Raw genomic sequence first — 72,089 nt, 5'->3', positions numbered from 1 at the left:
ACCTATCAATTACAAATGGTCATACTGCTGGAACTGCATACATGCTATACTAATACTTTAACTTTAACGTTAACTTTTAATAGATTTATATGCCGCCCAATCCCGTAGGACTCTGGGCGGCTTACAGATAAAGTTAACATGAAGAGTTAAAAATAAGGAACAATTTAAAAAGAAACAATTTAAAACAAGACACCATACACTCAATCTGAGTGGGGCTGGACCTCATTCCTGAGTCAACAGCCCCAGGCCTGCCAGAATAGTCAGGTTTTAGTGGCTTTTTGGAAGGCCGAGAGAATGGGGAGGGTCCGGATCTCTACGGGTAGGTCGCTCCACAGGGTAGGAGCAGCTACAGAGAAGGCCCTCCTTCGAGGAGCTGCTAGCCGGCATTGTCCGGTCAACGGCACCCGGAGAAGGCCCAGTCTGTGAGTTCTTATCGGCCGTTGGGAGGTATGTGGCAGGAGGTGGTCTCCCAGATATCCAGGTCCTAAGCCATGTAGGGCTTTAAAGGTGATGACGAGCACCTTGAATTGTGTGTGGAGACTGATCGGAAGCCAGTGCAGCTCGCGGAGGATAGGTGTAATATGGGTGTATCTAGGTACACCCATAATCGCTCGTGTGGCTGCGATTATGGACTAACTGTAGTCTCCGAACACTTTTCAAGGGCAGCCCCATGTAAAGCGCATTACAGTAATTGAGCTTAGAGGTGACGAGGGCATGAGTGACCATTCGAAGTGCCTCCCGGTCCAGGTAGGGCCGCAACTGGTGCACCAGGCGAACCTGGGCAAAGCCCCCCCCCCTGGCCATACATTACAACTTCCAAGATTCTTGGGAAGAACTTGATGCACATGAAGGCCTACAGCAGCTAAAGAACTGGCAACTGTGATTTCATATTGTTATGAACATAATAATAATAACAACATCACCACCAGTCAATTGCAAAAGGCAGCATTACTTGAAAAAGCTTACATCCTGCAACATTACTTGCAGACCTGGCTCTGTCACTTTGTCTGGGGGTCCAATGTGGGAGTTTCACATTGGTGGTGGCTACTAGACTGATAGCAAACTCCATGCCCCACAAGCCCCACACTCCTTGCTTTCCACTGCCCATTTTAAATCTCATATTCCTGTACCTTCATTGTTAATTCCATTGTTTAACTTTACTGTTTCATTAGTTTGATACTGTCATGTTTACACCTCTTTGCATTTCTCTGTGTTTACTGTTGTAAGTCATCCAGAGTAGCCCCTCGGTGAGATGTGCTGCACATAAATTTAATAAACAAACAAACAAATAATGCTTTTGACACCATCAAACAACAACACCCGTCTATTCCAAGTCCTTCGGAAGGGTTCAATTGGTAGATAAAAATGCCGAAACAAGTCTAAACATCTGGCTGGCTGTGCGACCAACCTTAATACTTTGTTAAACTCATATGCTGCCTGACTGTCAACACTCAGGGTGACTCAAAATTCCTAGAAGATTTGAACTAACACTTTTCTGTGTACACAAAATTCTTAATTGCTATGCTATTTTAACTCTAATCCTGTGGTTGCAGATTACAGCTCTTAAAATTCTATTTTTCTATGGTAATCAACTTCTTAATGCTTTACCTAAATTTTATATCATATGTATTTATTGAAAATATTTGTTATTAACTGCCCATCTTAAAACCAACTCACATGCAATTTTGCCTTTCTTTCTACTTTCTACATTCCCTCTGGAATGACCTCCCCGTGGAGATCCGGACCCTTACTACCCTCCCGGCCTTCCGCAAAGCCACCAAGTCCTGGCTGCTCCAGCTGGCTGGGGGGCCTGTGAAATATCCAGCCCCACGGAAATTGTGAATGTTGTGGTTTTGTTTTTAAAGTGTTGTCTTTGTTTAGTTTTCCCCCTTTCCCTTGTCTATTGTGAGCCGCCCGGAGTCCTTCGGGAGTTGGCGGCATACAAGACAAATAAAATCAAATCAAATCAATACTGATCATTGCATTAAAACATATTTTGCTCATGGATCAAAATATTAAGGCTGATGAAACAACCCAGACAATGCTGGACTGAGAGGTAAAAGTATCTCAAACAGCTCTTCTCTAGTTTATGTGGATTTAATTAAATACTGGCATTTTGGTGTTCAGAATATCAGATTAGAGCTGAAGGAACATTTATTAAAGAATTATATTGAAACTAAAGGAATACAGTTCAAAAGCGTGGGGATTCTAATTACAAATCAGATCCCAAAATGGTTATAGTAGTTTTATATAATAGCACATATTGCAAATTTAAACAGATGACAGAGTGCATGCAGTAAATCCAATTAATGAGCCTCTCTTGAGGAGTAAGGGGGCCACAATTTATATTCCCCAAGTTGCACTTTTTATAATGCAGTACATATATGCACCATTTTAATGAGCTGCTCTAGGAAGACTGCACACAATATATTCTGCATTACAGCTGTCTATCAAAAAAAGGTGGAATGGAACTATCTCATTTATGTAATTATCACAGACCATTTGTCTCAGTATAAAGCTAATTAAATGGAAGGAAGAAGATCATAATACAGTAATCTTCTGCATGAGATTTAGTTATAAAGCCAGCTACTGTTAATGCTGAAATAATTATCTATTTTATTCAGCTAACTTTACTCATGATTAATTCCAAAAGAAAATAATGGGTAAAAGTTATATTAGTTAATATTTCTATTGACTTCAATATCATAAATGACTAACTGTAATGAGTTCAGGTCCATCATATCAGTCCTCCATATATACTTCATAAATAATAAAGTGCTGTTCTTAGCATGGATGTAACTTTTATAAATGTTGTTAATTTACACAGTACATTGGCACATACAAACTATATGAACATTTTTATTGTTCCCTAAATTTATACCTAAAATCTAGTTCCACGTACAGGGCTCTGACAAATAATTATATACTAGGTTTTAATAATTCACTTTTCAAAAAGATGCAGAACACCTAAGATATCAGGAAAGATCGCTTGATGAATCTGATTTGGCCTATATGTTATAAAAATAAAAATATGAACTCATTTGAGTGAAGATTAAGACCTATTGATTTGTTGATAGCTTCATTTTATTTTTTTAGCATTTAATTTGCCATTGCCAACTTCTGGAATATTTTTGACTTTCTAGTCCATATTACAAACCACGATTTCCTAGGAGATTTCTAACCAAATATTTGCTTGCTCCTGCTTAGTTTTGCAAAAGCAGCCAAGATTGGCAATGTGCTGTCACCTGTTTGAGTATGTATCAGGTTACAATATCTTTAGAATAATTTATTTTTGAAATGGGCAGGAAATTATATTAATGCAAGTGAAGAAATATTTGTGCACGTGAACACAAAATTTCTATTGTTAAGTGAGACATTTGTTAAGTGAGTTTTGCCCATTTTATGAACTTTCTTGCCACAGTTAAGTAAAACTTCAGTTGTTAAGTTAGTAACATGTTGTTAAATGAATCTGGATTTCCCATTGACTTTGCTTGTCAGAAGATCACAAAAGGGGATCACATGATCCCAGGATGCTGTGACTATCATAAATATGAGTCAATTGTCCAGTGTCTGAATTGTGATCATATGATTCTGGGGATCCTGCAATGGTCGAAGGGTGAAAAATGGTCATGTCACTTTTTTCAGTGCTGTTGTAATTTTGAATGGTCACTAAATGAACTGTTGTAAGTCGAGGATTATCTGTATAATCATACTGAAATAGAGTTTAAATTATTTCTATTTCTGGTAATTGTATATATCTTTTTTTTAAAACACTTTTTATATATTTGTACCTCAACCTTCATTTGACTATCATTGCTTTTACATCCTTTTATATGAAATATTCTAAATCTAAAGTAAAATTATATAATGGCATTCCATTAGATCTTCCTAAAAACATCCAATAACATTACATCTTTATAACATGTTCGAAATAAAAATTGATTATATTTAATAACAAAACTTTTAAACCTCCCCTCATAGTCTCCATTTGTACCGTGTTTCCCCGAAAATACAACCTGTCCTGAAGCTTATATTTTTGCATGGGCAAAAATATAAGCCCCCTGAAAATAAGCCCCCTGGGCAACCCCCCTCCAGCCAGGCAGAGCACTGCTCACCGAACTAGCGGTATCCCGAAGCCAGTGAGATTAGAACCGCCGAACTGCAGATAACAGTCAGCTGAAGTGGCCTGCAGTACTGCACCCTAACCACTGCGCTACCTCGGCTCTTCCCAAGTTTCCCACCAAGGCCAATTGTCCGGCATGCCAACCTGATGATGATTTTTGAAGATTTCTCCCACATGACACCTGTGGAGAATTGGATTGGACTATGGGCTGGGGTTACCAAGGGGAGGGGAATGGATCACATATTGATATCTATGTTTGTGCGCACTTTTGTCTCAGATCCTGCTTTGCTTAGCTACTATTTACTTATAACCAGTAAAAGTGCTCTTAATTCTGCAAAATGGAGTTGAGTGGTTTCTTTCTTGGTTATTAAGTGAAGCAGCCCTTACACACACTTTCTCTTTCCGCTTTCTTTCCATTCCAGAGCTGTTCCAACTTCAGCAGCTTCAAGGCTGTGTTTCTGTTGTCAGAAATAAGAGGTTCTCCTGGATCAATCAAGAACTTTGCAGTGTCCCTAAGATCAGCAGGATGTACTCTTCACTATCACCATCTCTGCGGGATAGTTTAGGTCCAAAAGGACCGTCAGTGGCAGAAATATCGACTGCAATCTTAAAGCTCCAAGATCACATGTCGTGTCGTCACGACGTCAGCTCCTCCTCATATTGTATATATCTTTTAACCTCTTGAGATATTAGCAATTTTATTGATGGTGTTTTCCTGAGGAAAACTGAAAGCATTTCCCTATCTGTAAAAGCTGTTATCAAAAATGAGTAAGTGGTCAACATTTGTTTGAGTTGAGCAAGGAAACCTGATTAAATATCTGAACCTGTACATCTGGGGGAGGATGCTCTCATCCTAGGCTTGAATTGGCAATATTGAAAAGTTATTCTGAGAAAATTTAACAGGATGGGGGAAATGCGTTTGGAAAAATGGGTACGAAGGCATTCTGAGTCTCAGAACAGAAAAGCAAGATGTGTGATTTGCATCAACTAAGCCATCTTTAGGATGGAGCTGTTGCTGGCACTCATATGGGACTGGTGAATGTAGGTTGCTTGCTGTACTCTTACCTGCCCTTTATATTTTGTCGAATGGACGCATGTTAGGCAGGTATTCACCTGAACTTCTTGATGGAGATGTGATCATAATTGCAGTTTAAGTATGGAGAGAGAGAGAGAGAAGGAAAAGTTTAGGCATGCAAGGATCATACAGAGGACAAAAGAGGAAATGATTTGGGTACTAAGACAACACGGCTGGAGGAAAAATTAAACTTCTTCTGTCTCTGAGAATCAAATTAATCTGCAATCTTTCCCTTAGTCTTTCATCAAGCCCTGAGAAGGTGATCTGCTCAGGTAGAATTATCCTCTGAACCGGGAATTTCAACTATAATCCTAGCATATTTTACAAATGCATATGTTTCCCATCTTATTTGTAGCTATATTTATGACTGTGAACAACACCAAACAGGATTCAGAAGCTTAATATAGTCCAGTGGTTCACAAACTTAGCAACTTTAAGACTTGTGGACTTCAACTCCCAGAATGCTCCAGCTAGCTCTTCTGGCTGGAGAACTCTGGGAGTTGAAGTCCACAAGTCTTAAAGTTGCCAAGTTTGGGAACCACTGATATAGTCCAATGGCGTTGGCTATCCCATTTCTTGTTTACTGAGTAAATCACAGTGGGCTGGGTTCATAAAGGACATCATGATATAATCCATGGTGCAGAAACTAACCACAGCTAGTTTTGCACAATATTCTAAGCCAAAAATGTATCACATTTAAGTTGGCTGCTTACAAATGAACTCTGATGTTGTGTTATTGTAATGTAGTATGTTTTAAATAACTGAAACCAAATTAAGTTACAATGGTTTATTTTTCCTTTGAACGTAACTGTTATGCAATTCAGAAAGAATATAATTTTCATTTGGGGAAAAAAAACTATAGTTGGCAGATTGTTGTGACAAACATTTTATTTTCAGTTGGTTAGAGATTATTCTTTCAGCTTCAGGACTTTTTGGTTGGAACAGTTTTGTGTTGTCACATCCTGCGATGAAGAAACAAGGAGCTTATAAATTCCAAAGAGCATTTTGCCTTCTCTTCATGCAAGAACATTTTAAGCTTTTGAAAGGTTATGATTGTCTCATCACATAAATATAAAATTAGTAACGGAGCAAGTCATATTTTTGAGAATGTTAAAGAAGTGGGATATTTTTATATTGTTTGGTTGATCAGTTTTCTAGTTCAAAACAAAACAAAAATAAATCACCACTAGTAGATGATGGCAGATATAATAATATAGAAGAAAATAGTGCTGTTATTTTCCAGTTGTTCATAATTAACTTCAGGGCTGAGCCAAAAGGTCCAATTATTCTTTGTCAAAAGCACACACTTTTTTGAGCAGTGCCAAATCTTCTGTATTTTTATTTCACATTTTCACCAATCTGTTACCTCCACTTGTTCTTACTGATATTATTACAGTGCTAGATCTGATTGAACATGTTGCATTGTGACATCATTCCATTTAGGGCATGATGAGCCGTCGTGTCGCAGTGGTTAAAATGCAGTATTGCAGGGTAATTCTGCTGACTGCCATCTGCCACAGTTTGGCAGTTCGATTCTCACCGGCTCAAAGTTGACTCAGCCTTTCATCCTTCTGAGGTCGGTAAAATGAGGACCCAGATTGTTGGGGGCAATATGCTGACTCTGTAAACTACTTAGAGAAGGCTGTAAAGCATTGTGAAGCCGTATATAAGTCTAAGTGCTATTGCTCTGATGTTAATTAAATGGGGGTCCCTCATGTAATAATTCTTTTTTTCATTTTCTCCATTATCATTATGACTCTAGTAGACAATGTGCAATAAAACACTTCCTATTTACAAACAGAAGTACAATTACAATGCAATGGCCTTCCTAAAAAGTGATAGGGAAATCATTGTGTGACTATACAGGATCCAGGGAATCCTTCTTAATGCCTTCAAAGTTTAAGGAACCACCCCATCCTGAAATAAAATATTGATTACCTCCTAGATCCAGGTAACCAGATTAATTCCTGATCTCTGTAGGATCCCAGAGGAGCAGGGGACATACTAAAAAGCAGGTATCCACATGCCCAAAGTATCAGGAAACATGGCAAGACATTACTTAAGGATTCATACATTCTGAAAATCAAGTTTTGCTGAATCTGAGTGATTTTTGTGCAGCATAGCTGCCAGGAAAGATATTTAAAAGCAATTCCAATAGAGGTTACTCTATGTGCCCCCCCCCCCCCAATTTCCCTCAAAAAGCCTTCTGGCCAACAACTTGTGTAAAGAATGAAGAGTGGAATACTTCATTTACTGCCACAGTATAGGCTTGAACTTTAGCTCATGCCTATTCTTAATCTGATTCACTTCCAGCCATCTTCCATTGGTGCTCCAGGTGTTCTTTCTGTCACTTCATTTCCTGCACTGCTCAGTAAACCAAGGAACCAGCTGGAGTTGGCAAACAGACTTGGGATTAATTGATTCAAGAGTGTGGCCGGTGGTCTGTAGCTAACCAGGCGATCTGTAGAACCCCATACCAGATTGTTGGTGTTCTTTCTGAGGTCAAGCACGTGCACACATGGTGGGTAAATGAGATTTACTATAGAGAGGCAAATATACAGTAGATACTGGCAAACAAGGCATGAAGTGCATGGAGATATAATTCCCAAGCAGTTCCCAAATCCTTAAGAGCTTGTCTGAGTGAGTTTGATAGTCAGGCTTTGAAGGATCAAACACAGGAATAGACTCAGTCACAGTCTTGAAAAGAAGTGTGTTGCAGCATGATTGCCAGTCAATCTGGGTCACGAAGCAGAGGTTTTACTAGCAAGATGTATAGGAAGAAACGTGGCCCGACAAAACCGCGCTCGTCAAAATAGCGGTGATAAAACCGTGTCGCTAAAGCCGCGACGTCATCACCGCCGCGACAACAGCGCGGTGACAGAAGGGCGCTTTAAAACAGCGCAGCGGCAGAAAGCCAATTTAAATTAAGATAAGGGTTAGGATTAGGTTTAGGGTTTGGTTTAGGGTTAGGTTTAGGTTTAGGTTTAGGGTTAGGTTAGGGTTAGGGTTAGGTTTAGGGTTAGGGTTAGGGTTAGGGTTAGGGTGGTGAGTGCTTCGGAAGGCACGGATTTGCCCTCCACGGTTATGTCATCGCGGTAGGGTTGCCTTTTTCCTTAGCACTTCGGACGGCACGGATTTGCCCTCCGCACTTATGTCAGCGCGGATAAGGGCTTCGCGGTTTTGTGGGTGAACCAGGAAGAAAATGTATAGAATGTAGTTGTTTCCAAAAAAAAGTTGGTGGGTAGTGATGGTTTTTAAATAGAGCTAGCGGCCTGTGCAGGTAATAAAAAATGGGGATTCCCTTGTTGGCGAGAGGCTGTACAGCATACCTTTATCCTACTTAGCAAACTTGGTGACATTCTACTGGGATGATCTTGGATCTGAAGGCCAAATAAGGAATAATGGATGGAAACTGATCCAGGAGAGATTCAACCTAGAAATAAGGAGAAATTTCCTGACAGTGAGAACAATCAACCAATGGAACTGCTTGCCTTCAGAAGTTGTGGGAGCTTCATCACTGGAAGCTTTCAAGAAGAGACTGGATGGTCATATCTCAGAAATGGTATAGGGTCTCCTGCCTGAGCAGGAGGTTGGATTAGATGACCTACAAGGTCCCTTTCAACTCTGTTATTCTATTTTATCATCTTATGCCCCTAGATCCCCACCATGTTTCTCTAGACTAGAGCAATGCCTTCCAAGTCTTTCTGGTGTTTGTAGCATCAATGGCAGCATCTTCTAGTTCAGCTCCTTCCAAAACTGAGCTGTGGCAATTGGGAAATCCCACAAGCAGTTGCTGGAATCCTTCTCGATCCATAAATCATCTGTGGTGGGTCTTTCTACTTAGCTTGCTTTCTCCTCAGGTAGCAAGGGGCAGATAATTTCATTTAAACCAGAAGTGATCAGACCATGGCAAAGTTCTAGATTTTATTCTCCATATCCAGATCACTAAACAATTGTTCTGAGGCAAAACACAAAATCTAATATATGGTTCCTTACATACTTGAGCTCTGAGATTACCAAGCGTTAACTCATGGTTGATATGGAGGCCATGGACTCCTGAGCTCTTCTAAATCCGACACCTGAAACAAGGAGGTTGAAGCCACGCAATCAAAGTGACAGCAATACCAGCTTTGAGATACACCAAAAGGATTCTCAGTTTTTCTCTCTGATCCAGCTTAACAAATAGACCCCTCAGGCCCAGTGAGAAGCAGGAAATTATTTTCAGTGACACCCTAAGTTCTTAGTTTTGTCATTGAGGCTGAAAAAAGAATCAAAACCTGGGAAAGCAAAGTTATGGGCGAGCAAAATTATGGTCCTTACCTTATCAGGTTTTAGTAATGCATGCCAGATCTACCAGCTGTTTTCCTTACAGAGAGACTTGGCATTTACCATCATCAAGGCTCGACTACTGCAACGCACTCTACATGGGGCTGCCCTTGAAGAGTGTTTGGAGACAGCAGTTGGTCCAGAATGCAGCCGCGAGAGCGATATCAAGGGGAACCTCAGTACACCCGTGTTACACCTATCCTCCGCGAGCTGCACTGGCTCCCTATTAGTCTCCGGACGCGCTACAAAGTGCTGGTGATTACCTTTAAAGCCCTACATGGCACTGGACCTGGATATCATCTGAGAGACCGTCTCCTGCTACACACCTCCCAACGTCCAATAAGAACTCACAGGTTAGGCCTCCTCCGGGTGCCGTCTGCCGGACAATGCCGGCTGGCGATCACTCGGGGGAGAGCCTTTTCTGTTGCTGCTCCGGCTCTGTGGAACGAGTTACCAGCAGAGATCCGGACCCTCCCCACCCTTGCAGCCTTCCAAAAAGCCACCAAAACCTAGCTGTTCCGGCAGGCCTGACGTTGCTGACTTAAATCAGGTCAACCCCCAATTAACCCGGATTTATGTTGTGTTTTTAAAATGTTTATATTGTTTTATGTTCTTCCCCTGTATGTTATTTTATTTTATTCGTACTTGTAAGCCGCCCTGAGTCCCCTCCCGGGATGGGGCGGCATATAAACCATTTAAATTGCTAAATTGCTAATCAACAAAAGCCAAAGTCACCAATGACCACTTATACTACTACAGAAAAGAAGAAAAGACAATGGCCATAAAGCAAAACAAAAAAAACCCAAGTAGAAATACAGGAAGCATAATTGGTAAATTGGCAGGAAAAGAAAAGTGTAATTAATAGTTTTAGAATTTAAGGGCTTTATAGGAGGTTTTTTTGGGGGGTCAGAATCACTGGTTTTTATTCCCTTCCCCTCCAGTAGGGAATACTGACTGCAATCTTATTTTAATAAAGAACTTTTCTGTTGTCTAACATTCTGCTCCCAGCAGGAACTATTTGGAGCATTTGAATTAGAATCTTTACTATAAATGCACAAAGCAGCAAAACTAGCTGAGCCTTTCTGGATTTGTGATGCAAGGCCTGAAATGACAGATCGAGGTAGGCAAGCTTCAATGAAAACAAACGGGTGCCAATTCATTCCTCCAGAACACAGGTGGTGTGAGTTATGCAGGGAAAGTGAGCCAACTCATTTTTGTTCAGGCAGGAGTGTGGCTCAGCCAAGTTTCTGACAGGCAGATAGCTTGTCTCGTAGAGTGGAAATCTAAATGAGAAACTCACAGCAGGCTGGTTTTTATAGATGCTGATTTAAATGAAGTGTCAATACAAACAGAATAATATAACCATTTTTATGCCGGATATAAATTTGGAGAAATAAAGTAATGAAATAAAATAATGATATGAAAGGATATGGGCAAAAAAATAAAGAATTTTATTTTATTGCTATATATAACTAAAATGTCTTTTTACATAAATATGGTAACAATGCATGTACCATCTAGTTTATAGGAGGCAGGCAGCAGTATACTAGCTTGCAAAATAGCATTTTTTTTATTGGAAATTATAGCTTGCATAGAATACCTTGAGCAAGCTTGTAGTAAAAGTAGACTTTTGTTATGCTTCTGGCATCCTGACCAATTTGTGCCAGAATATACTTACTGTTTGCTGGAATATTGCATATGAAAGGGAAAAATATGACTAAATCTGATAAACTAGTCTATGAAATGTTCCTAAAAAGTATTATATGAAAACTTTGATTGACCAAAGCCATTATGTGTGGTTGACATTATTGTTGATAGACACATCTGGTAAAGACCGCAGTAAGTGTAAGATTGTGAGTTAAAATATACAAATGGTAAATTTCAGAAGTTAAACAATTAAAGAAAAATGGGCATGTTCTTTGTGAAATTAAAGAAAAGGAGAAGGAGCTAATACAGGAGTGTCAAACTCACATCATCATCATGTCACGTGGTGTATCACAACTCCCCCCCCCTTCGCTAAAATGAGATGGGTGTGGTCAGAGCATGACGCATTTTGGCCTGTGGGCCGCAAGTTTGATATTCCTGATCTAATAGATTAAATGAAGATGATCTGATCTCGTGGAGTGGAGCTGATGAATATGTGTGGGGAGATGAAAGTAATTATGAATGAAAGAGCTGATATGTATGTCAAAAAGTACAAATCTGTGTCATCTAGGTAGTTTTAACATATCTTTTGAAAGTGTTGAAAGAAATGTCCTTCTGGGTTCGGCTCCAAGTGGGGAAAAAGACACTGGAGACATGGAGGCTGCTTGGAAAGATGGTTTATTGTTGGACAGGGCCACATGGCTTGAGCCCTGAACAGAAAAGGTGATCACATGCTTCAATGTTGGTGGAGAAGAAGAGAAGGGCTGAAGTAGGGGCTTGCTAGGCTTTTTATAACCTGTTTAGTCCCACCTCTCTGTTTCCTGTTCCTGTATAAAAATGTATTCTGATTGGTTGTGAGACTCCCATGGGGCCATGCAGGGGCTACTCTCTAGGCTGTGTTTTGAATCCAGGTATGGATGAGTTCTCAGATGCCATGTGGTCAGTTGAGTAAAGGGCCAATATTATCATGCCTTTACTCCCATCCCCCCTGGAGCTGCAGTGGAGAAGTCTTTATTATGTAAAGCGGGCTAGCCTGGCCTTTTCAATGGCCCATTAACAGTGGGGATGGGCAGGAAGCTACAGGTAACTATTCTGTCTTTTAAAACACGTTTCTTTCTTTTCACATCCAGAGAAATATTCTGCCTTTTCAATATTTCCTAGGATATTTCATTTTTCTGGGAGAGGGCTGGATGATAACTTCCCACAAAAGTAAAGAGATTTTAGATTCAAATTTGCATGATTCTACATGCATTTTTCTGATCTGTTAAACTAATCCTGTGACAGGGTTTTCTTATGAAGTAAATCTGACCATTGCCTTCTTTGAAATAATTGTAAGATGGCAGTTGTTCAATTAAATTCTCATTAGGATGATGAGTCATGCTTTCAAGATGTCTGGAACTATCTATGGTCTTGATTCTTATAGTGAAGTAAACAAAAGCCCTCCAAATCTGTCAAAATGTATTTTCTCACCTCATAGTACACATGGTAATAATTTAAGAGTCACTAAAATATTGGAAATTTGGCTGATTCCAAATACACTGTACTACACCATAACAACAAACCTCATTGCTCCCAATCAAATCTGGTTCTTCCCATCAGTTTTTCATCTTGCTAAATTATTATGAGGATTTCTAAAGTCAGCATTTTGTGTAATACATATAATCATGATGACAGAATGCTAAGCAATCTATAATTGATAATAGAAGTGCAGTAGCAAATATTCAATTAAAAGAGTTTAACCTTGAAAAACATTTAAATTGATAGGTTTCGGTGGATGCTTTATAATAGCATAGTAATTAGCAAAATTGGATTAATAATGCATTAAAATGTATTGCATTTTTGTGCTTTTACTGGCAGGAGGAAATGAAACCAGTCAGTTTAAATTAGGTTATTAAAAGACTGCATCACCTTAATGCCATTTCTTCCCCTCCTTGTTTTCTGAAGACACGTTTCTGCTGATAGCAATTCTTGAGGTAGCAGCAATACTCCTTGAGCTGCTTCTATCATTCTTACTTGTTAAGTTTCTTTTTCCGACTATTTCTTACCTCCCTCTTTTTGCCAAATAAAGAGCTGACATTTTGATCAGGAGAAGAAGCAGGGAGAGAAATGTACATGAAAAGGAATATCAGATTGAAAGGACTCCCCCGAGTGGACACATGTATAAAGAAAAACTCCTCTCTTATTCAACCTTGGGGACTTGAATTATTTACATTTTTCTAATCCTCTTAACTTCAAATCAAGATAACTTACATTGCTTTACAACCAAGCTTTCAGCTGCGCTATGTGTTCAGGAACAATTCTGGGCAATCACTGAATTTAACGAGTTCATAATCCACTTGCATTTTCTACAAGTATTTTGAGAACTTCGGCACCTCTTCTTCATCTCCGTTTACTTTTATCAAAATCATATTTAAAATTTGTGTGTGTGGGAGGAAAATTAATAGGGATAAGGCCCACAGAGAACAGGAAACAGAATTATCTGCTTCTACCCTATACAAACCTTTTTTAATTTGAGCAATCTCAAGGTTATAAAGGCACCTTGATAGACCTTTACATTTAGTTCTGATACTATTTACTATCGTAATGCTATTAGAGACTTATAAGTCATGGATGAGTTTTACCTTCAATCTGAATAAAAGAAAAATTAGTCACAAGTTTGAGAATTTAAAGAATTTGAATTTGAATTCTCAAACTTGTGACTAAACAGAAATAAACAGCAATAAACTAAGATTTAGTTATTAATAAAATCCAAGAAAGTTACAATGGATTACATTTTCAAAATTACAAACAATTACATTTGAAATATTGACTGATAACATAACCTTTTTTGAATTAACTATAGGAAATAAGTACCTTCTCATGAGAACTAGAATTATTTTGGATTATCTTGGCTTATAACAAAGATAAGTGACTTTATGATTTAGAAACATTAGAGAGGACCAAGGATTCTAGAAGGGCAAAAATACAAGTCAGCTTTTAGTGTTGATTAACTCTGTCTAAGAAAATGATGAAAAACATCATAACACTAGAATTATTAAAGGGCACTTTTATGAATGAAAGCCAGAAATTAGCAGTTGCAATATCAACAGTGTGGTAATGATATCTGAGTCTGTAGATAGATTATGTCCATAGAACATAAGATATCAATGAGGGAATGGCAGATGTGGAGCAAATTTTGTCTGACAAAATAAAGTACTGAAAGTAGAACCACGAATGACAGAAACCACAATTGACGAATGACAAGAGAATCTTGGAGGACAGAACATATAAGTGCATATTATAAGTGCATATTAGGCATTGCCTCATGGCGATAAGAGGGGGTGAGATGTCAATATTTTGCTGCCCTTATCACATCTGCTGATACCCATCCAGTAACTCTGTTTAGGCCTATTCTCTATTGAGTAGCGAGCCACCCCCAACATCTGCTGGGCAATTGTGAAGATTATTCAAGCTATCTGGTGGATAAAATCACTCTTGAACAAGCTGGTCAGGGACATTCTTTCTAACACCCCCCCCCCCCAAATATCAACATAAAATTGCCAGATGAGGTTATCTACTGATTTGGGGTCCAGCGTTACTGGATTGCTGAAATTATATCTTTCAAATACACGCCAGCCAAGTGAGGCTGTTGAGATTTTGTCCCAGTGCCTGGAGGCTGTGTGGGTTTGCATGGTGAGAAACAGTCTGTCATTCTACCAAGAACAAGTGGGTGTGGATATTCAGAGTGCCCAAATATCCCAACTTTGAACTTGGATAGGTTTGCACTTCCCCACTGAAGAAGAGTGCAAAATTTGGGGTTCTTCCTGGACTCACAGTTCATAATCAATTATTAAGCAGGCATTGTGGCTAGAAAGGCTTTTGTCTAGCTTCACCTGGGTTCCATTCGTGTTCTTTCCTAGATCAGGGAACCCTTCAGGAAGTCAAACATACCCTTTCACCTTATGGCTTGACTATTATAATGTACTCTACATTGGGGCTTTTCTTGAAGATCACCCAGAACCTTCAGCTGGGCGAAGTGCCAGAATGCAGTGACACAGCCACTGATAGGCATGTCTCGGTATGCCCATGTAATACCTCTGCTTTGCAAGCTATCTGGTTGTTAGTTTGCTTCCAGGTACAATTCAAGGTACTGCTAGCTAATGTGAAATCCTACATGGCATAGGGCCTGTTACTTGAGATACTATCTTTCTCCCACAGAATCTGCCTGACTGGTTTGATCTGGCAACATTGGTGCACTTCAGGTTCTCCTCCTCCTCCTCCTCCTCCTCCTCCTCCTCCTCCTCCTCCTCCTCCTCCTCCTCCTCCTCCTCCTCCTCCTCCTCCTCTTCTTCTTCCTCCTCCTCCTCCTCCTCCTCCTTTCTCCCCCCCCTCTCTCTTCTAATGTCCTTTCTTTGTAATTTTTTTAGCAACTGTAAGCTGCTCAGTTGTTGGGAGTCAGGCAGCATATAAACTTAATAAATTATTATTATTTAAACTCATTCTCAAAATATGTGCAATTGTGATAGTTATTAAGGCTAGTAAGATCTAAGATTGCTTAAACAAATGAATTAATTTAAGTATGTAAGACAAGTCTGCAAGCAAGTTACATAGATTTGGTTAAAGTGCAGCATTATGCGTTGGTTTCATCTCATTCCCCTAAGAGGAGTATAGATAGTATAGACATTCATAAATAGCGCATTTCTTTCTTGTCCCTGAAGAAACAGAGTTGGATTCCTGAAACTCAATAAATCATTTGCTTTACTGCCTAGTGGGTCCTCGGTGAATTAAATTTGGTGGAATTCAACCAATTGTATTGATTAAAATATTCATTTGGGTTCAATATATTTAAATGTCTGAATCGATTTGAATTATTGATTCAAACATTTGAATTTTTTTGCTTTACTTCACAACTCTTTCATTACACTTGTGCAACCTTGTTTAATTAAGTAGTGCAGAACACTCTGCTTATACCATTCAACAATATTGACACGTTAATAATCTATAATGAGTCTTAGTGCAAGGTGGAAACTCAATCTTTCTTTCTCATTTCCTAACGTTTACTGGCTTTAAGTTTCAGAGACATTACTACTGATAAGTGTTCGTGATTGTCTCTATGCCTTTCCTGCCTCTCAGTGGACTGTTATCTCCCACAGGCATAAAATCCCTGCCAGAGTAGACTGTATTTAATACTGGAAATGATGGATGGGGATGGAAACTATTCAAAGGGGTTGGACGTCTTCTAGAGGAAACAGAGATGTTCAGGATCTCTGGGGAATGGTGAAGAAGTCGGGGAGGATCTTCATGTGCTTTAAAAAGTCCCCTTGTATCAAAGAATGAGATATCTTGAAAGTCCTGTTTTCAGATAAATCAGAGCTAATAACTGCCTTACTTATTTGGAGTGTATATCACTAATAAACTCTGCAATACTTTTTCTGTCATATTTTGAACATTTAGGACCTTAACGGCCACATCCGAAGTTCATGAGACTTTATTAAATTAAGTTGCACGAGGTCTATTATAGGTTACGTACATTCCAGACTTTAACTGAAAAGAACAAAAATATTACGGTATTTTTTTACAAATTAAGTTGCCCAATTTTTGAAATGTACTTTCTTGATTTGCCATTATTTTCACTAGAAAAAAAATGCATGTGTGCAAGTGTCTATGCCTGCTTTAATGCTTTATCTCTAAAATAACATACCTAGAAATATTTATCTGGAACCTGTATTTTTATTCCCTTTCCATCCTCTCAATCTTTAATTGAAATTATATTTGTCTGTTACTAATCTTGTTTCAATCTTGTTATGAACCTTTGTTTAACATTTCTTTGTAATCGGTTCCTCTCGTCTGGCATGAAAGAAAGCAGATTTTTGTTTATTTGTAGTATATAATTCAGCTTATTTAATTCGGAATTAAGTGAAGCACTCAACTAGATAGATAATCACATTTTTGTAGTTCTCCTTATACAGTTATAGTGAGAAAGTTTATTTTAATTTTTAGGGAGCCTCTGGTTCTTCCTATACTTGAAGAGGAAAATGTCACAATGTAATTCTTTGTGTATAAAGAGACTGTTAAAATGTACTGTTTTCCATTTATCATAGTCATAGCAGCTCATGCTTGATTGTTTAATTTGATGGCAGAATAATTATTTTTTAAATAATATTTACATTTTTTAAAGAATAAGACATACAAATACAACTTTAAACATACAACCCCCCCTCCCCTCCCACGGTGACAGTCATTCACAGCCCAACTTTTTTTTCTCCTTCCTCATTGTTTAGTCTCTAAGCAGCATCTTCTCGTTACAAAGTTCAGGGATCTATTACAATACCCATGTTCACTTTTCGTTCCCATTGTTAACAACTGCTATTTAACTTTCCCCGTTTTAAGTCCCTGCTGTTCTCCTTGTCGCCCACATATACCATAGGTTCCAGCTAAGATAATGTTCCGTTTCTCCTTTGTCCCTCAACCAACCCGTCATTCTGTCCATTTCTGCACATTCATAAATCTTTTTATTTATGGCATCTTCCGATGGTATGGTAGTAGATTTCCAAAATTGTGCATAGGTTATTCTCGCGGCCACAATTATATGTAGGCTCAAATGCCATATAGATTTACTCATGTTTTCTGGTTTTATGCTTAGTAGAAAATTCTTGGGTTTCCATTCCATGCTTGCCCCGGTAACCTCTTTTAGCCAGTTTTGAATCCTTCTCCAGTATTTCGTGGCCTCAGTACAAGACCACCAAATATGGTAGAATGTGCCATCCCTTCTTCCACATTTCCAACACAGTGGAGATAACCCAGGAAACATATTGGCTAACCTCGTTGGGGGGAAGTGGATGGCAGAATTATTTTTAAGGGGAGGTCCAAGATTTTTATATCCATCCTAATATGCTCGCCATGACACTACAAACAAGAAACCACCTGATGTACTGAAGGAAAACTCACATGAAACCAATGCTAAAACCAGTCAATCAGTCAATCATTTATCCTTAGCCAAACAATGCTAGCAGAAGATCAATGTAGGCTAGCTATAGGATAAATTTATGAGTAAATCTGTTGTGAACTTTTGTGATGTTCTCCTAGAAAAATAGGAGAATATAATGTCAATGCATTAACTAGGACCACACATCTTCTGAATAGCTTTTATCCCTATAATTGCACTCAACAATAAACTAAAGAGCCACCATCAGTGAGCTATTGGAGAGCACTACTTGGTATGTTGTGTGGGTGCTTGGCAGGGGTGGGTTTCTCGCCCCGTTCCAACCGGTTCGGTTGGAACGGGGCCGGTGGCGTCCTCGTGCACGCGCACAGTGCACGCATGCGTACTAGCGTCTGTGCGATGCTCCAGCTGCTCCCGGAGGATCGTGCAGGCGCTTTATGCGTCCTGCGCATCCGTGGAAGCGCAGAACTCGTCAAAACCGGGTAAAGAGCACGGGCGGGCGGGTGGGCCCTTTGCCGTTCCCGGAAGTTACTTACTTCCGGGTTTGCCGACCAACCGGTTCGTGGGGACCGCCGAGAACCGGTTGAAACCCACCCCTGGTACTTGGGTAGTTTAGGGACGGGGAATTTTTTTGGTGGGTGGGAGTGTGTTTAGAGATTGTTATGTGTGTTGGGCCTGGTCTCTGGGTTTTATGTGAATTTCGTTGTATGTGTAAACTGTGTATATACATACAATGACAATAAAGTAAAGTATGTAACCGTGTCCTCAGATCTATTTTGGAAGAGCAACTGGTCAGATAGATGAATAATTTAAACTATCACCCTCCTTGCTTTCAAAATTACATATTAATATATCAAGCCTACAGAAATCAAGAGGCAGAGGGAACAGGCACAGGAAATTACATTCCTGAAAACCTCCTCAGCTTGAAATTCTTACAAAAAGTCGAGCTGTCAACTTAAAACAAACATTGCCTTTGAAATTGTGAGAGCTGTGGTCGGGGATTTCTACGTTTTATTACTTCTTTCTAGTATTTGTGTGAGAGGAATAGTGCTAGTGCATTCTTGTGCATGCATTGCCACAAAAGAAATCTAAAAAAACCTGTGGAAAAAATATGTTTTATCCTTTCCCCATGTCACTTAAGAGCCAGCTCATGATGACATTTTAAGGTTGGGGAGATGCACGGGGACATTTTCCCTATCTTTCAGTACAAAAAGCTTTTGTGATGACAAAGGGGAGTAACCCACTGAAGTCACAAGATTCCAGAGACTTTTGTAACCTGATTTACATTCATTGAATTCTTTCCATTAAACAAAGACTGGTGAGTTAAGTCACCCCCCCCCTTCCCCAAGGAACATAGGTCCTCCCCTATTATAAATTAATCAGTTTTGGACCTTCAACTGCTTATCACTGTACAGCGCTTAAAAATAAGTGGTGTGGGGCACAGGTGTGTGTGTGTTTGTGTGCGTGCACGCACTTATTCTTAGCCCAAAACCTGCATTCTTGCTTAAAGCACTGCATTTTCTCTGGACTTTTACACTCTTTTATATTCCATTGAAGCGGATGGGAATGTTCTGCAATTTAGAAGCCATTAGCTCAAAGTAGCTAGAAATTTTTGTCGTTGATGCCTTAAGAACCCCGGAGTTTATGGCCAAAATATAAGAATCAGCCTCCAATACTTAAGAACCACCAACAGGGTTACACTATAACTCTCATTATCTAGTTCAGTGTTTCTCAACCTTGGCAACTTGGAAGATGTCCGGACTTCAACTCCCAGAATTCCCCAGCCAGCATTCGCTGGCTGGGGAATTCTGGAAGTTGAAGTCCGGACATCTTCAAGTTGCCAAGGTTGAGAAACGCGGAACTAAGTTAGTAAACGACGCGAGTTGCACACACCCAACGAGCAATCAACCCCAGGGCGACGGGACTTTCGGCGCGGGAACCAAAACCACCGAGAGACAAATGACAGAAAGACCGCGAGGGCCATCGCGAGTCGCGGACCCAGTGATACCTCCCGGCGAGAGGAGGCTACGCAACTACGATCCCCACAATCCTTTGCGGCGGCGAGCCGATCGTATTAGCCGCCGCCGCCGTCGTAAATAATAGATCGGCTTTTTAAAGCCTCTATGCCCGGCTCGCTTTACGGCCTCGAGTCCGTGATCCGCTTCCGGGCAGAGAGTTGACGGAGGGGTCGGTTCGGTGGTGGCTTCCTTGTAGCCCGGAGACGTGACGCTTCTGGCTTTGCGATGGGGAGAAGCCGATTGTGACATTCTCTCCGCTCCCTCCCGCCCCCTCCTCCCTTGCCCGGACAAAGCGGGCCCCTCCAGGCCTGTCGGGATGGAGGAAGAGAGCATGGAGGAGGAGGGGGGCGGCGGCGGCGGCGGCGGCGGAGGCGGCAGCATCAGTAGCAGCAGCAGCAGCTACGAGGCCTTCATGGACGACCAGAACCACAACAACTGGGATCCTGCGGCGGGAGGCCCAGGCGGAGCCTACGGACTGTCCCCTTCGCCCTGTCCGGGAGAGTCCCGTGGGCACAGCGTAGCCGAGGAGCTGGAGATCCACATGATGTCCAAGGCTGCCGTCAACGGGCCGGGGAAGGGCTGCGAAGCGCCGGGAAAAGGAGGGGCTGCTGCCGCCGCCGCCGTGGCCGCCAGCATTAATCTCAACATCAACCCTTCGGCCTCGAAGTTTTGTGAGTGAGGCATCATCCTCGGTGTCCATTCTCCCTGCCTTCAAGATGGGAGGAGTGGAAGTGCGGCCCATGGTTCCTCCCAGGAAGGAGGAGAAAGTGAACTAGAAAGGGAAGACCCAAAGGTGCTTTTTTTTCAAGAGGCAACTGGACTTTCTCGTTTTTTCTTTGAACACCTTTTGCTGCTCATCCAAAGAAGCTTCTTCAGCTCTTGACTGGATGGTGGGGAATGGAAGGATTTATACTCCTTGCAGACAGCTGGTATTTGCATCCTTTTAGAGGGTCCTTAAGGTCACCTGGAGGTTTATCTGGGTCACCTGAGTAGTGCAAACTGGTGTGGAGCCTTCTTGGAACTGTTGAATGGACTGTGTGGTAGATTGGCAATAGATGATGCCGTATCCCTCCGCCTCTGTGGAGAGAAGGCTGTTCAAGCTCAGGAAGGTCTTCAGCCAATATAACAGACCTGCACGCTTCAAACTCAAGAGTACACTGAAGCAGAAGTGTGTCCACCCCAAGGATAAAACACCCAGACAGAAACTGAGCAATGTGGTATATGCAGTACAATGCAGTGAGCCATGAACATGTCTGTGCATTGGAGAAACGAAACAACAACTTCATAAACGCATGGCACACAAAGTAGGAGAACAATCAGTCCATCTATATTTAAAAGACACGGGCCACTCTTTTGAAGACAACAAAGTCCATATTTTGAACAGAGGGGATCGCTGATTTGAAAGAGCGGTCAAAGAGGCCATCTATGTCAAAATTAAAACATCCCTCTTTCAACAGAGCGGTGGAGGGGAGGGGATATAGCATCATTTATCTCCAATCTACAACACAGTCCTTTCAATAGTACCAAGAAGGCTCCACACTCATTTACACCACTCAGGTGGCCCAGAGGACACAGATAGACATCCAGGTGACTTTAATGACCCTCTAAAAGGATGCAAATGACCACCTGTCTGCAAAGAGTATAAATCCTTCCATTCCCCACCATCCACTCAGAGTTGAAGAAGCATCTTGGATGAGAACATCTTCAGAGAGATGTCAAATCAGAAAGTCCAGTTGCCTCTTGAAAAAAGCACCTTTGGGACAACCATAATCTGGACGACTGAGAGTCTCCATAGACGTTTAGAAAAAGAGTTTGGCTCTTGCCAGTTTTTTCCCCCAGCTGACCAGAAATCACTCTTTCCCCAGATTTACATTTTAGCTGGCGAGCCAAGCTGTCTCTTGCTAATTCAGTTTCTTCTCTTTCATGAACTGACATGGACATCATTTCACTTTTTGGTTGGCAAAGGGTAGAGAGAACTAATTGATTTGGTGGTGGTTTTTGCCCTGAAGTCTACAAGTGCCCTTAAGTAAATAGTGGAATGTAGAGATTTGGTTTTGAAGCTCAATCTAGAGGTCCGTGTTTAGTGGTGGAAGAATGTCTTCTTCTAATCCCATTGACAAGCCACCAGCTGTTTTAATGTAGGCACTTAAAAAACACCCACTTGATAATTTTGAAAGCTTATTCTTTCAAAACATTGTGTTACTGTTTTATGTCTTCTTTAAGAGTTGTATCTAGATCAGGGCTGTACTTAATGCAATTTGGTGATGGTTCATCAACCCAACATTTAAAAACATTTTTTGAATATCAATCTTTTTTCTGTGTTACTTCAAGCAGCAATTAGTCTTCATTGGCTTGTAGAGCCCTAGAGAAATATATAGCTAAACATTTTCCGATGAGCAGTACAAGATATATGTTAATATTTGTAATGATCTCTTTGAAAATATACCGTCTTTCAGAAATGAAATGAAAACATAGCTATGTTTAATTTCAGACACTATGTTTAATTTCAGACACTCTTACTTATGCTTGTTTAGAAACATGTAAATCTGTCTCAGTAGGCATAGAATTGGAATCTGAGTTAACACAGATGAATGTTCCATTTGAATCAGAAATAAAATGCTGAGGCCCTAGAAGGAGTGCAAAGAAGAGCAAAAAAGATGATAAGAAGTCTGGAGGGAATCTAAGGGAATTAGGGATATTTAGCCTAACAAAGAGACGACTTGGGGTAACATGATAACTATGTTAGGGGCTGTCATGGGGAAGAGGGAATCAATTTGTTCTCCAAAGCACCTGAGGGCAGGATAAGAAGTAATGTGTGGAAGTTGGTTAGAGGGAGATCCAACCTGGAACTAAGGAGAAGTTTTGATAGCAAGAAGAATTAATCAATGGAACAGCTTGTCTCCCAGAATTGTAGGTGCTTCATTGCTGGAGGTTTTCAAGAAAAGACTGAACAATATAGAATAAGGACTCCTGCCTTGATCAGGGCTTGGTCTAGAAGACTCCAATGTTCCTTCCAGCCCTATTATTCTATCCACATCCAACTCATGTCAGAGCTACCATTTAAGGCGCTTCTGGGTTGACAGGATTAACTGGTGACATCACTGTTGCTCGGCATGACAAGTTTCATGTCTCCATCAATGACCTGGAGCAAATGACAGGAACTTGCCCTACCACATAGCAGAACCCGGGTCTCGAACGCAGGCTTGCTAATCTCCAACCCAGGGTTCTAGCCACCTGAGCCACGACACTGTATTATTCTATGATAATGTGGAAATACGCTTATCTCGTATATAGTTTCAGCTTTGCATTTAAGTTTTGTATTTGTTGATAATTATGCTGACTGCATTCTTTTTATCAATTACAGTATACTTTCTCTTCTAGTAATGAATGTTATAACAATAGAAGATTATAAGAGCACATATTGGCCAAAGTTGGACAGTGCCATAGATCAGCTTTTAACTCAGAGTCTTGGTGACTATATTCCCATTTCCTATGAACAAATATACAGGTAAGGGAATACAAATAACAAAAATATTGGTTCTGCAATAACAGATTATTTCAAGCTTGCATTATTTCAATTGCTTGCAAGGTGCTAATGAAAACTTTTAGTAAAGTGTATAATATTTAAAAGTACAGTGGTAATTCTGGCATTAAATTTCTAAGTATTTGGGCTTTGGCTACTTAAACTGAATGAAACTAAATGTACTCGGTTAACATCTTTCATTTTTAGGAATTTACTTGTTTCTATTTAGAAAAGCAAAGTCACGTAAAAGAAAACGTTTGCATTTCTTCGTAAAATGAAATGCGCTAGACTCACTTTATGTTTTCAAACGGCAACTGAAAACAACCCTGGAGTTTCACTAATCAAGTGAAAAACTTAACGTATCGATAAAGGAGGCTGTATAGATTCTCTATTAATGTGAAGATACATGTATGTGCTTTGATTCTAATCAAAGAGTTGTCATCTGTAATACTTCCTTCTTCAAGACAGAGATCATGTTTTTAACTGTGATTTTAATGACATTTTGACCAATTCTTAATTCAGGTGGAGTGAGATGTTTATGCCATAGAAACCAGTGTTCAAAACAGAACTATTTCTATTTGGTGTACTTAGGAGATAGAAGTAAGGCAACAGTGTATTGTAGTTGTAGAGCAGGGGTGTCAAACTCACATTGTCACGGCAGTGTCATGTGACGTATCGGGACCCTTTTCCCCTTCGCTAAACTGGGTGTGGGCATGGCCAGCGGGTGATGCATCCATCCGGCCTGTAGGCCACAAGTTTGACAGCCCTGTTCTAGAGTTTGCCTCCAGAACTTTATAATAATACATAGTTGTATGGTTTAGAGTTGTATTCTTAGAAATATTAAATGCGAGGGATAAAATGCTAAGTTCAGACACTATTAATAATATTTAGCCACATTGAAAACTGTTGAAGTTAGTTATGTGACTAGTCCTGTTGATTTCAGTGGCCTGAAAAGGTGGCTAAATAGGCTGAAATTCAGGCCTTGTAATGAAATATTGGAGGGACACGGTGGCTCAGTGGCTAAGACGCTGAGCTTGTTGATCAGAAAGGTCGGCAGTTTGGTGGTTTAAATCCCTAGTGCTGTGTAATGGAGTGAGTTCCCATTACTTGTCCCAGCTTCTGCCAACTTAGCAGTTCGAAAGCATGTAAAAATGCAAGTAGAAAAATTGGGCCCACCTTTGATGAGAAGGTAACAGCATTCCATGTGCCTTTGGCATTTAGTCATGCTGGTCACATGACCATGGAGACGTCTTCGAACAGCGCTGGCTCTTTGGCTTTGAAAGGGAGATGAGCACTGCCCCCTAGAGTTGGGAACGACTAACACATATGTGTGAGGGGAACCTTTACCTTTAATGAAATATTGAAGAGGGTTTCTTTTTAAAATTCTGTCCCTGAAAAGAAATATTTAGAGTGTTGTATTATTATGAATAAAATGAATGCTTAAAATACAACATTTCAAAAAAAGCATCAATAACAGAATGAAACGGCATGTTTGTTTAAAACATATCTTAATAATATGATGTGTTAACTAAACAATCACCTTAGAAATAAGATATTGCTGGACTTTAAAAATGGAATCATTATATGTGAGATAGCCTTGAGCTTTTAGATCTTGTGGAATTCTCTGTGACAAATACAGATCTGCTTCCACAAACCTTTAAATTAATATGTTTAGAATGTTATAAATGTATATTTAAAATCATATACACAGAGTCCTCGACTTCTAATAGTTCATTTAGTGACCGTTCAAAGTTACAACAATATGAAAAAGTGACTTATGACAATTTTTCACACTTACAACCGTTGCAGCATCACCATGGTCAAAATTCAGATGCTTGGCAGCTGGCTTATATTTATGATGGTTGCAGTGTCCCAAGGTCATGTAATCTCCTTTTGTGACCTTCTGACAAACAAAGTTAGTGGGGAATCTAGATTCATTTAACAACCGTGTTACTAACTTTAACAACTGTGGCAAGAAATGTCGTAAAATGGGGCAAACTCATTTTACAAATGTTTTCACTTAGCAACATAAATTCTGGGCTCCGTGTGGTCGTAACTCGAGCACTACGTGTATTTCAAATAAATTTCTACAGGCTTAATATTGTCAATTTATCATTGTTCCTGTATTTATTTCTGCAGTTGTGTGTATAAATGTGTGTGCCAGCAGCATTCGGAACAGATGTATAGTGACCTAATAAAAAAGATAACTAACCACTTAGAGAGAGTCTCAAAGGAGCTGCAGGTAAGAAGCTGCACAATTTCCAGTGATCTGTTGAAGTTATTGCTACCATAATTGCTTCCTATACAGAACTTGATTGACCTGATTTGCAACATGTTAGTTGTGAGTAATTCTTGCCAAAGATGATATTAATATACATGGTGGATTTGCACATATATAGGTGTGGATAAGAAAAATCCCCATTAGGTTGAATCTGATCCCTAATGATTTCAAAGGCATGTTCATAGAACTTTTTTTGGCAACTATTATATTTGCCAATTGCCTCCTGAGATACTCTCAGCTTCCTGGACTAGCCTATTATTATTATGACATTTCTTGGTGATCTTCCATTTAAGTACTAACTAGGTTTGACTCTGTTTAGTACTTTGACATCCTAGATGTCAAAGTACTAGGATGATTGCTCAAATGAATGTGAGCAATTTTGATCACTTTGTCCCTAGGGAAGCATGTAGTAGATGCGTGCAGTAAGTATCTTTTATTTTTAGCTAGCTTAAATTAGCCTTTTATCTTCTTGCAGAACTTTGGATTGGAAAATTTATCAGCGTTCAAGCAACTTTTGATTACATTGTACATTCATTTGTGTTTTCTTAGGTTTATACAAATATGCTGTTCATTTTTACTCTGCTTGTTTAAAGAAAGGACCTCCCTAATTTTACAAAACTAGGATTTTTACTGACCAACTGAAAAGACCTTTTTTTAATCACAGGCATTGGGTTTTTTTTATATTGAGAACCTGGTTTTAATACTGACTTGCCTCTATGTGGACATTTGCTGCTTATTAACAATTAGCCAGCATGACATTAGAAAATCAGCAATTCACTGACAGGAGTGAGCGGCAGTAAATTAGTTTTCCCAAACCTCTTTAAATCTATACTTTGCATGTGATTTTGCAATAGGTAATTTAAGAAACACTTCCTTACCACTCTTATAACTCAATTACATTGTCAATTAAAAGTGTGTATTACTTGGCTGATCTGCAAGCACATACATTTTGTAGCTCTTAAACTCTGGTCTGATTAGTAGTAGTTCTTTTATCTTGGGGGAGAAAATACAAGGATCTTGGTAATGCACTTCTTAAGGTAACTATCTTCTCTCCTTCAGCAAAACAGAACATTGCTGATAGTATGCAAAAGTCAGCTTTCCAGAACAGGGTTTTTAATATAATCCAACTTTCACATCATCCTGTTTTGAGGCTAAAACTTATTTGATGTCAGGACCAAGCAACCAGTAATAAGAGTTTAGTTCAAAGCACTTCGAGTTCATTACATGCTTTTATTTTCATTTACACAAAAATCTGATCTACTAACGGTCAAGGAAAATTGGTGCTAGATAAGAGCAGCGGAATTCAAGAGGGTCTGGACTTAGGTCTCTTTGTGAGAGCAGAACAACTCCAAATGAATGATTCCTTTGGCCCCACCACCCTCAAGCTCAGCCTGGTCATATCCTGAAAAACTTACTGTCCAGCTAAGCTTAAGGATAATGAAGAGAAATTCAGCCAGAGTTCACTTCTTTATTTGCTTACACCCGTAGTCAGCATCTTGCAGGCTAAATCCTTAACTACTGTCATCCTACGCCCTGGGAGATTGTAGGGAGTGGCTATCCTTATTCCCCCCCCTCTGTTTCCTATGTAGCTCTGCCCTGTGCTGTCTCTTGTCTGGCCCCCTTTCTGGATTGTGCTCCTTCTTGGGAAATTGCTGCTTCACTACAACTATCCCATTACATTAGGTCCCCCTCTCACATATACTTCCAGAGCTGAACAACTTCCAGATCAGTATGTTCCAGGAAAAATAATAATAAAGGATCATCCCTATGGAATACTGGATTGTTCTACATTCAGTTGGCAACATAAGGATGAATTCCTTTGTTGTTCTGAGATTGAGCAATGAAATTACCCTTAAATTACTGGAAGTATTGCCTGATTAACATACATATTTTAGGCAAAGATTCTTCTCTCCTATCTATATCTGACTGCCTTTATTTATTTATATCTTGAATATTTTATAAAAATAATAAAGGAAAGGGGTGAACATATCTAATGTTTCCCCCCCCCCTCCTATTTTCCTCACATCAACAACCTTGTGAGGTGAGTTGGGCTAAGAAAAAATAATTAGCCCAAGGTCACCCAGCCGGCTTTCATGGCTAAGGCAGCACAAGAATTCAGTCTGCTGTTTTCTAGATCAATACCTTCATCACTGGATCAAACTGGCTCTTTTCATGTGTTCTCTGAAAAATTGTTGTAGGAAAAAGTGCTCTCTGTATGTATGTGGGAAGAAGCAACTTTCATGAAATGAATTTCCATCTACCACAACTCCATTGATAAAATATGCTATCCTTGTATGTGTAATTTTATGCTGGAAGACTGAATGATGCATTTTTCATTTTATTAACCAAACTCATTACCGTGTTTCCCCAAAAATAAGACAGTGTCTTATTTTCTTTTTAGTCACAAAATATGGCTTGGGCTTTATTATGAGGGGAGGGGTTGCCGGGCGGCTGCTCTCTTCCGAGCGGGCTCCCAAAGAGCCGCGCACGGCCTCATGGCTGAATGGCTTTGTTGCGCTGTTGCAGCAGTGCAACACAGCAGCCATGAAGCAACCACGCTCCCAAACAGCCACCCAGCAAACCCCCTTTCCAGCCGGGCATAGGGCCATTCACTGGCCTAGGGGTATCACCAAGCCGCATGAGCACCTGTTTGCCTCCGCCCAGCTCCCGTGGCTTGGCGCCTTTGAAATGCCAGTGAATGGCGCTCTGCACTGCTGGAGAGAGGGGTTACAGGAGCAGCTGTTCCGCTCTCACTTGCGCGCCTCCCAGCCTCACGATGCCCTGGCCGAGCTCTCCCCGCAGAGGCAGAGAACCTCCATTGCTGTTGCTGCCGCTGCCCCATAGCTTTTTCTGCGGCTTCCAAACCGAGTCTTCCGGCAGTGGCTGCTCTAGGTGTACCCTCTATGGTTGTACGCTCTGCCGGCAGCTGACCCACAACCATAGAGCGTACACCCAGAGCGGCCACTGCCAGAAGACTCGGTTTGGCAGCTGCAGAAAAAGCCATGTGGTGGTGGTGGCAGCAGAGATTTTAATTAGGTTAATCCTTTAAAAAATTATTGCATAATCAGAAAAAAACCATCTGTTTTTAAGATTTTTTTGAGGCAGAGAAAATATTCTCAAATAATAACAATGGGAAACTTACATGATTGGCTCTGTGTGTCTCTGTGTTGTGCACTTTTAAAGACTATCAGATTTTCGGGGAGTTTCCTGACAGATTCAGTTGAATACTAAATATTGATTTTTGTATGCAGAGCTCCACTACTTGCTTTTGAAGAGATAATAAACTCTTCTGAGGTAGAATAACTTTTCCATTCCAATATGATCATTCTTCAGTTTGAGGACATTAGTATCATAATTAGTGCTAGTATTTAACAGCTGTTAGTTTCCACATCTCTTTTAATATGCATCTGAATTCATTGCGAACTTCTTTGGGTGTCCTGCTTTAGAGTGAAAAGTGTTTTTCATCTCATTATGTAAAGGCTGGATAATTATTGTGTGGAAAAAGACTTCAAATGGGATTCTGAGTATTAATTCGGTGATATTTTAGTTGCTCCTGTTTTGCAAATTTGCTTTTTGGCTTGGATCAAAACTATTGTAAGGTGCTGCTGATAAAGGAGGGAAGGTCAGGGCAGCGTGTATCTGTAACTGCAATTCTCAACCCTTTGACCCGGATATCTGTGAGACTGTCTTCTGCTGCATACTTCCCAACGACCGATAAGGTCGCACAGGGAGGGCCTTCTCCGGGTGCCGTCAGCCAGACAGTGTCGGCTGGCAACTACCCGGGGGAGGGCCTTCTCTGTAGCCGCTCCGACCCTCTGGAATAAACTTCCCCCAGAGATCCGGACCCTACCCACACTCATGGCCTTCTGTAAGGCTCTTAAGACCTTGCTATCCCTCCCCCGGGTAGTTGCTCTTAAGACCTTGCTATTCCGGCAGGCCACGGGCTGTTGAACTCACGATTGAGTTCCAGCCCCGATCAGACTGGGTGTATGTTGTGGTTTTTTTAATCAATGTTTTTGTGTTTTTAACTTCTATTTTTAAATGTATTGTTGTAAGCCGCCCGGAGTCCTTCAGGATTGGGTGGCCTATAAATTTATTAAACATCAACATTTGAGAGAGACGAGATCAGGAAATAGATTCCACAGGAAAAGTAGAATTATGCTTTATTGAGATGAGCTATACCAATAGAGACAACTAGTTTGATTGTGCTTTCTCCCTCTTTCTTATACACCAGTTAGTCAGGAAAATGTCAACCTGAGCCTCTTTTTAATACCCCCCGGACTTTTGCTTTAGGTTTAGGTAATGAGTTTTGATTTTTGAATATTGCTGTAGGGCCTTCTCTGTAGCTGTACACCAACTGATCCAGTTTAGATGTGTGTCAGTGTGGGGCCTAGAGGAGAGTTTTGCCTGATTTTTGCAGTGACAGATAAGGTTTGAGGGACCAGGGGCTACAATTCAACCTCTTGAGCTTTTAGGAATTCATTATAATTGGAGGATAAAACTTTTCCAACCATTTGAACAGTGGTGGGGGATATGATCAGTATCGAAATGAAAGGAGAAATTTCTGTGAACCGAACTCTCCTATCCCTACCCTCCCTAACCCTAAAACCATCCCAACGGTTTGAAAAGCTATGATTTTTGCCTATTGCTGGCAGCAGGCTTTTAAGGAGGGAGGATAAGAGAGATTTGTCTTTCAGATTGCCCCTCCATTCTTCTATTATTATTTTAAAACAATAACAACCTTCTGAAATTCACATTTTTGCTGTTGGCAGTATGATCTTGAAGTATTGCTATGGAGAACATATTTGAGATACAGGTTGCTCTTCCTGAATTATTGATATATAATATGGAATCCTTATAGGAATGTTTAAGCTCTTATTTTAAATAGTTATCTTGTGAGAGATGTATAAAAGCTATTTTTATAGGTTGTATTGCCATCGCATAACATTAGAACAAATCAACTAGTAACTAGTAATCACCTAACAAGGCAATAGCTGTCTTTTCAAGTATCCTAAATTTCTTTTTTTCCCTCACACTGCCTCAAAATGTTTAAAATATCCATTAAATAGTTTGACTTTTAATCCAAGGCAGCATTGGATGAAATAGTCAGGAGATAAAAAATCTCTGTTATACAATCGTGCTGCAGGTGGCAGCAGAATACTTTCTCTGTCAAATTGGTATACCCCCCCCCCCCAAATATTAAACCATCCAGCTTAAAGACTGAAAAAACACAAGACAAACTTTTTAACTGTCCGTATGCATCAAACTGTGTAGATTTACAAGTCCCCTAAAAAATACTGTAGTCCTAAACATCGGTTTCTTTCTTGTCATTCATTGTCTATGTATATCACAATAAACAGCAGTTAATGCATTCCTTACTTTTTATGTACCATAGAATAACTAGGAGATTGTGTGTGTGTGTGTGTGTGTGTGTGTGTGTGTGTGTGTGTGTGTGTGTGTAGTATTTGTGCTGTATTTGTGCTGATAAATAAATAAAGGGAGACTAGTGTAGATCTATTTCAAGCTATTTAGCTCTCATCAGCTAGCCATACCCTTACTGGGATTCGAACCTGTGCTGTATTGCATCTTAGGCAGATGTGTTAACCACTAAGCCACAGAGTTCGACTCCTTATCAGCTGAGCCGGGGTGATAGGTATCTATTTAGAGTTAGAAACCCCCGGTATGCCCAAATATGGGAGGAAGTTCACTACTTCCATTCTCTGTCCATCGGCTCGTCACAAGAGACCATCCAGACAGAAACCCAATATATATATTCAAATATTTAGACTTAATTTGTTATGAAGAAGTATACATTAAAAATAGTAATTTAAGGATATAAGGCTAGATGGTAGCCTGTTGTATAATTGCTGCCATTAAAAGTAAAGGAGTTCATAAGTAATGCTGTGTTATATTTGTTGTAAATGAAAGTAAGCAGTGTCTGAGACTTCTTTCAAAATTGTGTACATATTATATATAGACATTAACGTTAGGGGTAGGAGAGTTCCTGGAGATAAGTTCTACTCCTTCCCAGGGCAGGTGTTTGCCATCCTTCCCATCATTGTCTTATTTGTAGATTTGATTATCCTATCTTCCATGCTTCATCCAAGTCATCACGAATGGACTAGACTAGACTAGAAAAGAATAGAATAGAATAGAAACTTTATTGTCACTTTGAATGTACACTAATTGGCATAAACTAAAATGGAATTTCATTGCTTACAAGTCTCAAAGGGTCACCACCTCCAACATGCACTACATAAACATGACAAAATAAATAAATAAATACAAAATTACGCATATACCCACATATATTATATGACACAGAGAAACAACGCAGTCTAGTTTGGATGTATGCATGTACATGGCAAGGAAAACGAATCTTGCACGTTTGCCGGACGGATGGCATAGGGAACAAAGCTGTTACAGAATCTGGTAGTCCTGCTAGAAATACTTTGAAACCTCCTCCCAGAGGGGAGCAACAGAAACAGACCATAAAGTGGGTGTGTGGGGTCTTTAACAATGCTTTGAGCGCTAAGCACATAATGTTTATATTTGCTATAACTGAGCCTTTGATATGTCATCCAACCCTTTCCTTCTTTTTCTCTGGTGATATTGACATGTAATTGTTTAGTGAGTTCTGTATCAGCATAGTTGATGTTGATTTTATTTATTTATTTATTTATTTATTTATTTATTTATTTATTTATTTATTTATTTTATTTTATTTATTTATTTATATGCTGCCCTTTTCCCCCGAAGGGGACTCAGGGCGGCTCACAACTCAACTAGGGAAGGGGGATACAAACAAGAATTTAAAATGACATAAACAACAATACATAATTAAAACGCAGCAGTCATACCAATTCGAGACGGGGGCAACAGTTTTTTAGCCCCAGGCCTGTCGGAACAGCCAGGTTTTAAGGGCTTTGCGGAAGGCCTGGAGGGTGGTGAGGGTTCGAATCTCCACGGGGAGTTCGTTCCAGAGGGTCGGAGCAGCCACAGAGAAGGCTCTCCTCCGAGTAGTCGCCAGTCGACACTGATCGGCAGATGGAATTAGGAGGAGGCCTAATCTAGTTGTAGCATAGTCTAGCTACTGAAAGAATGGTTTATTATTCCAATTGGATTCTCATGGCCAACTAATTAGCTACCCTACCAGAAATAAATGAGAGGGGGCGGGGAAGGAGGGAGAGATCAGCTTGGCTTGGCATGACCTATTCATGTTAAAACTACAGTGGGGCAAAAAAGTATTTAGTCAGCCACCAATTGTGCAAGTTCTCCCACTTAAAAAGATGAGAGAGGCCTGTAATTGACATCATAGGTAGACCTCAACTATGAGAGACAAAATGGGAAAACAAATCCAGACAATCACATTGTCTGAATCGGAAAGAATTTTTTTGCAAATTATGGTGGAAAATAAGTATTTGGTCAATATCAAAAGTTCATCTCAATACTGTGTTATATATCCTTTGTTGGCAATGACAGAGGTCAAACGTTTTCTGTGAGTCTTCACAAGGTTGGCACACACTGTTGCTGGTATGTTGGCCCATTCCTCCATGCAGATCTCCTCTAGAGCAGTGATGTTTTGGGGCTGTCACTGGGCAACACGGACTTTCAACTCCCTCCAAAGGTTTTCTATGGGGTTGAGATCTGGAGACTGGCTAGGCCACTCCAGGACCTTGAAATGCTTCTTACGAAGCCACTCCTTCGTTGCCCGGACAGTGTGTTTGGGATCATTGCCATGCTGTTTCATCTTCAATGCCCTTGCTGATAGAAGGAGGTTTGCACTCAAAATCTCACGATACATGGCCCCATTCATTCTTTCTTGTACATGGATCAGTCGTCCTGGTCCCTTTGCAGAGAAACAGCCCCAAAGCATGATGTTGCCACCCTCGTGCTTCACAGTAGTTATGGTGTTCTTTGGATGCAACTCAGCATTCTCTCTCCTCCAAACATGACGAGTTGTGTTTTTACCAAACTTTAGTTTCATCTGACCATATGATATTCTCCCAATCCTCTTCTGCATCATCCAAATTCTCTAGCAAACTTCAGATGAGCCTGGACATGTACTGACTTAAGCAGGGGGACACGTCTGGCACTGCAGGATCTGAATCCCTGGCGGCGTAGTGTATTACTGATGGTAGCCTTTGTTACGTTGGTCCCAGCTCTCTGCAGGTCATTTACTAGGTCCCCCTGTGTGGTTCTGGGATTTTTGCTCACCGTTCTTCTGATCATTTTGACCCCACGGGGTGAGATCTTGTGTGGAGCCCCAGATCAAGGGAGATTATCAGTGGTCTTGTATGTCTTCCATTTTCTAATTATTGCTCCCACAGTTGATTTCTTCACACCAAGCTGCTTGCCTATTGCAGATTCAGTCTTCCCAGCCTGGTGCAGGTCTACAATTTTGTTTTTGGTGTCCTTTGACAGCTCTTTGGTCTTCACCATAGTGGAGTTTGGAGTGTGACTGTTTGAGGTTGTGGATAGGTGTCTTTTATACTGCTAACAAGTTCAAACAGGTGCCATTAATACAGGTAATGAGTGGAGGACAGAGAAGCCTCTTAAAGAAGAAGTTACAGGTCTGTGAGAGCCAGAAATCTTGCTTGTTTGTAGGTGACCAAATACTTATTTTCCATCATAATTTGCAAAAAAAATTCTTTCCAAATCAGACAATGTGATTGTCTGGATTTGTTTTCTCATTTTGTCTCTCATAGTTGAGGTCCACCTATGATGTCAATTACAGGCCTCTTTCATCTTTTTAAGTGGGAGAACTTGCACAATTGGGGGCTGACTAAATACTTTTTTGCCCCACTGTATGCTGACACCCTCCAAGTAAGATATTCTTATGTGAATATCCAACGTGTTTCCATCTGGGTGCATGATTAATGTACATTAGATACTATCTTGAAAACTCTACTTTGATTTTAGTGAATTAGGTTCTAAAAATCTCAATTTCCATATTGAAATGTATTCTATAAAAGAAGGCCAGGATAAACTGGATATATTGTGTATTGGATATATTGTGAGATTGAAGTTTCCAGAAGGATTGATTTTTGTAGCAGAGTGATAAAGAGAGATGCAACACCTAATGGCTAGATGGGAAATAAAGGAGGAAAACTGAATCAATTCCCTTGTGACACCATATAATAAGGAAACCATCAATATTTCTCTGTTTATCCGAACATCTAATCAAGTATACAAGTATTATGAGATTTTCATCACTATATTTTGGAATGTTAAAATGATTAACTTGGCAAATGGTACAATTTGTATATTCTGACAAGGTTCACTACTTGCAAAAGCTTCTCTAATGTTGTTTCCTCATTTTAATTAAGAAGTGTATTGCAGTGAAATTTCACAATCATTATTCATTTTCGGAGAGTTACAGTATTTAAGATCTCACTGCCCCTCTGGTTAAATATATTAATACTCATTGATATACTGGATATTAAGTAATAGTGATACTACATTGTTTTTATTCCTTTGCATATAGGAGCAGTTATCTTCACAGATGCAGAGACAATGAAATGAAGAATTTTCATTTTTTCTTCATTTTTGTTTTCAGAATAACTAAATTGTATTTTTTTTTCTCTTTAAACCTTTTTTGTAAGTAAAATTGAAAATAGGAATTTTGGAGCTGGGCAGTATTGAAATATACTGTATGTACTAAATATTTTTCTTCAAAGTATATGTGACTTTAAAGACAAATGTAAACAAATTATTTCAATATTAATATAGTTACTTGATTTTTTTAAAATAGTCTTTGCCAAATATGATCTAAGCCTTCTACCCATTAAAATTTTATAAGGCAGCTACATTTTCAATACCAAAGTTGTAATGATTCATTTTAGCTTTTTTTAAACTTTATGTAAGTATAAAAGTCATAACCAAACATAGCTGGTGTCAAAAATGTGTAATAGAGTTAATCCTGTTTATATTAAACTATATAGGAAAGCTAAAATAGACACCTTGGAAGAAGGCAGTGACAAATTAGTTCAAAGTTGTCAAAACAAATATGGACACATCCATATAGACATAGTAGACATACTGTTCCCAGAAATCAAATTCAGTATAAGGAAATCTTCTCTTAATCATAGAGCCAAAAATACATAGGCCAGGATTGAACTGTGGAGTCCTTAGTACTCTCTGAGGTGATTGTATGTGGACAGGCATTTCATTATCCAAATAAGTAGTATCATCAATCCTAGTGGTGCTATTACCAATGGGAATTCATATGTGTATTACTTCAAATTCAGAACAAAATAGTTAACAATTATTGAAATGTTACATGTTGGCTCTGTCCCAATAAAACAAAACTTGAAATGGCTCCATTGTTTGCTCTACTTTTTTTTGGAAAAAAAAATAAATTACCTTATTGGCTGATTTTTTTGTAAGTTGATTAGCAATAGCAAGTAAGAGTCAGATTATTTCCTCATTGTGCCACTAAACAAGATCAAACTACAATTGGCTTGGGGCTTGCTTGATGTTTTTTTCCGTGGCACGACATAACCGCGAACGTCAAAAGCGCGCTGACAAAACCGCGGTGCTAAAACCGCGATGTCAAAAGCGCGCCGACAACAGCGCGCCGACAGAAGCGCGATTTAAGTTAAGGTAAGGTTTAGGGTTAGGTTTAGGGTTAGGTTTAGGGTTAGGTTTAGGGTTATTTTTAGGGTTATGTCACAGCGCGCTTCTGTCGGCGCGCTGTTGTCGGCGCGCTTCAGCGCTCATTCGTCTCCGCGGTTTTGACGGCGCGGTTTTGTCACCGCGCTTTAGTCACACGCGCTTTTGTCGTACGCGCATTTGTGGTGGAATCGTTTTTTTCAGTTATCCAAGCAAGTCCATTAAAAAAAGCAGTATATTGTGTATTCTCTATACTAAAGATCTGCTTGCTTCTGTTCTGTAGTTTTAAAAATGCTTCAAATGAATAATAGTAATACAAACAAATAAAACTATTCCCCCAAGCTCTGTACACCATTGAGGTGCACAACGGTACAGATGGTCCTTGCTTACCAATCACTTGTTCAGCATGAGATCAGAGTTACAGCAGCTGCTGAAAAAGTAGACTTATGGCTGGTCCTCAAAGTTGCAGCCATCATAGTGTCCCCACAGTCAATTCAGGTCCTTGGTAATTGGATTTTATGATAATTACAGCATCCCACGATCATATGATCACCATTTGTGACCTTCACAACTGACTTCCAGCAAGCAAAATCAGTGGGGAAGCTGACAGGAAGTTGCAGGCCGCGGTTGTGTGACATCATGCTTAATGACCACAGTGATGCACTTAATGCTTACAATCAGCACTGACATCATAAATCAGTGTGGACACATAACATTTCATTTAACAACTGTGTCACTTAGCAATGGGTTGCCAGGTGCAGACTTTCAATCAATGCAAGGCTACCTATATTTGCATATTAGGAGAATAAGACAAAGCAAAAGTTTTTGCTGCTTTAAATACAATTGCAGTTTAGCAAGGCACAAGAACACAGTGTAAAAGTTCAGGAAAACAGTTCAGGAAAACAAGCCATGCTGTTCACTTTATATCTTAAACCTCAGCAGCCTTAATAGCACTTGTTAATACCACTTGTTATTTTCAATAACAAAGAATTTTGAAAACAAGAGTAACTTAGCTAGCCAAGCGGGCAGATGGCTGCAAGCCTTCGTGTATCTGTTTGGAAACATTAGCAGAATAGATTTTTATTGTAGCTCTTTATCTCTGAACCAAGTGCTTAATGATAGCTGCTTTTCCCTAATATTCCTCCTGCCCATTTCACCTTACCCGGCGTCAGCCAGTAATAGGTGGAACCAGTCAATCTGTCCTGACTGGCTAGCATGAAAGATTAAAGCAAATTGAAAACTGCCATGCAAAATTTCAATTGGAATACACAGAACAGCCTGGAGCACTCAGAACAAAACTGTTTTAAAAAGCCAAGATTTGTTGAAAGATTAAAGCCAAATCCTTGGAATACGTATGATTTGTGTTAAAATCTGAAACTTTTTAATAAATTAGTAAAGTTAATTTATTAGTAGAGGAATGCAAACTTATAGAAGACCATTTTGGTCTGTGGAAAATGCAGACATGATTACCTCAAATTTTTGCTTCCTATCTATTTTGAGTCTTGCAAATCTTTTCTTTATTAAAGGAGTAATTTGATAGATTGTTAGTTGGATAACATTAAAAAGGAATTGCCATGTTTTTCTCCATTTTCCATCATTCACAAGATTGAATTGATTGATGTTTTAGAGGAAGTTATTTTAATCAGAAGTAAAAAAAATTAACTTGTTAAGTCTTGTTAAGTTCCTGATTACTAATAAAGCCCAATTATGATCTTGATTGGATTTAAATTTACATTTTATTAGATGGATAAAGAGGTGAATGCTCTATTTTCCTTCTCCTATGCTTTGCTTCCCTCTGTCAAAACCAAACTTTCAAGCGGAATGAGGAAATCCTGGAAACCAGTTTCTTAGGGGGTTCAAACCCAGAAATGGTGATTGAAGGATTTGCTAAAATAAGTAGGATCATTTGTCATTATGTTGCCGTGTGTACATTTTTGATAATAGAATTAACATTGTCATAATTAGCCAAATCACAGCCTGCAATTTACTTATAGCCATTGTTATGTCTTACGTTTTGAGGTTACTGTAATCAGTGTTGTTACTGTGAATTTTAAACAAAGCAGATTAGGCTGCAAAATGGGGATAGATGTCTGTGTTAGGCAAGTTTGCTGAATAAATGCATATATTTGACTATATTAAGTGTATAAAATTGGGACCTAGGCAGGGTAACTTTGATATCATTTTGTTATGGATCATTGAAGGTGTTTATTCTTTCTGAGTGCTTTGCAAATAGTAATCTCTTTTTCGTGTTTTGTTGTAAAAGCCCTTGAATGCATTATGTAGCACAGTCTGTAATTCTAAGGCCACAGTCCTATGTGAGCTTACCAGCTATGTTCAGATAATAACTTCCGAGTAGAAATGCAACAGTGCCATAGACCCTATATAAGCTTTCAGTCTTGATGTCTTACTTTCAGAGCTATAGTTTTGAACTGTGCTGTCTACTAAATTGCCTGAGAGATTTGAACATGTAAACCTATTATTCTAACTACTTATGTGCCACAATGGTGGAGTTGTTGCTGTTCCCTTTGATGTTTCAGAAAAGAACTATCTCTTGGCAGTCCTGTGGTAGTTAATAGTTGGTTTTGCGCAAAAGAGTAATATTAGTGTTAGAATAGAATAAAGAATAGAACATTATTGTATGTTTAAATATACACTAATCAGCGTACATTAAAATGAAATTTCATTGCATTCAGCTCTTAAACCATTATGCATATGCTCACATACACACATCACTAAAGCACAAGAATCAGTATCCTACTAGAAATCTTTTATTTGTTCTGTTGTTTGTAGCTATGAGCAATAACTCATATAAATGGCTGTGAGAAAATGAAAGCAAATCCATGTGTATTTATTAGATTCTGCTGCTGGATAATAAAGACATAACAAACAAGGAAAAACAGAGCTACTATTAAGAGAAAATATAATCAACTATAAAACAGAAAAGCAGATGCTTGTATGCAATAAGATGTTATAGTTTAAATAGTTATAGATGTTAAACTTCATTTATTTAATATTTTTAAAATGAATATGAAGTCAATAAAAGCAATAAAGTCTCCTTTATATCAAGCTAAAGTCCTAATAACATCCATGTTGTTTTCTTTGTAATAGTACAGCAAATTCCTCCTCAGATATATATTTTTTACTTTTCATTCTTGTTTATAGCTCTGGAATTTCACTGGGCATAGCATTAGACATATTAGACTGGGACTCTTAAGCTCCACCTAAAAGGGTGCATTGGCACTCCTTACAGAAAGGATCTGTAGCATAAACCTAGTTGGAGGGGGCAACAACCTTTCTCACAAATACGACATTCCATTATTTTTATCCACTTCCTATCCAAGCCTTGGCATTTGTGCACAATGAACACATGTAGGCATCATTGGCTTGAGGATGAATATATCAGTTCTGGACTTTGCCTCCCTCCCTTTCTTTCCCCTTGTTGATATCTTTCTTTCCTTTCCTAGATAGTGTCTTTTTGAATACCCAAGAGGAAAGAACTTATTAATAGTATACATATTCTTAATATAAGATGGACTATCAAAGTGATTCTTCCTTGACTTGCAGAGGGATGGCAGCATTGGTGGGTAGAGGAAACATTACAGATAGTCCTGAGTTACGATCATTTGTTCAGCAAACCTGCGCGCATCCCGCTTGCCTGCACTGGCACATGCCCTGCAGACGCTTTTTGAGCTGGCAGATCACTGCAGTACCCCACTACCCCAACTTGTATGCGGTCTGCGCTGGGTCCCCAGGCGTGCCCCTTACACTCTTTACCCAGGATTCTCTTCTGCTTCCTGCTTAACAACCTATGCATCTGTTATTACAACAATAAGCAGTACTGCCTAGGTTGTCATTGATAAGCAATATGGTCACATGACATCACGTTTTACAACCACATTCCTTAGCAACAGTTATTCTGATCCAAATTGAACCTGTAACTAGAGTAGGGTTCCCAACTTCCGGTCCGTGTACTGACACCTATCTGTGACATGCCAGCAACTGGTCCGTGCAAACAAGTGAACCCCCATCTGTGGGATGGGGGCGACATGCAAAACCTCCGGTCCACGGAAAATGTTTCTCCATGGAACTAGTCCCTGGTACCCAAACGTTTGGGGCCATTTAAACAGAGGACTATAATGGTAAAGTTTGTTTGTTTTAAATCATTTTTAAACTTTCATATAAGGGGTTTTCTTTAAATCTTCAAACTTAACCTTGTTATGCCAAAATGTAAGGTTGCCTTCTTATTTTCTTTTTCTTTTTTCCTTTTGCAGGCCAGCCCTCCAGATCTCTACATTGAAAGATTTAACATAGCACTTGGGCAGTATATGGGAGCATTACAGAGCATTGTGCCTCTTTTCATATATATGGTAAGTTATTACAAATAACTTATGAAAAGAAGAACCTAGATGTTAGTTATTACTAGTTATCCAAATCAGCAACTAGGTACTTATGTAATATTTATTGTAAGCCAAGAAAGAGATTGATGATCAGTTTTTCTAACTTCCTCTATTTATTTCAGTTCTTTCCTCCCCAGCCCCTAAATGGTTAATGCTAGTTCCCATTTATTTGGAAGGTGACGGCCCTGGGTCATATTTGTAGCTGTTACAAGGAATCTCCTATGGCTAATCCTCTTCTAGCTTTCCAAAATCTTGTTGGAATAATCACTCTAGTCTTCTGCAGGGTAACCTCGTTCTAGTAAACCATTAGCTTTACTCAGGTTGATTTATACCACAGAAATCATGATTTTATGCCGTTGTATACTACGTGTCTGTTTCTTTAGTTTGTGCGTGTGGTTTAGAACTTTAGAAAATAGATAAAGTTGCCATTGGGCAAGGCAAAGATCTATGCATATGTAAACATATACATGTACATGTTGCTCATGGTGCAAAATTAGGGTAGGATTGAAACGATTGTGGCATTAAAGCTTTATATAGCTGAGTTTATTTTCCAGTAACAGAAATTATTATGTATCCTTCAGCTCAAGAAAATTACAATGTAACTGAGAAGGTTATTAGTTGATTAACAGATTGTGTCAAGAAAGTATTAGAGAAAAGGAAGTCTTCCTTAGGAAGAAATGTAGGAAGATCAAATGACAATAGTTCTTCGAGGAGGCATGGAGAACCTGCAGCTTTGTGGCATGGTGGTCAACCTGGACAGTGAGTTGGAAGGCCATATAAATGTTCTTAAATAAATTCTATGATGGATGATACTTTCATACTTGGTTAGCCAATCTCAAAAGTTGTAGTTAGAAAACTACTGCCCTCCATAGGGTTTATGTGCTGAAAGATTCCATTTGTTCACTTCAATTGTAGGCATGTGGTGATTTTTATCGTAAAATGCCATCAGTATGATGCCATACAGGTTTCGTTTCCGTTTTCCGCTAATGAAGAGAATCATTCCCAAGATTAAATAGTTGACAGACTGAGGAATAATATGAAATTCAATCTAACCATGAAACTGTGGTGTTGACAAATAATTGATCTCTCTAGAAACATGACCAACTTGTTCTGGGCGTTGGTACATTTTTGTTAAAACAGTTTAATTTCATTAGTTACTTAAGTCAGTGTTTCTCAACCTTGTCAACTTGAAGATGTATGGACTTCAACTCCCAGAATCCCCCAGCCAGCATTCGCTGGCTGGGGAATTCTGGGAGTTGAAGTCCAGACATCTTCAAGTTGACAAGGTTGAGAAACACTGACTTAAGTTACCTAAGTTACTTCCTTAGTTTTTGTTACTAGTTTTTTCACATAGTATATCTATTACCTATCTAGGATCAGAAAGTGCTTTGTTATGCTACTGCAGGGCAATGTATGGGGACTTTAATTGTCAATTCAAAATACAATTGGATCTATAAGCTGCTGCTTTGACAATTGGTTCATAGCCTTCCAGGCCCAATTAAATTGACACTACTGACCTTTAAAGACCTCCTAGAATTTAAGGGTGGATACTTAAAAGATGAATAACATTGATATAAGCCTGATTGTTGTAGTGAGATTATGAGGCCATTCTGAGTGTCAGAGGTGCGATGAATGGCAACCGAGAAGAGACTTTTTGTGCCTGAGATAAAAGTGATGAAATAATTGGATTAATGATTTGAGCAACTGCGGTAGAACCAGCACAAGTAAAAATCCATTCTCAGTCTTATTCTTCAATGTGCGGCTGAAAAATAATAAGTTGCTTTAGCTATCACTACAATACTAGTCATCCCTCAAGTTCTTCTTGCAGGAGGGGACTTATTGAATGCATTAGGACTGTTTCAAGCCCAATGGGCTTGTGTCATATTTCGTGCATAAAATTATTCTTGTTAGATCCAGCGTAAGCATTCTGAGATGGATATTAAGGCCAGAGAAAAGAAACGTACTACATTCATTCTGTACTTAATGCATTTCTGAGTTCATTTAAAGTATTTGATTGGTAGTTAGGTTGCTTGGAAAATAATCTGTGCTCATATGCAGCCTTCCTGTGTTTTCAGGTCAGCATTGACATGCCTGCATGTTATTGTTAAATTGTATAACAGTGATAGCCCTAATTTCTTTCTATTTATTACAAAACAGATGCTTTGATGTTCAGAGTTAATGGTTGATCATTAGCTTTACTGGATACTTTTCATTTTCTGTTTTCAACTTAATTTATTATATTTAATTTTTATTATTATATAAGCTGTTTTACTGCATGGTGCTGTAAAGCTAGAAAGGGTGTTTTTATTTTTAAAAAAGCAGGGTAAAAATGCTTCTAATGAAATAAAAGCTACAGAGCTTAGATGATTCAGTGAAGGCATATCTTCATGAAAAGAAACACTGCCAGACAGAACAAGACATTCTACAATTAGTGCAAGGATTTTAAATAACTTGGGTTATGTTGAGATTTTAAAATGTGATTTCAGAATAACACTGAAATTTTGCTAACTTTCCATCTTTGTAATGTCACATGAATATTCAAGCATCATTTGTGATATTTCCCCCCTTCCTTTCCAGTGTTTGAATCGATGGCCCACTTAGGTAATAGTGAATTGGCTGGAAATACTAAATATCTGGCGATTACATATTTTCCCTAAAAGAAGCAGCAAGGGGGAGAAGAAAGTTTCTAAATTGTTAGACGAATTATTTTCCAGACTCTCAAGGTCTTTTGATATTTGAAAGTTCATTAGGCCACCAGTAAGATGTTGGCAGTAACTTTTGCAAAATCATACCATAATAATAAAAATGTATTAATCTAGAAATCCAGAGCTGCACAAGTCTCTGTTTTGGAAGTGGTTTTTCAAGACACTGCTATAAAAGAAGTCCTAGGTTTTTCTTCTATGATTAACAGAAAAACAAAGAGGATAGTAGCATGAGGACAGACTATGCCCTGCCTGTTATTCTGCTTGTGCCTACCTAGAATTATTTGTCCATTAAAAAAAACCATTAAATGTATGGTTCACTTGATAAATTAGAGGATTGGGTGGAAGCAACAAACCTGTTATATCTGGAACCGACATGTTTTGTAAAGGGCATAATATGAATATTGCTCTAAAGGCCCTAATTTAAATATATACTAATGGATATTAAAACAAACAACTTTGTGTTGCGTTTATGGCATTCGATGCCTTTCTCAGGATACTGCCCTTTCTTAGGATGGAAGTCTGGCTACTCTTAATCTCTTTTAAAATCTACTTTGCACTGTTAAGGCACTACATGAAATTAGCCCCCAATATCCCTTAATTAAACTCTGCTTCTTGCATTACAGGTACACCTCATCTTGCAACCACAATACAACCCAGAATTTTGGTAGTAAATGACTGTGGTATTAAGCAAGATGCTCATATGACTGCCTTATTCACTGACCATAATGCCCGCTCTCCCGATTGTATTTGTTAATTGATCACCTAGTGCAGTGTTTCTCAACCTTGGCAACTTGAAGATGTCTGGACTTGAAGTCCCAGAATTCCCCAGCCAGCGAATGCTGGCTGGGGAATTCTGGGACTTGAAGTCCGGACATCTTCAAGTTGCCAAGGTTGAGAAACACTGACCTAGTGGGTTAAGTGACCCAATGCAAGATACTTGGAGGTGGGGAGGCCTTGGAGGCCCAGTGCCAATTGGCACTCATAAATCTGACACAGTTCCAGCAGCTGGCTAGACCAAGCTGCAGAGGGATCTCTTTCCTCTCCCTCCCCCCACTCCTGAAAGGCCTGGTCTTCTCCCTGTCCCACCACATCTGGAAGAACTCAGTTAGATCCAGTGGCATGCAGGCTGTTTCCCTCCCTCCTGCCACTCCCAAGAGTCCTGGGCCCAGCATGGAAGACCTTAGCGTATATCCCATTTTTTAACATTAGAAAATCCTCGTCCCCTTAGCAGTACATGTCATACTAGAACCTGGGGTAGCCTGTCTCAGGAATGTTTATTCCCTGTAGAATGTTGATTAATTATGGAGAATGCAGAAATTATATAGAAATGAAAATGGAACAGACTGTCTGGAATGTTTAGCAGCTGTGTAAACTCACATTTAGTTGCATGTCTCACTTCTCATTTCCGATAAAGGAAAAAGACTAGTTTATAGTGCCCATTTCCTTAAAAAAATTATAGCAATTGCATTTTGTCCCTAGGATTTTCCTAACCTGAAGACTCCCCAAAACAACTCCTTCCAAAAATACATGGAATTTGAGTATGATTCAGTTATTCTATGTACTAGCACAAAGGATCAAAAAGTATCATAAAGCATTTACTTTTAATAGCAACCTTGAATAGCTTTAGAGAGTTAGAAATGTCGGTCTTTTGTTTTTCCCCCCTTCTTCACCAGTCTGCTTTTTAACTAGGAGATACAAGAGGTGGTGAAAAGGTTCAACATTTATCTTTATCTTCATTTTAGAAGCTTTGGTGCTCCTGGTCTCTTGACATCTGTTGAATTGCATTTAATTGTGCTCTTTTGTAGAGGAGAAAAGTATGATATTAAGAAACAGCCGTTCCATAGATCAGCAGGAGATAAGTCTTGAGAAAGAATTGACTGCCTTCTATACTTGTTCTTAGTTTAGCATTAAACAATTGCTTCGCACACCATGTGTGATTCCTGTGCTAAAGCAAAACAAAATAGGTAGAAAGAAAAGGTTGCTTTTGAACTGTGTGGCTTACTTTATATGCTTCAGCCACATAAAGTAACATTCCATTCGCATTTTAATTGTTACCAATTGGATACTTTGTACTTAGGACCTTAATACAATAGATAATAATAATAAAAGTTTTTAAAAAGGTAAGCAGCAGATTTGTAAAGTTGCAGGAACTAGGTTTGTATAGTCCAAGAAAGAGAAGGACTTGGGGAGAAACCAGTCTTCCAATACTTGAGGGGCTGCCACAGAGAAAGGTCCACCTATTCTCCAAAGTACCTGAAGGGCTGGACAAAAAATAATAGGTGTAGGATTATTAAAGGAAGATCCAACTTAGAATTAAGGCTTGCCTCCAGAAGTTGTGGGTGTTCCTTCACTGGAGGTTTTCAAGAAGAAGTTGGACAACCATTTGTCCAGAATGATATAAAGTCTTCTGTTTGAGCAGGAGCTTGGACTACGACCAAATAAATAATCCAGAGAGTAGCAGTAGTACAATCCTTATACTACTCAAGTTCTTGAATATCCAGGCTTCTGCTGTTTAAATAATGATGCATTGATTTGAAGAGTTGACAGTGAAGGCAGGATCCACTCTAACATTCATATTGAGATAAAATGACTGGATCCATTTACCTCATTAATTAAGGTGACCAGATTTTCAGATTGGTAAAGAGGGACACCTTTGACCTGGGGTGGGGGTGGGGGACTTGATTAAAAAATTTATACGGAGCAACAAAAATTTTCATACAATGCAAAAAATAGTATTGTAATATTTTTTTATTTCAACATAACTACAATTTACAAATATAAATTGTAACAGTTGCCAAACATCAAAATTTTGATCACGTGACCATAAAGATGCTGCAACGGTCGCTAAATGTGAAAATGGTCACTAAGTGTGAAAAATGCTCATCAGTCACTTTTTTCAATGCCATTGTAACTTTGGTCACTATATCACCTTTCTTGTCACAGTTCTTAAGTGAATAACTGCAGCTGATAAGTTAGTAGCATAAGTGAATCTGGTTTCCCCATTTGACTTTGTCAAAAGGTGATTATATGACCTCAGGACACTGAAACCATCATAAATACGAATCTGTTGCCAAACATTAAAATTTTGATCGCGTGACCATGAGGATGCTGCAACGGTCGCTAAGTGTGAAAATGGTCACTAAGTGTGAAAATGGTCATCAGTCACTTTTTTCAATGCCATTGTAACTTTGGTCACTATACCACCTTTCTTGCCCAGTTCTTAAGTGAATAACTGCAGCTGGTATTTTGTATTTTGGATAGAATCTTTTTTAAAATAGTCTAAGACAATTTAAAAAAAGAATCCACGCAGAATAAATTGAAGTAAAACATTTCAAAGTATTGTGCATAGCATTTATTTTGGATAGAATCTTTTTTTAAATAGTGTAAGACAATTTAAGAAAAGAATCCACACAGAATAAAAATATTTTAAAAAATCCTATGCACAATAAATAAAATATTATTTTAAAATACATTAAAAAAATAAAAGAAAAAAACCCAGTTCACTTACCAGCAGGCACAAGTGAGCGTTCCAAGTCAATCCAGAATGATGTAGATGTTAATACAAAGAACTGAGCAACTTAAAATGGTGAAATTAGTCAGGGAAATATTTTTCAAAGAAACTTTGCCACCATTTCTTCCTCTCTCCAACCTCCGTGCCCCTCCCCTCTGGAATATCCAGGAAGTAACACTCGCAGCTTCTCTAGCCAAGCATTTCCTGGAGCTCTATGGTACTTGGTCATTTTTTCTTATAAAATGAGGTAAAAGGGGCACGAGGGGGGTCCGTTTTCTTGCTTTAACGTTTTAATATCTTCAATGAAAGTACTGAGACAGAGAGAGAGGTTAGTTAGACAGAGTATCTTTTGTCTTGCCCCGGTTAGGATTTCTTAAGCAAATCCACTGGGCTTTCAACATGAAGCCAGAAAATCAGGACTTTTTAAAAACGCAGCGGGACACGGGACAAATTGTTATAAAGCGCGACTGTCCCGCTGAAATCGGGACGTCTGGTCACCTTATCATTAATCTATAATATAGGATGCCCCATTCATTTTACTCAAAAATTTGTCCTACCAGTTAAGATCTACTTAAACATATTTATGTTCCTACATTAAGTCTTACAGTTCTTCCTGTTTAATGCTCATATCCTGTGTATTTGATTGTCATATTGGGTCTCTTTTAGCTCTATTCCCTCTGTAGCATTGATGAAGATCATAATTATAAAGGTCAGGCTGGCATATCAAATGAACTTAGAATTTGCTTTCAACTTTTTTTCTTCCTAACTGGACTCAACTGTATTATTTGTTTTTGGTACACAAACAAATGGTTTGGATTATGAGAAGTGCAAAGCAGAAAGTAGTCTGTACTTTTATATTGCTGTAATTTAAAAAGATTTTATTTTTTTTCCCCTCAGAATAAATTTTACATAGAAACCAAGCTTAACCGAGATTTAAGAAATGATCTTATAAAACTGTTTACGGAACATGTTGCAGAAAAGCACATTTACAGCCTGATGCGTAAGTCTTAAAGTTTGAGATGATTCATTTTTTAATATAGTAATAAACTGCTGAATCATTAGTCGGAAAATGACAAAAATGAAAAGTATCTTAACACTAAATAGCCTGTCAAGAATTTAATTTTAATAGGATTAAAATGCCAGATTATAGCTGTTGGTTGTTGGGGGAAATTGCAATGTAATTGTGTACTTGTTTAGTTAAATACAAGAATTTTCTGAGCCAGAGATATACAGGTAGTTCTCGGCTTATGACCACAATTGAACTCAAAATGTTTCTTGCTATACATGATCGTTGTTAAGTGAGTCCCCTTCTTTATGGTCTTTCTTACCATAGTTGTTAAGTGAATCATTGCAGTTGTTAAGTTAGTAATCTAGTTGTTAAGCGAATCTGGCTTCGCCATTGACTCTTCTTATTAGAAGGTCACAAAAAGTGATCACTTGTCCCCAGGACACTGCAACCATCGTAATAAATACATGTCATTTGCCAAGCATCCAAATTTTGATCTGTGACTGTGAGGATACTGCAATGGTCATAAGTGTGAAAAATGGTCATAAGTCATTTTTTTTCAGTGCCATTGTAACTTTAAATGGTCACTAATAAATGGTGTAAGTCGAGGACTACTTGAAATATGTATTTCTTTGGTAGCATATTCTATTACAGTACAGCTGTCTTCAATTATCTTTGCTTTCGCTATAAGTGCTATTAGTTTCTTCAGATACCTGTGTTGACGTTGATTAGACTGTCACAATTTCTGCCAAGGGATCTATTGAGCAACAAAATAAGAAAACTCCTGCCCCAAACGTAACCTTTGCTGAATGAGTTTAATCTTGCAATTGGACCTGTGGATTGTGGTACTCCCATTGTTAATATCACATTTTTGTGGTGGTTTTTCTCCTTAAAGCAGGGCTATCAAACTCAAGGCTGGATTTGGTCTGTGGGATGCTTAGATCTGGCCTTTGGGGTCTCCCTGGAAATAGCCCACGGTGCCTCTGCCAGCAAAAATGGAACTTTTCTCTGGCAGTGGGCTGCAAGAGGTTCCTCTTAGCTACACCTGGACCACCCCTGACATGAGTGATGTCAAGTTGGCCATGCTCATCCTGCCTATCCCCGCCCTGCCCTTCGCCCCCCCCCCCCCGAAGTCAAACACAACCCTGATGCGACCCGTAATGAGTTTAACACCTATCTTAAAGCTTTCAATCTGACAAGATTGATTTAAGCCTTTAAGGTAGTCCAGACCAGGAACCAAACTCAAGAGTATTGCCGTAGTATTACCTTTATCGAAAAGTTATGTAACAGAATCTTGCAAATCTGAAACCGTTTCCCCCTTCCTCTACTTTTACCTTCCATAGAACTAGGGAGAGTCACTTATGAAACCCTATCTCTATTCCTGCTTTCATCAAACCGTGGTCTAGATTGCAGCTCTCCCTTCTGTCTTTCATAATTATTCTCACAGCCCATTTATTCAGCAGTACAACATAATCCTCATTATTCATATGAAGATCATTTTAATTATTAAGCTAGCTAAACAGAAGGTGCATTGCATGTATTTATATCCAAGGATTGGTTTTCATAGTAACTAAAAGAAAGGTAATCTTTCTAAATGCTAAATTGCCTTCCCAACTTGAAATGTACAGCTGAATAAAGTATTGGCATTGCCATTTTAGCAGCAGGTTATTGTTTTCAAAGTTTATGGCTGCATCTTCTATCTAAATCATTTTCAGTATTATTTTAACATTACTGACATTGGCAGTACTGTTATAACATTTAGGGTTAGAAGGTAATTGCTAAAAATGAAAAATCAATTCCATACATTCGACTTTGTTATGATGGAGTCATTTAAAATAGCAGTCACAGAAATAATACCGTCTCCATGAAGAAAGGCTAGCAGAATTTTAGTTTAATTATCTACCTCATTTGCATATGGTACTAAGATGTAATGTGATATGGCTTTTTTTTGTAAACATATTTTCAGTTTATTTAGTTTAGAAATAAGCTGAGGCACAAGGGTGCAATTTAAAATCCTGATGCAATCTTTATTATCTTGTTCTGTTCCCACTCGTTCTGATTAATGGTAAAAGGAAAAATTATTTAAACAAGTCAAGATTACAGCATTTTTCTTACCATGTGCTTGGTGCTTTCTGAGCTTGGTTATAGAGTTTCATTAACTATTAGGTAGCATAATCAGTGCTGGATTATATACAGAAATTTGCCCTGCCAATGTTGGTAGAGGCTATAAATTAATTTAATTCTTATTTCTGTAGAGTAAGAAGCCTTAATCATTTAGTTAACAAATTCTGAAGTTGTGAAATTTATAATTGTAAGATGTTTTATGTGTACCTGGCCACAGTGCAGTAACTAGAAATGTATCTAGTTCATGAATTTGTTAGTCATAATAGTTAAATATTTCATATTGTATGTTAAAAATCTTCATCTTACATGTTCAGAGTTTCTTGCTTTTATTCTTGAAATCTTAAAGGTGAAGCTATTGTTCTTATGCCTTTTTAAGCATCTAAGTGGCTTAGCGAAGGCCATTAATCTATAGGTTGTCTTCTGTCTTCATTGTTGTTTGCACACATAAGTAAGGTCAGCTGAGTACTTGTAAAGGATGAAAGCAAAGGATTGCGGAATGCTGAGAATCTATGAATAGTTTTGTATTCTCAGCTGACCTTCAACAGTTCTTCTTTCATTTTTCATACATATTTTAGAAATACCTTGAACATTCTTCGGATGTGATTTTAATTCAGTTACTTGATTTTTTAAAATATATTTAGCCATCTAAATAAAACAACTATTTGGTATATTTAAAATAAATTTGGGGGAAAGGAAGCACTTTTAATACATGAAACTACTAGAAAATAATTTATAGTTCATGCAACTTTTATTCTGGAAGACATCTGTAGGGAAGCATTAGCTGCTACTGACTCTATAATCATATCTCTTTACAAGCAACGTATAGTAGGAGCTGAAGGAGAATTTCAGTTTCAACTTTTAGGTTTTCAAATTGAAGTCTTAATGCTTCTTAAAATTTTATCGTAGTCTGTTAAATTGTTGACGTACCCAAATATATAGTATGTCTAAATTCAAATATCTCTGTTGAAATAAGATGTATAATATAAATAACAATCCAGACAGAAATATATATAGAAATATACACAGCCTTTTCTTTATGGACTTTCTCCTTCAGAGCACCTGTGAGTGAGATATCTATTTACCGTAACAACTTATTTATAAGAAATATAACTGATTTTATCATGTCAGGTTATCCTCACATACCGTAGTAGACAGCCATTTTGTTCAGGTGGTTAAGGCACCAGGCGAGAAATCAGGAGATTGAGTTGTAGTCCTACCTTAGACATGAAACTTGGCTGGGTGATCATGAGCCAATAACTCTTAGTTATGATATAAGGATTGAGCGACAAGTCAGTAGGTTAGTCCTGTTGTAACCAATGGCTAAGCACTTGGTTGATTAAACAAAAACTATAAGTAGACCCTTCACTTGGGGGAAAAATGCTAGAAGGAAAAAGAAAAAAAGAAAAAGTTTATATTAGCAATAGCAATAGCAGTTAGACTTATATACCGCTTCATAGGGCTTTCAGCCCTCTCTAAGCGGTTTACAGAGTCAGCATATTGCCCCCAACAACAATCCGGGTCCTCATTTTACCCACCTCGGAAGGATGGAAGGCTGAGTCAACCCTGAGCCAGTGAGATTTGAACAGCCGAACTGCAGAACTGCAGCCAGCTGAAGTAGCCTGCAGTGCTGCATTTAACCACTGCGCCACCTCGGCTCTCTATATTCATATAACGAAATCTAACTTTTACAGAGATTAGCTTGCCCATACTCAACCACTTATCAATTAAATCCTACCATTGTAGAGAAGAAAATGAACCACAGTTGCTGTTTGATATTTGATAAAAGTGCCTAGACGATTATTTTTATTATAAATTTGGTTTTAGTTGCTCAGTTGCATAAAATTACAATTTTGCTAAAAGTTGTGTAGAGATTTTACAAAGATTGTCTTTGGGTCTGACAAAAGGAAATTGACAAAGAGGAAATTCCTTGCTGAGCTTTCTCATCCTATTTACAGATAGTCCTTGCTTAACAACCAGGGGACTGGAATCTCAACTATTAAGCCAAGTAGTCATTAAGTGAGATGCCAGTGTGACTCTTTTGCTCAATGAGCACAATCCTGGCACAGTTGCAGTTGTTAAGCAATCTCCACTAAGCCACTATGCAAAAGAGTTGCCTGCTGAAGAATTTTACCCTTTTACTCTCAAACTTTCCTGTCATCAAAGGATTTCAGCTCCCCTCAATGCCCAGAAGGAAAGTTGTTTGTGGGGCTGTAGGAGTGGAGCTGAAATCTTCAAGATTTCCTTTCTCTTCCACTTGTAATCTTTCTTGCTAACTTCACTGTTGACTTTCTGGGAAGCAGGCTGAGAGGAATGCAAATGGCAATCACATGATCGTGGGACACCTGGCAAGTGGATGAAATGTGTCAGGTGACTATAGAGGGTGGACATTAATGATGGCTTAGAAGTGCTTAACAGACCATTAAGCATCCTTTCCTAGGTCGTTAAACTTTTGGACAGTTATTAAAACAACTGGTCATAAGTAGAGGGCTATCTGTACTTAATGGAAAATGAGAAAAGTGATTTAAACTTTTTAATTTGTTTGCATTTCTAATTATTAGGATGTCATCAAGAGACATGAATTCTGTGTTCTTATTGAAAACACACGGAAAAGAAAAGGAATAACTTGCACATGATTTGACATTTGCATGAGATCTTTCTGGATTTCTCTTGCCATTTTAAAAACTTTCCCAGTACTTTAACTTCTGTTTAACTGTTTAATAAATTTATAGGCCGCCCAATCCCGGAGGATATAAAAACTTTTCCTTTAATATTTAAGTAGAATAAATTCATTTGGGTAGACTAGAATAACAATCCATTGCGTACATTCGTGTTATAAAAATCAATATCTGAAGTAAAATTAATTTGCAAATGAGTCTATTTTCTCCTTTCAGCTTTACTTCTAGAAGCTCAGTCCACACCTTTCTGGATAAACCCTTCTACGATGGCAAACATTGTCAAAGGATTATACATGCTTAGGCCAGGTAAAATATCCTTTTCGTACTTGTTCATTTTTATGAAATGATCTTGTCAAAAGCTGCATGCAATAAATTCCTTGAAGAGATCATATACACCTTTAAGAAACAAATCCAACTCCTACATCAGAACCATATCAAGATAAAATACTTCACCATATAAGTATTAATAAATTCTGCAGCAATTTGTGATAGCGTTTGTTTATCACGTATTTGATATATTTGTTCCATCAATTTGGAACAAATATGTGCAACTGTTGCCTTGTTCTCAAAAAGAGAGATTGAGTAATCTAAAACCTTTATCAAAGGTGATCTTTTACAGCATTCTCATTTCGTATGCAGCACCTTAGATATTTTTTTTTTTTTTTTAAATTATGGCATAAGAAAGAATTTGAACTTAACCCCTGTTAAATCCCTTAAGTATTTTTTTTTTCTCATTAGCTGTTGCTTTCCATTTCTACACAGAATGGGTTCAGATGGCACCAGCTTTATTTTCTAAATTTATTCCAAACATCCTTCCTCCTGCTGTAGAATCTGAGCTTGAGGAATATGCTGCTCAGGACCAGAAACTTCAACAAGAACTTATTCAAGAGGGATTTTCCAGGTAACTATACCAACTTTTCCAACATCTTTCTTTGCTGATCTGTAAATTATGCAGATAAATTGGGGTATTACGTAGTTCTTAGTTGTTTTTAACTATTTTAATGACTATTTTGTATTGAACGTTTAACTTTTATTTTAATTGTGTTCCCTGCCCAGAGATACAGTGCATGCAAGTAAGATGGGCAATATTTACAAATTCAATAAAATAAATAAATAAAGTAGTGCAACATACCATTTGAAGGCCTTAGGAAATATCACTCGGGCAAAACCTTTTTCAATGGTAAGGTCTGCTTCTTGATAACCTTTAAAAATTCACAGTGAATTTACTTTTGTGGAAGGAGGACACCTAGTATAGAAAATGCAGGTCTACATCGTCCGTTCTCTTTTAAAGCGCTAGCTGTACACAAAAGGATGGTGTCCAGAGGTGGTATTCAGCAGGTTCTGACCAGTTGTGGAGAACCAGTAGCAGAAATTGTGAGTAGTTCGGAGAACCGGTAAATACCACCTCTGACTGGTCCTGCCCCCATCTATTCTCTGCCTCCCGAGTCCCAGCTGATCCAGAGGAAATGTGGATTTTGTAGTATCCTTTCCCTAGAGTGGGGAGGGAATGGAGATTTTACAGTATTCTTCCCCTGCCAGGCTCACCAAGCCACGCCCACCAAGCCACTATCACAAAACCTGTTGTAAAAAATTTTGAATCCCACTACTGATGGTGCCATATGGTTTTCTTCTTTCCAACTTTGAATGCTGAGAAGTGGGGGAAGAAAGAGACAGTAGAAGTAGTTTCAATGCACTCAGTTGAAAAACTGAAGGGGTTATAAGACATCCATAATCTTCCTTAAACCATGTACTTGCATCCCTTCCAGATCTTCACTAATACTGTAGTGAATTATCTTAATGGCAGTGACGTGTGGTGAGGTTTATGGCTGGTGAGGCAGTCCTCTCCCCCGACATCCCACTGACTAAAGCACTTTCTTTTGCCCACCTGTGCTTGTGGCAGCCCGCCCGAGCTCTGCCGCGAGCATAGGCAGGCGAAAGCAACTTTCTTTCACCCGCCTGTGCTCGCAGCAGAGCTCTGGCGGGCTGCTGCGAGCACAGGCAGGCAAAAAAAAGTGCTTTAGTCAGTGGGGTATCGCGGGAGAGGAGAGAATGCCTGAGCATTGCATTTATTAAAGAAAAAAGAAAAAAAGGAAATTTGAAGGAAAAGAGGGAGCGTGGGGTGGGAGTGGGGGACATCAGAAACGGAGAAAGAGCGGAGGAAGAGGGAGCTGTTTAAAGCTGAAGCTTTAAACAGAATGACAGAGTTGAAGCCTCTAAAAAATGCGCCCTCTACTATGAGGCAGGAGAACTGCGTGCCTCAACTACCTCGGGATTTTTTAGGCTTTTAACCCTCGCTCAACTCTGCTCGAGCGCCTAAAAAGTCAGACTAGATGAGGCATGCAGTTCTCCTGCCTCATAGTAGAGGGCGCTTTTTTAGAGGCTTTTTTAAACAGGCAGTCATTCACGGTGTGGCAGCAGCTAGCTAGCCTAACCTCAGCACTCGCCTTTTCCCATTTACATTTTTTTTCCTTTTCATGATTGACAGTGGTGAGGCTGTGCCTCCCCTGACTGCACGTCACTGCTTGATGGCTAGTAAAAATAGGTATACAATTGCGTCCAGATGTGTGCATTTGACATACCTGCTTCCCGATCTGCCCCTAATAACAACTGCAAAGACTCTGTGCTCAAACTTTTTCTTCTGTAGGGCAGTCCTTGTAAGAAAGCTAGTTAGACTGCACTGATAGTACCTAAACTGAAAAAAATTATGTTATAGCTTCTTATGTTAAAATCTATATACTACTAAAACTCTCACCATGAGTTTTACATGGATAAAATGGTGCATCATAGAGCAATAATTTTTGAACCAAGGTAGCTCAGATGAGCTAATTTATAACAGGCGTCCGAAGTCCAGGACTCTGAATCCCAATGGAATGAAATTTGGGGAGGTTATTGCCATGACCCGTCAAAACCGCGTTCCACAAAAGCACGGTCGACGAAAGCGCGTATGTGACGTCATCACAGCGCGACGAAAAAGATCGAAAAATTGAAATAAAAATTAAATTACAGCAAGCCGATTCACATAAAGGTAAGGGTTAGGGTTAGGGTTAGGTTAAGGGTTAGGGTTAGGTTTAGAGCGTTAGCGTTACGTTTAGCGTTAGGTTAAGGGTTAGCGTTAGGTTTTTCGTTAGGTTAAGGGATAGGGTTAGGTTTAGGGTTAGGTTAAGGGTTAGGTTTAGGGTTAGGTTTAGGGTTAGGCTTGGGGGGGTTAGGGTAAGGTTTTCGCTTTATTTTTACATTTTTAGAACTTTTTCGTCGCGCTGTGATGACGTCACATACGCGCTTTCGTTGACCACGCTTTTGTCTACCGCGGTTTTGTGGTGGAACCGGTTATTGCTGCTTCAGTGCTGTTGACTGCTGCTGGGCTGCTGAATCATTTTCAATAGTTTCATAATCCTTTGTTCCCTACTCAATCCAGCAGCAGCAGCACTTCCCTGACTCCTGGAAAGAGGAAGGGGAAGGGAAAGAGAAAGAGAAAGGAAGGGAGGGAAGATTTCTGATGCTCCTTGTCAGATTCCAACAAAAACACACAGTGGGGAAGATGGCAGGAACTTTGAAATTACTCCTGCTCCCACTGCTTTTTTTTCCCTTCCCCTGATCGTTCCTTTTCTCTGTTTAGGGTAAGGAAATATGTCTGGAATGGTAGTCCAACAGGGCAAGGATTATCTAATTGTGACACCTATGCAAAGATACTCACTTGTGGTTTTTTTTCTTACTTCATCCATTGTCTCTTATGAATAAAATATAATTTGTCACCCAAGTAATGAAATATTGGGCCTTAATATTAAAGAAAAGATTTGCACTTCAGCAGGAATCCCTGACTTAGATGCACTTATTTAAAATGTCTACGGACGTTGTTAAAAAATAAAGGCTTGATTGGATTAATTTTGAAGTCTAGGCTGATGTGTTCTGACTATGAACGTATAGATTAGACCAGTGTTTCTCAACCTTGGCGACTTTAAGTCCAGTGGACTTCAACTCCCAGAATCCCCCAGCCAGCACAGCTGGCTGGGGAATTCTGGGAGTTGAAGTCCACAGGACTTAAAGTCGCCAAGGTTGAGAAACACTGGATTAGACTGTTAATTAGCACATGATAATAGGTTCGTATTATGTACATGTTAAAATATCGACATTAGTTTTCATTTGCTTTCTAACCATAATTCAGCAGAGTCTTTTTAAACTTTAAAATTCTAAGGGGATTCTAAACCTGGCATTAGTTTTGGCAAGAGAAATCCTCTCAAGAAAAGCTCTAGTTTTGGAGTCCTTGGGGCACATAGCAGTGGGTTTTCTTCTATATTACTGCTAAACTTTTGGAAACACTTCCTTAGAAATTGTTATTTATTCCCACTTCAGCAAGAACTGATTACTTCAACTGAGCATTATTTTAGCTGGGGTTTTTTTCTGGTTTCAAATATTATTTATTATCTTTATGTTGTTTATTATTCATCTTGAATGACCTATCTATAGAAAGGTAGGCCTAAATTGAATGAATGGGTAAATAAGTACAGTATATGAAAAAAATATATCCGGTTTTCTTTTTTTAGAGGTGACCAGTCACGTAAGCGAGCTGGAGAAGAATTAACTTATAGTAAGTAACTTAAACTACTAGTCTCTTTAATTATAGATGATACTATATGGTAATACATATGAACTTTTTTCACTGAGAGAATATTCAGATTTCTTCAAAATCCTCCCAATATTTTTAAGGAAGCCCCTCAAGGTCCCTACAGATCCACAGAATAAGCACATAATAGTACATTATTGAAATGATTGAAAAATTATTACCTGTGTTCTAAATATATTGACTATTTGATGACTAAAAATATTTGCTTTTTACGGAGATCATGTTTATCTGAAATACAACAATAAGGAATTGATAGCGTCTGTTGGTGGCCAGGTCAGTGTTCCCCCCCCCCCCCCCGATACATCAGACTGTTCTGGTATCTATTGCAACATGGCTATCCTTGGATGCTTGTAAAATTTCCTTTAATTTGAATTAAACGTCTTGGTACTTTCTGGACCCTTTTATGTAGGTGGAGTGTTTGGGTGGGTTTGTTTTTTTAAACAAAAATACAAAGAAATGGTTTTCCAAATGCTTTCCTTTTGAGTGGTTATTTGCTTTTCAACCTAATCTATAGCACAGGAATGCCTTGGTGGTTCTCCTTACCTAAATTTGAACCAGCCGAGCTTAGCTTGCAAACTCACAGAAATTCAGCCAGGTGTTGTTGCTGCCTGGCGAGAGATTTGTGATACACTGGATAACTATATACCATTTCTGAGTTTCTGTTTCTTGGGCCCCTAGTACAGGGAGTCCTCGATGTACGACCACAATGGACCTCCAAATTTCAGTTGTTAAGTGAGATATTTGTTAAGTGAGTTTTGCCGCATTTTACAACCTTTCTTGCCACCGTTGTTAAGTGAATCACTGCAGTTGGTAAGTTATAACTCAGCTGTTCAGTGAATCTGTCTTCCACCTCGACTTTGCTCGTCCAAAGGTCAGAAGGGGTTATCCCATGACCCCAAGACCTGCAATGGTCATAAAGGTGAGTCGGTTACCCCGCATACTGAGGTTTGATCACACAATTATTGGGATGCTTGCAAAGGTTGTAACTGTAAAAGAAATCGGTCGTAAGTCACTTTTTTTCAGTGCCGTTGTTTGAAGTTTGAAGTTTTGTTTTATTTATATGCCGCCCTATTCCCTGCAGGGACTCAGGGCGGCGAACAACTCAAACGGGAAGGGAACATACAGAAACAAGACAAATTTTAAAAAAATAACCAACAACCATACCTGTCGAGAGGGGAAGGGAGCTCATCAACCCCAGGCCTGCCGACACAGCCAGGTTTTAATGGCTTTTCGGAAGGCCGGGAGAGAGGCGAGGGTCCAAATCTCCGCGGGGAGTTCGTTCCAAAAGGCCGGAGCGGCCGGAGTTGTAATTTTGAATGGTCGCTAAACAAACTGTTGTAAGTCGAGGACTACCTGTATTCTTAGTAAAAGATGAAGGAAAGGGGCATTTTTTTAAAAAAAGAACTGTAAGTAACTTGAGAGGGATTTTAAAGTGATGTTTTCACTCTTTTCTTTTGCAGATGGTTCAGCATCATGCGCGAGCTCAAGAGGATGCAGATAGTAACTCTACTAGAAACCTGTCCAATCGGAGTGGGCTTTGGAATGGCATTGGAAGGGAGGGTAGCCTGAGACTCAGTCAGGTTGTTCTGATACTCAGGTTCTTCGATGCAACTATACCTAGAAGAGGTGTTTGGACTTATTTCTTGCCATGTAATAAAATGTCTGTTTGCTGCTATTTTGGGCTACTTTGGAACAATGTGATCAATCTTGAAAAGAGGTGGGTTTTTTTTTGATTCTCGTGACGACTGTATCTTTTTGAGATTTGGTTTATAAAAGATCATTAAATGCTAAAAGTTGATAGCCAAGAAGAGCAACTTCCTCTGAAAGGATTTTGGAGTGGTGTTTTTTGTTTTGTTCTCTGTTTTTAGTAGGGTTTTTTTTTTTTTTTTTGCACTTTCTGATATGTGACTATTGCTGTTGGAAATCTGTGCCCGTTAGATTTTGTTCAGAATGTTTGGTCGGTAAATAGTGAACATTTAAACAGTATTTCCATCTTGGGGAAAAAAACACCAAGGTTTGTCTTTGAAGGCCAGTCATAGGCCTGACTCTTCCCATTCCAGATAATTCATCTGCTTAATCCCTCAATAGTACAGACCACAAAATGTATCTTAAAACTGTGATTTGATTAAACATGCTGCAAAGTTGCCAGATTTTCTTACCTTCTTTGGTTACATTTAGGAAAATAAGCATCAAGATGCATTTTAACTCAGTTCCCTTCCACACTGTTGGCAAGTCAAATGTTTATTGTATTATGTTGTTGGCTTTGGTAATGATTGTAAAGAATTGGGGGGGGGGATGCTTTTCAACATGTGATTTCTATTCAGAATTGAAATGCTAGTATATAATGGCTGAAGATTTGGCAAGAGATTGTGAACCAGGTTGTATGCCCATACCTTCTGTGCTGCCTAGTGGCAACAGAGAAATGTTGGTACTGATTTTAATCAAATCAGTTCTCTGAATGATAATTGGGATGGTATCGTAGATTTTCAAATACGACTGAAATGGTGCTTACCTCTGAATAACAAGCTACTTGAAATCAATGTTACACACGTGTAGCTTGTACCATTTCAGGAGGCAACTGGAGAGAACTGCATATTTGATTTGTACATACTCTTTTTTTTTAATTTCAACTGTTAAAGCTTGAACAAATGTTTTATCTGCAGCAGCACTTTGCACTGCATTATGGGTATGATGGCAATATGTACCTCAGAAGGGATGACTCTGGATCCCTGCTTTCTGTTTCTGGTCTTGAACAAAAGGCTAATCCCAAGGTGCTGGGAGGTTTTGTTTGTGCATTTGTTCCCTTGGCTCTCTGTGATGAAGCTGAAGTAGTCCTCCAGCTCCTTCTCCACAAAATGTCATTTTTTATACGCAAAAGTTAGACTTTTCTTGAGAGTAAAAGGGGGATAAGGATGAGTTTGCTACAGTGAGGTAACAAAACCAGTCTATGTTGAACTGTTAGTGCTTGGGGAAGCTCCAGTTGGAGTGAGTCTTTAATGTGGAACGTTGTACATTTTTATGAACAAGATATGGCAGTTTACCTCATTTATGAGAAAGATAATGTGGTGCATGACTTTCCAGCATGAGCAGTGGCTTATCTCAGCTTGTCTGATCTACAAAGAACGATGGACAATTCAAGCCTTTCATTTGGTAAGATTCCAAGATAAGTCTTTCTGTGGTATAAAAGTATCACATCCAAGAACAAGTATACTTTTTTTTTAAAAAAAAGCATGCAGTTTAGAGAATAGAAAGTTAAAAAGGAAAGTATATTTTGATTTAATCAAAGTCTTAACTCCTTAATTTGTTGAAAATAATGCATTTACTTCAAGGAAAATATATCTAGAAAACAACCATTTCTGAGTTTACATAGCCAGGGCTGTCAAACTCAGCATCACGTGAAACATTGAGACTCCTCCCCTCCTTCGCTAAACCAGGCATGGGCGTGGCTAGTGCACGATGCATCCGGCCCGCGAACCAGGAGTTTGACAGCCCTGACATAGACTGTCCTCCTTTTCTTTTGATATATAAATGTAAACATCTACAAATCAATTTAGAAGTTCTTACATTAGTGGAAATAGTGAGAAATTACAGAATTCTTCAGATTTTCAAACACTTAAAAAAAAAAAAAAACCCCAATGAGCTGAAGAATATGTAAGTAGAATTTCAGGATGAACTTTGTGAGAGAAACTCCTGGTCGCTCATTTAAGTTAAAAACATTTAATTATAATTGTGTTTCCATACAGTTACTATGAGCCACTGTTTCTCAGCCTTCTGCCCTTCCGGTGAATTCAGGGTTCCACCACAAAACCGCAGTAGACTAAAGCGCGCTCGACGAAAGCGCGTACGTGACGTCATCACAGCGCGACGAAAACAGCATGCTGTGAGCGGTAAATTTAAAATTAACGCGTAAATCTAAACCTAACCCCCCCAAACCTAACCCTAAACCTAACCCTAAGCCTAACCCTTAACCTAACCCTAAACCTAATGCTAAACCTAACGCTAACCCTTAACCTAACCCTAAACCTAACCCTAACGCTTAACGTAACCCTAAACCTAACCCTAACCCTTAACCTAACCCTAACCTAACCCTTATCTTTATGTGAATCGGCTTGCTTTAATTTTATTTTAATTTAATTTATTTTTAATTTTATTTGTCGCGCTGCTGATGACGTCAGGTACGCGCTTTAATCGGGCGTGCTTTAGTGGACCGCGGTTTTGACGGGTCACGGAATTCAGTGTTACTGGCTGCATTAGCTGAGAATTCTCAGAACTTTAGTCTAACGTAACTGGAGAACATCAAGCAGGAGAAGGGTAGTATAGCTCAAGCACCAAACCATCCTACCCCTTATTTGGAAGAGATGGTCCCAATTCTAGTTAAAGAAACTCTGCACTGTGCCTCTACATGGTTGCTTTTAGATAACATTATTTTTGGGTAGTGCAGGAATTCTGAAATGTATGTAGGAGGCTACAGCATAGCATGCTAATAATAATAACTAATGCTATGTGTTCAAACTTAAGAATGTTGCCTTTTCTTTTTTTTTCTTTCTTTTTTTCTTTTTGAATTAGGACGTTTCTCTGAAGAAAAACCAACAAGGCAGTGTGAAAGATTTTTGTTCAAAAGAGTTACAAGTTAAAAGTTTGGACACAATTTTATCTAGAGCAGTGTTTCTCGGTTCCACCACAAAACCGCGGTAGACTAAAGCGCGCTCGACGAAAGCGCGTACGTGACATCATCACAGCGCGATGAAAACAGCACGCTGTGAGCGGTAAATTTAAAATTAACGCGAAAACCTTACCCTAACCGCCCCAAACCTAACCCTAAACCTAACCCTAAGCCTAACCCTAACCCTAAACCTAACCCTAAACCTAACCCTTAACCTAACACTAAACCTAACGCTAACCCTTAACCTAAACCTAAACCTAAACCTAACCCTAATGCTTAACGTAACCCTAAACCTAACCCTAACCCTTAACCTAACCCTAACCCTAAACCTAACCCTTACCCTTATGTGAATCGGCTTGCTTTAATTTAATTTTAATTTAATTTATTTTTAATTTTATTTGTCGCGCTGCTGCTGATGTCACGTACGCGCTTTAATTGGGCGCGCTTTAGTGGACCGCAGTTTTGACGGGTCACAGTGTTTCTCAACCTTGGCAACTTGAAGATGTCCGGACTTCAACTCCCAGAATTCCCCAGCCAGCGAATGCTGGCTGGGGAATTCTGGGAGTTGAAGTCCGGACATCTTCAAGTTGCCAAGGTTGAGAAACACTGATCTAGAGTCATTACAGTAATTGCCTGATAAACCTTCCCCTTTTATTCCCTATTGAATTTATCCATAACAAGTGCCCAGTCATGAAGGACATGTAGAAGCATGGTTGTTTCATAGCATTTAGTTCTCTCCTCGTAACTATAGATTAAATTATATACTGGGACATTTCATTTTAAGGTGGCCTCTGGTTCTGCTCCTACAGGTTGGAAGCTGATTCCAATTTTTACCCTTATAACTTCCAGCATTAACCTTACAGAATACAGTGAGAACGGAAAGCAGATGTTCAAGTGGATGTGAATTTGATGCACTGGTTTTACCTTTTACAGTAGCCTTTCCTGACTACTTGGGTTTACAGTTTTGCAGACTTCAAAAATTTTCTAGGCAGTGTAGCCATTACTGAAAATTCTGGGTATTGAAGTCCACATATCTTTGGGGGATGCCAAAGTAGCGGGAGGCTGCTTTACTAGTTTATGGTTTGTAAATAATATTCAGAATATTTCAGCTTTTATTTCCAGATAAGAATTTATTGGTGTCACTCTTCTTCTCAAGAATATTGCTTTGGTCAATATTCTGAATATCATTTTACATATTTTAGCTCTATGTAGCATCTTGCCTGAAGCCTGTTTTTTATATATGTAAAAGAAAGAAAAAAAGAAAAGAAAAATATATTATGTTGTAAATTAGTATTAAGATTTCTGTACGTTTTGGCATCTAATGCTGAAATAATTTGCTTTTCTATCCTCCAAGGGATATATCTTTGTAAGCGTGTATGAGAGAACACAAGAAAACTTAGCGTTACTTTGTAAACATTCTTCTTTAATATTTGTTGAAATTAACGTGTGGCCCTCTAAAGCCATGCCTTCAATAAAAGCAGCATGGTCTTGGCTGTGGTGCTCCTGTACATCAAATTATTTGCCTTTTGTGTGTGTGATTGTTTTCCACATAAGACTTAACATGGCAAAAGTTTATGCATTGAGTGTCATATGTCACATTTTGTTTCTTGGGAAACTTGTTATATTAAAATATTTTTAGACAAATGTTTTGGTTCTGAATTTACCATTTTTAATTTGTGCCCACTTGCCACTCTTGACTTAGTGCCATAGTGGCATAGACCAGTGTTTCTCAACCTTGGCAACTTGAAGATGTCCGGACTTCAACTCTCAGAATTCCCCAGCCAGCGACTGCTGGCTGGGGAATTCTGGGAGTTGAAGTCCGGACATCTTCAAGTTGCCAAGGTTGAGAAACACTGGCATAGACAATGCTTCTTTTACCCACAGGTTTGCAGTTTCATGTTTTCTTCAGAATGTGGAATGTGTAGTTGATGGGAAAGTTTTAAAAAAGTTTTTTTTTTTTAATGGGAAGAGGGGAACCATAATATGTAATTTGGGGGGGGGGGGCAGAGTTTGAACTTGCTGTCTGTAACCGCTGCAAAAAGACTGGAAATTGCTTCTTTAGGTACTTTTTTTTTCTTTCTCTTTTGTTACATTTTGTTACTTTTTTATTTTTCTTTGAGTCTTTTGTACTTCCTTCGTTCTTTTACAACTCTGTAGTTTTTTAAAGCGTATGTACATTTTTCTTTTAATAAAAATTACGGTGAAAAAATAGCCGATAAGAAAGCTAGCTTATTGAAACTCTTCACACTCAACTCACAGATACTAGCAGATTCTCAACGTCAATCTATACCAGTGGTCTCCAACCTTGGCAACTTTAAGACCTGTGGACTTCAACTCCCAGAGTTCCTCAGCCAGCAAAGCTGGCTGAGGAACTCTGGGAGTTGAAGTCCACAAGTCTTAAAGTTGCCAAGGTTGAGAAAAAACAGATCTATACTACTTAAAATGGGAATATTCAATCATCTACTGCACTGGCTTTTGAGCGTAGAGGAGAGTGGGGAGAATAGCTTTGCTCCCGAGTGTCTTTTGAGTCCTCTTATGTCTGCCAGACATAATATTAGCTGCCAGAAGACGAGTTGGGAACAGCCATATTCATGACTACATCATGGGAGGGGGGGGGGGGGGGGCTGGTGGTATCAATCTTCAAAAAGAATTACTTGCTAGAAATATGAACATTGTGAAATACGTTCATGATGCAGATTATATCATAATTAAAGGTAAAGATTTCCCTGATCTGAATTCAATTTCTGGTGACTACATTTACATATATTTATTCTTGCCAACAAAGCAGAAATCGTTGTTACTGCTTTCTCTGAAGATGTTTTATGGGATATTTATAGAATGATTTACAGATGTGGAATTTCTTGATAGTTTCCAATTCTAATCCATTTTGGTAGTTTCTAATCCTTAGTAATTCTAATAGGAAACTTGGAGTTGCTTGTTCAAAGTGCTACTACAGAAAGAAGGAAAACTATTAACTCCACGTAGAAGGAAAATGTATTAACGCAAGAATGGGGTCATCATTTCGGTTCCACCACAAAAGCGCGTAGGACAAAAGCGCGCGCGACAAAAGCGCGCTGTGACGTCATCACAGCGCGACGAAAAAGTTCGAAAAATGTAAAAATAAAGTGAAAACCTTACCCTAAGCCCCCCAAACCTAACCCTAAACCTAACCCTTAACCTAACCCTAAACCTAACCCTAAACCTAACCGTTAAAGTAACGAAAAACCTAACGCTAACCCTTAACCTAACCCTAACGCTAACGCTAACGCTCTAAAGCTAACCCTAACCCTTAACCTAACCCTAACCCTAAACCTAACCCTTACCTTTATGTGAATCGGCTTGCTTTAATTTAATTTTTATTAATTTTTATTTGAATTTTTCGATCTTTTTGGTCACGCTGTGATGACGTCAAAGGCGCGATTTTGTCGATCGCGCTTTTGCCGTCCGCGCTTTTGACGGGTCACGATCATTTCAGTTCCTGCACACCCTAAAAGCTTGGATAGTAAGAGTGGTGGGAGACCATAAATTCTTCCACAGAATTTATAATGTATATACATTAAATGTTTACATCCAATAATTATAACTGATTTTCCCCTTTCCCCTTTTGCTCTCTTTAAAAGTTTGTGGACTCTTTTGAAAGTTTTAACATTTCTGCAAAAAGAACTAAAATGTGATTGTTTTTCTCTCCATATGGTACCAAAAACTATATAAATGAGAAACAAATGAGTCAAAAACATCATAGCTGTTCATTTCTTTATTTGGAAAATGATCTCTGATTCATCTTTTACAAGGTGACAAATGTCTTAAAATTTACTTTTAATCAGCCAAAATTGCTATCACTATGTACTCCCTTGTGTTATTAGGGAACAGTAAAAGGTTTCTTTGCAGATGATGTTTAAGATGGAAAAGATAATGTTTACTTGTACATTAAAATTGTTTTTTTTAAAAACAGAAAATATGTAACACTTGCTTTATCTTTGAAAATGTTCAGGCATGGTTGAGTTCACTTGTGCCTTGTCTGTTAAATTAGAGCAAGAAATGAAATTGTTTTCATACAAAGTTATTTTCTACAGCTCCTGTAACCACAAATGAGAGAGATCCACTCAAATTATCAGTTGGCATACATTTAAAGGGGTATCTGAATAGGTTCATAGCTTTAATTTTAATTAATTGTTTTTCCAGCTATTCATCTGAATGCAGATTGGAAGAGAGGGGAAATTCTGAATTCTTTAAAGAGTAATTTGTTTTACTGGAAGCAAATATATTGGGTGAGGCCAACACACTTGTACCTTTGAAGAAGTCTATAAAACTGGTCAGTAAATATCTATAAATAAAAGGCAAATCAATTGACCCAAAGCCTCAATATCTGATAGAAAGACAGTCTAGGACCCCAAACCTAAAGTTACTTATTTAAAATCATTTAAATATTTTTGCTCCTGTTAGTGGTCACATTTTTACACCCCAAATTCTCTTTTTTTTCTATTCCTATTAGGTCACTCAATTATTTTCTGCATCTCAACCATGGTCTCTTTGCTTCTTCCTGTCACTCTACTGGCTGTCCCAGTTCTCCTTTAGTTATCTCGCTGCCTGTTACCTAATGTCAGGATCTCTACCTCCCCCCCCCCCCCCCAAGGAATATAAGTAGATACACGATTCTGAACCAGATATTTTTAACCTGAAAATATATTAAGTATCATAGTATCATGGGACTTTCCAGTACAGAGAAAAGTATGAGGAGAGACAGTGATCCCTTGGTTTCCATGATGTCTACTCCAAGATTGTTTAGTAAATTCATGGTACTTGTGATATTAACAGGATTTAGTATGTTCTATGGTATCTGTGAGGTAGATGACAGGATGATATTTGCTCATGACATAGAAGTACAGACAATCCTCAAGTTACATCTGATCATTTAGTAACCATTCATAGATAAGACAGATCCCCAAAAACTACTTACAATCTGATTCTAAAGTTACAACAGATGCACACACGTATACTCTCAAGTTTGGGGTTTGTTTGTTTGTTTATTTGTCTTGTATGCCGCCCACTCCCGGAGGACTCTGGGCAGCTCACAATAAACAAGGGGAGGGGGATAAATAGATAAAACAACACTTTAAAAATATGCAACATTCACAGTTTCCGTGGGGCTGGATGTTTCACAAGCCCCCCGGCCTGCTGGAGCAGCCAGGACTTGGTGGCTTTGCGGAAGGCTGGGAGGGTAGTGAGGGTCCAGATCTCCACGGGGAGGTCGTTCCAAAGGGCCGGAGCTGCAACAGAGAAGGCTCTCCCCCGGGGAGTCGCCAGCCGACATTGGCTGGCAGATGGAATCCGGAGGAGACCTAACCTGTGAGATCTGATCGGTCTACGGGAGGTAATCGGGTGCTTGGTAACTCACCTTTACAGCCATTTGCAGCATCTGGCAGTCATGTGATTCAATTTTGATTATTTATTTTTGTCAGTTTCCAGTGTTTACTTTTGGTTTCCTTTGGGTAAAATGGATTTCCTTAATACAGCGGCCCCCAAGCTTTTGGGCACCAGGGATCAGTTCCATGGAGAACAGTTATTCCGGGAGTCAGAGGGGGCATGATTTCATGCGCAGCCTACATCCTGTGGATGGGGCATCACTTGTTTGCACAGCCCAGTTTCTGGCATGCCACATACCAGTGCCAGTCTACAAACCAGTCTGCGAACCAGGATTAATCATGGTATTCAGTTAAGAACTGCATGGCTGTTCTTAATGATGGCTGCAAAAAATGCCCTTAAATTGTGTCCTGTCACATGATGACCCACTTAACAACTGCAACAGTATACAACTTTAACTCCAGACTCAAGTACAGTTATATATTGTGGACTATCCATAAATGTAGATACTTTGATGTAGATGCATATGTGATGAAACTTATGTACTAGCAACCCAAATCATAACACAAATATCTAATTACATCATTAGCACAGTTATGTGACATTCCATGTGTCTTTCTGGTCTCATTATGTCTTATTTTCGATGCTCTAAGTACACCTCACAGTGTTCACATATTCACTAGTACTCAGGATATGAATATTTTTTGACCTTTTAAAAATCATTCTTCAGCCTAATGATTTGGTATTTTCTACTGTGGTAATATAAATGTGGCGTGATCACTACACATGAACAATTGTTCCTTCCTTCCTTCCTTCCTTCCTTCCTTCCTTCCTTCCTTCCTTCCTTCCTTCCTTTCTTTCTTTCTTTCTTTCCCAAATTGCAAAAACTTAATTTTCTCCAGCTTCTAGTTTTCAGAAGTTGGGATTCAGTTTCCAGATGTTCAACTAGATAAAAAGAAGGTTGTTTTGTAAGAAAGGAGAGCTAAGAAGAAAATTCATATTCATCATGCAGTTCTCTTTTGATATAAAAAGTATTATGCAAAGTGTTAGAAAAATAACTAGCAAGGAGCAAGCAAGATAAACTGTAGGCAAGAGATAAAAATGAAATTTAGCTAAACTTAATGTGCACCAATATCACTTGTACCTCTCTTCCTAGAAACAATCTATGCTTCCTCTTAAGTCCATTTATTGAGTCGTAAACTGCATTTTAAAAATATTGTTACTGATTTTTTTGAAGACGGTTATATTCATCAGCTCTGTTTAACCATGTCTCTCTTGGTATTCCTTTCAGTCGATTCACTCTTCCCTTAGTATATTTGTTTTGTGATTCAGTCTCATTCTCTATAAAACAAACAATTTCATTGTATTTCTTTTTTAATGGTTACTCTTTATGTATTCAATTTGCATTCATTTAGCACCCATTCATTCTTAAACACAATTTGTTTTCCTGCTGTGTTCAGATTATGTTTATGTTTATTTTGATTGCCAGAAATTTCATTTCTCTTAACTGGATAGATGCACACTCCACTACACAATCATTCTTGCTTTTATTTTTTGACATCCAGCAGACCAGACACTACATATCTAACATATTTTGTATATCTTACATTAATCATTTCCCCCATCATTGCCAACTATTCGAACCAAGGTTCACAAATTCATCTACTTGCTGTGATATTTCATTATGTGTGGTTTGCCATCCATTTTCCCATCCAACCCAATTTAGTCTTTGATACATTACTTTTCAGACTCATATTTCTTGCATCATATGAGCTAATATTTCTACAAATCATTTCAGTTCTCAGAAAAAATATCTAACTTTTCTGCAGCCAAACAGAAATACACAATCAAACATGTCATCTCTCCACCTGTAATTTTTACAAAATTGTACTTAAATTAATTGACAACCAAACAGATGTATACCTCCTTCTTTTACTCCATGCTAAATGCTGAACCATTGGCCAGTTACTCCATTTATCTCGTACTGAGTGGCTCCCCCCCCTTCCCTTTCAGCTCAATATTGGCACATATTATTCAATTAGTCAAACCTTTACACCGTATCATTCGTTTTCTCAGTAACCTTTTACTTTTGTAATTCTTTGCGATCTGCTTGAAGAGCAAAAATCTGATCTGTGCACCAGGCATAAATCACCCTGCATCTCCCAAACGTTGCTCTGTGTCTCTTGTATAGAATTTTGCCAAACTTCTTGGGCGCATGTCATGTGGTAATTGCACCCATTCCCATAGATCCAATAATGACAGTTTTCCAATCGGTCAGGTATGAACCAGTGAGATAAAAATATTCAGTCATGAAGGTAGTATTGTAAATATGTTAGTTTTTTTTTTAAAAAGGACCACAAATAGCAATAGCAGTTAGACTTATATACCGCTTCATAGGGCTTTCAGCCCTCTCTAAGTGGTTTACAGAGTCAGCATATCGCCCCCACAATCTGGGTCCTCATTTCACCCACCTCAGAAGGATGGAAAGCTGAGTCAACCTTGAGCCGGTGAGATTAGAACCGCTGAACTGCAGATAACAGTCAGCTGAAGTGGCCTGCAGTACTGCACCTTAACCACTGCGCCACCTCGTCTCTCATCAGGACTTATTGCCCAGTTTTTTTTCATTGTAAACTTCAGCAGAGAGGACACATGTTCCCCATCAGTGGTCAAGTCTGTTAATCTGAGAGACTATTTGAAGAGCAGAACATAATAGCTTCAGATAAATAAACCTGGAGACCCTTTCAGCTGTAGCTTTCTATATTTACAAACTTTTGGATTTCCTTTAGCAAGCTTTGGAGAATGAATAAAACTAATAGCCATCCAGAAATTGTCTAGAGAGACTGCTCATTAATTTAGAGAGAGGGAGAGATAAAATAATAACCCTGGCTAAATCCTGAAAGTATTCTTTTCTTTCTGTTTTGACAAAAATAAACCCCAGGAAATCTGAGAAGATATTTTCTCTCACTACTAATGAGTGTGAGAGGAGGAATCTCTAAGAAGCAAACGTGGACAGATGCCTTTTCTCCTACCTGAAGGGGCCGAGGGCATAACAATTGTGCAAACCCCATGGGCTCCTTTTGCTAACTATTCCATCCCTTTTCTTTCAGAAGAACACCTTTTTAAAACTCTCCATCATATAAATCCAACTGCTTGGAGGTTATAATTTTTCAGCTTCAAACAGATTAATCCCTTCTCTTTCTTTGTCAATGCTTACTGTCTTGAAACGGGGACAGATGACATGAGCTGGATGAAACAGCATACTGAGTAAATGACCCTAGAAGCAAGTAGTACGTGCCACCACCGGCAATTTGCTTATTTTTTTAAAAAAAGTTGTCCTGATTGACATCAGAAAATAAATCAGGATAACAAAGAGGTGGATAAAGTAAGTGGATACAGTAAGCTGCCCACAGTTGCCTTGGACATGAGCTCGGTGGCTGAATTAATTTATTATTTATTTGTTTGTTTGTTTGTTTGTTTGTTTATCTATCTATCTATCTATCTATCTATCTATTTATTTATTTATTAGACTTATATACCGCTTCATAGGGCTTTCAGCCCTCTCTAAGCGGTTTACACTTTTTTTTAGCAAATTGAGTCAGCAAATTGCCCCCACAGTCCGGGTCCTCATTTCACCCACCTCGGAAGGATGGAAGGCTGAGTCGACCTTGAGCCGGTGAGATTTGAACCGCTGAGCTGCAGATCACAGTCAGCTACAGTGGCCTGCAGTACTGCACCCTAACCACTGCGCCATGAATGAATGAATGAATGAATGAATGAATGAATGAAAAAAACCTTATTAGTAGAATGGTCCTTCTGGATATTGTGCTACCTCAATTGTTCCTTGCTGTCAATTAGAACTCACCTAGATTTTTTTCAGCTGAAATCCTGTTATTGTTAGTTGCGAAATCGTGTCCGACCCATCGCGACAACATCTTGGTGAGGCAGGCATCAAGCAATACCTCTGAATTGCTAGAAGTTGCTAAACTGAATCTCCCAAGAATCTGAGTCAATATGATCAACGGTGGAAGATGCTAAAGGTGTAGTTTTGCAAAATCTAGTTTTCTGAAATTCTTCCATGAAGCTGTATACATCCATGGGCATTCTAGATTTCAGTTACAATAGAAATTATGTCTGAATAAATTCCATATTATAGATTAAATACATAGTGGAACTCTTAGTTCATTAAATTAACATATTTTGCTGGTATTTAGAATGGCATTATAGATGTTGAGCACTAGCAGATTAAGTCCCAATTAAAACTCCCTTTAAAAAGTGAATTCCCTTATATGTGGAATTGAATAAATGAATTTCTCAGTGCTTAGCATTATATTTCAATAACAACAATGTGAAACTTTTATACCTACACTTCTTATTAATATTCATAGAATTTGGTGCTCATTAAATGTAATAATGGACTTTTTAAAATTAAGTAGAATAATTGTGCATACAATTTTGTACCATAGCCATTAAACCTACCCTTTAAACCAGTGCTAGTAATTT

The 72,089-nt window shown here is 38.8% G+C and overlaps 1 protein-coding gene across 2 annotated transcripts; it reads left to right on the top strand.

Moving 5' to 3' along the window:
* Window positions 1–20,207: 20,207 nt before the first annotated feature.
* On the top strand, window positions 20,208–60,617 carry CACUL1 (CDK2 associated cullin domain 1). 2 transcript variants are annotated; one of them, XM_087725884.1, is made up of 9 exons: window positions 20,208–20,779; window positions 23,490–23,616; window positions 25,771–25,873; window positions 40,798–40,893; window positions 48,037–48,139; window positions 53,161–53,250; window positions 53,683–53,845; window positions 57,486–57,529; window positions 59,026–60,617. In XM_087725884.1, exons 1-9 carry the CDS (start codon window positions 20,425–20,427, stop codon window positions 59,064–59,066), a joined length of 1,122 nt encoding a protein of 373 aa, XP_087582010.1. In that variant the 5' UTR covers window positions 20,208–20,424; the 3' UTR covers window positions 59,067–60,617. The 2 variants fall into 2 exon arrangements, with proteins under 2 accessions (XP_087582010.1, XP_087582011.1); XM_087725885.1 differs by having other exon boundaries at window positions 20,210–20,779; window positions 53,707–53,845.
* The last annotated feature ends 11,472 nt before the right edge of the window (window positions 60,618–72,089 follow it).

The sequence above is a fragment of the Thamnophis sirtalis genome, unplaced genomic scaffold (assembly GCF_051295495.1).
Source record: "Thamnophis sirtalis isolate CommonGarterSnake01/CBP01778 unplaced genomic scaffold, rThaSir2_p1.2 scaffold_11, whole genome shotgun sequence".
Taxonomy (NCBI): domain Eukaryota; kingdom Metazoa; phylum Chordata; class Lepidosauria; order Squamata; family Natricidae; genus Thamnophis; species Thamnophis sirtalis.
The sequence above is the reverse complement of the archived record's forward strand: the minus strand, read 5'-3'. Positions and strand labels throughout refer to the sequence as shown.

Excerpts from the sequence above, each read along its gene's own strand:
- CACUL1 (XM_087725884.1), top strand. The coding sequence starts at position 20,425 with ATGGAGGAAGAGAGCATGGAGGAGGAGGGGGGCGGCGGCGGCGGCGGC. Across the intron at positions 23,617-25,770 it reads TCCTATGAACAAATATACAG|TTGTGTGTATAAATGTGTGT; the intron begins GTAAGGGAATAC and ends TTATTTCTGCAG. Across the intron at positions 40,894-48,036 it reads TGCCTCTTTTCATATATATG|AATAAATTTTACATAGAAAC; the intron begins GTAAGTTATTAC and ends TTTTCCCCTCAG.